This window comes from Globicephala melas, chromosome 8 (genome assembly GCF_963455315.2).
Source record: "Globicephala melas chromosome 8, mGloMel1.2, whole genome shotgun sequence".
Taxonomy (NCBI): Eukaryota; Metazoa; Chordata; class Mammalia; order Artiodactyla; family Delphinidae; genus Globicephala; species Globicephala melas.
In genome coordinates this window covers 53657327-53727970 of record NC_083321.1, presented here as the reverse complement: position 1 = coordinate 53727970, position 70644 = coordinate 53657327, and the positions used below count along the sequence as shown (strand labels likewise).

Sequence of the window (70644 nt, the reverse complement as noted above, 5' to 3'; positions counted from 1 at the left end):
CGTAGAGGATGGTAGCCTTGGACTGAATGACATGTGAGGTCTAACTCAGAGAGCTATGATTTCAGTTACCTTGGAAGTCCCCTTGGTGCCCAGCAAGGGGACCATGTTAGCAGGGTAGTGACGGTGAAAGCTCAGGGTCAGAGCTGGCAGACCTGAGCGCTAGTCTTCAGATTTGTACATGTGGAGAGACTTTGGATAAGTGACTCCACTTCCCTGGGCTACAACTGCCTGATCTTAAAAATTGTAATAATGATCTCTGTCTTCCTGATCTTTCTAAATAATACTTGTAAGCTAGGAAATTCCATACAAATATCAAAGATTAGCATATAACACAACTTTTTATGTGTGTGTTTCCAAAAGTAATACATATTTATCATAGCAAATATGAATAAGACCAAAGAAGAAAATTTAGAATCAGCCATTATTCCACCACCCAGAGATAGCCAGTGTTAACATTTGGGCATATCTTCCTTTAGTCACTTTTCTATGCATGTACACATTCATATAATTTTTAAACCAAATATTGTATCAAATAATATATACTATTTTGTACTCTGCTTTTATTTCTACTTAAGATATTTAAGTGAACATTTTCTCACATCCTTAAATAGTCTTCTGCATGGGGCTTCCCTGGTGGCGCAGTGGTTGAGAGTGCGCCTGCCGATGCAGGGGACACGGGTTCGTGCCCCGGTCTGGGAAGATCCCACATGCCGCGGAGCGGCTGGGCCCGTGAGCCATGGCCGCTGAGCCTGCGCGTCAGGAGCCTGTGCTCCGCAATGGGAGAGGCCACAGTGGTGAGAGGCCCACGTACCGCAAAAAAAAAAAAAAAAAAAAAAAAAAAAAAAATTCTTCTGCAGGTTTAACCTTTAAGAAAATGTTTTATTGAAGTATTGATATAATATAGGTAGAGAAAAGCTCATGGATTGTAAATGTATGGCTCATTGAATTTTCACAAACCAAACTCATCTGTGTAACCAGGACCCAGATCAACAGAACAGAATTACCCGTCCCCCAGAGGGGTCCCTCAGGCTCCCTCCCAGCCACCACCTCCCACCCCTGGGGTTGCAGCTTCATACCAAATTTTTATTTTGAAATAATTATAGATTCACAGGAAGTTGCAAAAGAGATGTACAGGGAGATCCAGTGTATCTTTCACCCAGTCTCCTCCAGTGGCCACATTTTTGTGTAACTATAGCACAGTATCAAAACCAAGAGATGGACATTGGTAGCATCTACTGAGTACTCAGATTTCACCAGTTTTACACGTACTCATTTCTGTGTATGTGTGTAGTTCTATGCAACATTATCACTGGTACAGATTCATGTGACCACCATTACAATAAAAATACCTAGTTGTTCCATTTCCACAACGCTCCTTCCTCCTTTATAACCACATCCACTCCCCCACTCCGAACCCCTGGCTACTGCTCATCTGTACTCCATAATTTTGTTCCTCCAAGAATATTATATAAAAAGAAGCATACAGCATATAACCTTTGGGATTGGCTTTATTTTTTTAATTAATTACTTAATTTATTTGGCTGCCTTGGGTCTTAGTTGCAGTGAGGGGGCTCTTCGTCGTGGCAGGCGGGCTCAGTTGCTCTGTGGCATGTGGGATCTTAGTTCCCCGACCAGGGATAGAACCCGCGTCCCCAGCACTGGAGGGTGGATTCTTAACCACTGGACCACCAGGGAAGTCCCGGATTGCCTTTTATAACACAGCATAATTCCCTTGAAATCCACCCACGCTGTCGCATATATCAATAATTCGTTCCTTTTTATCGCTATGTAGTATTCCATGGTGTGGGTATACCGTCGTTTGTTTAACCAGTCACCTATCGATGAACATTTATTTCCATTTCTTGACTATTGTGAATCACCTTTATGAATATTTGTGTACAGATTTTCTGTGAAACACAAGTTTTCATTTCTCTGGGATAAATGCTGAAGGGTGTGATTGCTGGGGCATGTGGTAAGTACACTGTTTAGTTTTATAACAAACTAACTGTTCTCCGGAACGGCTGTTCCCTTTTGCATTCCCACCAGCAAAGCACGAGTGATCTAGTTTCTCTACATACTTGTCAGTACTTGGTATCATCACTATTTTTCATTTTCGCTGTTCTGAGAGGTATGTGGTGGTATCTCGTGGTTTTAATCTGCATTTTACTGATGGCCAATGAAGTTGAACATCTTTCCACATTTATTTGCCGTCTGTATATCTCCTTCAGTGCATGTCTGTTTTTGTTTCTTTTCTTGCCCATTTTCTACTTGGGGTGTCTGTTCTTGTTCTGCTGAGATTTGAGAGTTCTTTATATATTCTTGATACAAGTCTTTTGTCAGATATGTGGTGTCCAGCTATTTTCTCCCCATCTACGTCTTGTCTTTTCATCCTCTTTAGGGGGTCTTTCATGGAGCAAAAACTAAAATTCTGATGAGGTCTAATTATCAATTTTTTATTTTATGGATTGTGCTTTTGATATCAAGTCAAAAATCTTTTTGGCTAGCCCTTGGTCTTGAAGACTTTCTCCTGTTTTTTTTTCCTGAAACTTATATAAGTTTATGTTTTACATTTAGGTCTGTGATCCAATTAGGATCCAATTAGATCCTAATTTGAGTTAATTTGTATAGAGTGTGAAATTTGGATTAATGGTTGGTTGTTTTGGTTTGGTTTTGGTTTTGCCTGTGTACAGCTTAATTTTTAATGAGTGGCCAATATTCTATCTTTAGACATATCATAAGTTACTTAAACAGCCACCCTATTGATGAATCTTTAGATTGTTTTCAATATTTTTGCTGTTATCAGTAGACGATGAATATCCTCGTAGCTAAACTTTATACTTTTCCATGATTGTTTTCTAAGAAGAGTGTTTTAGAAGTGGAATTACTGTGGCAAATTTTAGGGCATTGGGTCAGTACTGCCAAATTGCTCTTCAGGCAATTCTCAAGGCACACCTGCGAACCCACACAGGTGAGAAACCTTACCACTGTGACTGGGACGGCTGAGGGTGGAAATCTGCCCGCTCAGATGAACTGACCAGGCACTACAGCAAACACACCGGGCACCGCCCCTTCCAGTGCCAGAAGTGCGACGGGGCATTTTTTGAGGTCGGACCACCTCGCCTTACACATGAAGAGGCACTTTTAAATCCCCAAACAGTGGATATGACCCACACTGCCAGACAAGAATTCAGTATTTTTTACCTTTCACACTGTCTTCCCGGTGAGGGGAGGAACCCAGCTGGAAAGCACTACAATCATGGTCAAGTTTCCAACAAGTCAACTTGTGAATGGATAATCAGGAGACATGAGGAAACCAAATGACAAAGAACAGATGGGGTCTGTGACTGGATCTTCTATCATTCCAATTCTAAATCCAACTTGAATATATATTCCTGGACTTACAAAACGCCAAGGGGGTGACTGGAAGTTTTGGATATCAGAATATAAATTAGACCCGTGAGTTGGGGAGAGGGAAGACCAAAATCCCCTGAATGTTTCAATGCAATATCAGTATAAAGATCACCTTGTATTCTCTTTGCCTTTTAAAAGCCATTATTACAATTTTAGAAGGGGAAGAAATTCAGGTACAAAAAATGTGTTTTAATAGCCTAAACGACGTTGCTCGGTGAGTCTTGGTTCTAAAGGTACCAAATGAGGTCAAAGTTCTCAAACTGCTGCATACTTTGACAAGGAAAATCTATTTTTGTCTTCCGATCTACATTTATGACCTAACTCAGGTAAATACACCTGGTTTACTTTAACCATTTTATGCAGTCTGTTATGCACTGTGGTTTCAGATGTGCAATAATTTGTACAATGGTTTATTCCCAAGTATGGCTTAAGCAGAACAATTGTTTTTTCTATATAGTTCCTTGCCTTAATAAATATGTAATGTAAATTTAAGCAAACTTCTATTTTGTATATCTGTAAATTACACAGTAAAAAAATGAACATTTTGTGGAGTTTGTATTTTGCATATTCAAGGTGAGAACTAAGTTTTAAATAAACCTATAATATTTTATCTGAAAAAAAAAAACTGCTTCATCATCAAGGAGATTCATAGAAAGGCTATGGAAGCAGTTACAACAGTTCCACACCAAGATGATGGCTATGTGAGGATTCCAGCCCGTACTGACTTAAAACAAGTAGCTTTCCTGTCCCTGGGGCCCCTAGATCAGGCATCCAGAGAGTTTTACTCCCTGACAGGCAGGGTCGATGCCCCTACTCAGCCTTGAAGCAGTTACAGAAGACAGACCATCGCCCTTCTGTTTCCCGTAAGAATATGGAAGTAAAATCTCTGAAGGGGGAATGAAACAGGAGGGAAGGGGGCAGGGTACAACCTCTAAAAGAATGACATAGCCCTAGGACATGACATAAACTGATTAGAACCAAATGGGTCCAAGATGGCGGACAAGTCAACTTCCACTAGACCTTGAGCCTCAGTATATGCTCACTGTAACAAATCAGCAAGCTAAGTGACACACCCACAGGCACCATGACAGTTCCAAGGCCAGGATCATAAGATTCAAAAAGTGGGTGGTAGCCCAATTTCTGGAAATCCCCGCCCCTTCACAAAATAGCTGGAATACCCCTCCCGCTCATTAGCCTATGAAATTACCCACCCCTATAAAAACTGACAACCCCATACCCTGGTGCCTTTCTCACCTTCTGAGATGGCCCACACTGTCTGTGGAGTGTGTTTCTCTTTAAATAAATCCAGTTCTTACCTATCACTTTGTTTCCCACTGAATTCTTTTTTTTTTTTTTTTTTTTGTGGTGCGTAGGCCACTCACTGTTGTGGCCTCTCCCATTGCGGAGCACAGGCTCCGGACGCGCAGGCTCAGCGGCCATGGCTCACGGGCCTAGCCGCTCCGCGGCATGTGGGATCTTCCCGGACGGGGCACGAACCCGTGTCCCCTGCATCGGCAGGCGGACTCTCAACCACTGCGCCACCAGGGAAGCCCTTTTTTTAAAAAAATTACTTAATTTCTTTATTTATGCTTGCATTGGGTCTTCGTTGCTGCACACGGGCTTTCCTCTAGGTTCCACAACATGTGGGATCTTCCTGGACCAGGGATCGAACCCATGACCCCTGCATCGTCAAGTGGATTCCTAACCACTGCACCACCAGGGAAGCCCCTCTCACTGAATTCTTTCTGTGATGAGACATCAAGAACCTGAGCTTCATTAAATCCTAAAACCAGGTGTTTTATCTCAGTTGGAAGACCGCGGGTTTTGGCCGGGTTCGAGTCCTGGCTTCGTGGGTTAGAGTCCCAATCTGAGGTGCACGGTTTCAGGACCACTGGCCTGCAGGACCCAGAGTCCCTTCTAAAGTCCCCACCAAGCTGATCTTGGCTTCTGTAAGGAAAGAGCCAAGGAGGCTGGCACTCTGGGATTCTCTGTTTCTGATTCTGTAAGGTTAGTATTCTTAGTTTATTTCTAGGCTCCAGAATCAGACAGACTTACTTTTAAAATCTATATTCTCTGCTGTGTGACCTTGGGCAAATTATTTAACCTCTTTGAGCCTCAGTGTTCTCAACTGTCAAACATCTTTTTGTATAGTGAGAATGAAATAAGTCAATATATAAGCATTAACCATTTGTTGAATTGGAAAAAAAAAACCCACCTGAATACGTTAGTTTTAAAATTCTGTAAAACACGAAGATTGGAGGTTATTTCATCAGAGGGGACGATGTGAAAGCAATGGAGTCCTTGGTGACTGCCGAAAACCACTGCTGCTTCTAGCTCCTGCTTCTCTGAGTTTGCTCTGGGCTCTGTCCTTACGCGACGTCCCCACCCCCACCCCACCCCACCCCCCAGGCCTGGGCTAGAGCGTCAACTCCAGGAATCGAGAGGGAAGAACTGCGCAGAGAAAGGAAAGGGGAGTGTCCCAGGCAGCTCCCTCTGGTGGCCTGTCTGAGACCTGCACCCAGCCCGGAGCTTGGCCTGCAGCTCCGTTCTTGCGGCGCGGCGCGGCGCCCCGGTTCGCCCATCCCTCAGATGGGAACTCACGTTCCAGCCCCGCCTATGTAGCCGCTTGCCACCTTGTACAGCAGTCGAAGACTGAGGAGCCACGGGGGCCAGGGCTGGGTTTGCTCCACCTCTGGGTGCACTGTGGCCAGGACTGTGGTGTTTTTCTAACAAACGCTGGCTTAAAATTGTGTGGGAGCGGACCCTGAGCTCTGAGGCCTGGGGCTCACCCCATGGGCTGCCCTAATCTTTTGAGCCACTCTCTCAGCATCCAGTTGCCTTTGTCCCAGAGTTTTATTATTCCTGTCATCTCTCACCCCCATCTCCTAGAGAATGGGCTTCCCACCAGATGATTTAGCTCCCTGCCAGGAGTAAGCAAGCTGTTTGGGCAGGTCTATCAAGTAATTATATTCATTCTCCCTTTTTTTTTTTTTCTGAACCAGAATCACTCTGCGGAGGAGTGGGAAGAGGACAGAGTCTGGAATAGGGCTTTTGAGTGCAAGTCCCAGGTTCTGCCACCCACTCTCCAGGCATCATTTTCCCCATCTGTGAAATGGGTTAGTGATTGGCCCTGCCCTGCTTTCCTCGCGATAAGGTTGTGATCAGTACATGAGGTATGGGTGTGAGATGTAAGATCTGTGTAAACTTTAAAGTGTTGCCCAGACCTGATGATGCAGCAGAATCATCTGGATTTGTTTGTTTTCAAAATCTGAAAACTACCATCCCATGCGCGCGCACACACACACAGACACACACACACACACACACAAAATAGTGGAAGCTGGAAACTTATGTAATATTGAAGGAAAATTCTGGTACATTTAATAGAAACAAGATTTCTGGGCCTTTCTGGTGCTTGGTGAAGGTTTGTGCTTCATGCCACAGAGCAAGCCATGTGGAGCTGGCTGCGAGCTAGGCGTCTGCAGCCTCATTTATAGGGGTTCCCAGACCCTCAGTTAGAAGGAGCCTCCCGATCTCCGACTCATCTTTCAGCTGCGGAAGCATGCTCTGGGAGGTGGGACTTGCCCTTCTATAGCCAGTGGGGCTGCTGTTGGGGTGGGTGAAGTGGGGCACAGACTTAGACACAGCGTGTAAGTCAGAGCAGAGGTGGGACCCTGCCAAGGAGCTGGAGAGGAAGAGTTGGACCCTCCCAGGGAACGCTGGCCCCTTCAGGCCTGTTAGTGCACACACCTGCCTCCTGAGGGGTAGGGGAGGGAGGGTCCTGTTGCGCAACTGTAAGTCTCAAGAGCTGGTTTCTTGCTGAGCTTGCTGTGCAGCCTTAGGAAAGTCCCTTAACCTCTCTGGGTCTCCATTTAACCGTCAATAAAATGGATGTATTTTATTTTTTGGATGTGTATTGATAACCAACTATGTGCCAGGCAACAACCTGGGTGCTAGGGACCCTTTGAAGAGCAAATGTAGGCACAGTTCTTACCCTCAGTGTAAAGTGGAAGCTGGAAAAATAAACAGAAAATAAACGTGATGAGTGTCACTCTGGAGGGAAGACGAGGTATTGGGTGAGCACAGAGGAGGTGCATCTAACCTTGCCTGGAGAAGGATGGGGAAGGTGGTCGGGGAGGCTTCCCGGAGGAGGTGGCAGGAACACTGAGGCAGGAAGGATAAGTGGGAGGAATCAGGCTGGTGGGTGTGAGGACAGGCGAGCATTCACTGACTCCTCGCCTACTCCTTCGAGTGTCACCTTCCTTTAGAACATATTAACAAAGGGAAGTTCCGTGTAGTCACTCCCGAGGGGTCTGCTCCAAACCTAAGACACACTCCCTCCAAACACCCATCCTGTTCCCCACCCCCATGTGTCTGCAGAGATGTCAGATGGGGCCAGCCAGGGAAATTACAGTGTTTGTGTCTGTGTGTGTGTAGATTATTTTTAAAGCTTGAGCTAAGTATGACTTTGTCCACAGTCTGCGGGAATTACTAAAAGGCGACACCTTTCCCAGGGTCCCCTGTGTTCCAGACTGGCTTCCCTCTTCCCTGCTCTCCTCTGACTGCTCTCACCTGCCCCCACCCAGTGCCTGGCCTCCCACCAGTCTCAGTTCGCTGCTTGTAAGTCCCTGGGTCTGGAGGAAAGGCCCTGAGGGAAGGAGAAGGCCCCTAGCAGGACAGTGGGTCTAGGTCTTTACTCTCCAGGTTCCCAGCTGGGGCTGTGGAGAGACAAGGGGAGTCCCGGCGTGAGAGGTGTGTCTGTCTGGGGACCTGCAAGTCGTTTGTCTGGGCTGAGAGGAGAGTGAGAGGCTGAGGGGAGACAGGCCAAGCCTGCTGGGTGGCCGTGAGACAAAAATATAACAAGAGATGAGCTCATGTGCAGGGTGGCACCTCATAAACTTTAAAATACCGGGCACGTGTGTTTCCTTTCAACTGTGCCTGGTCCCTTCAGACTGACCCTCCTCAAGGAGGCTCTGGCTGTCTGGCTTTGTCATTTGGCATCTTTGCATCTTCAGCTGCTCATGTCCCATGACTAGGTTAGCAGTTCTTTCACCAGGAAAGCCAGAGGGGGTGGAGGAGGGGCGACAGGGCTGGGGAAACCCAGCCTGTGACTTGGTTGTTTTGGTTATCTACTGCTGTGTAAGAAACCACTCCGATGTATAGTGGCTCGGCACAGCAGTCATTTTATTTGCTCACTATTCTGCAATCAGGACTGGTTGGTTCTTCTGCTGCTTTTGCTGCAGTCACTTATGTGTGTAAAGGGTTGGATGGGGTTTGCTATCTGCTGGGATACTGGATGGCGTAGCTTTTCTCTCTGTATCTGGCCTTAGGGCTTCTCCACATGGTCTCACCAGACTCTGTACATGGCAGCTCTGGATTCCCAAGATTGCAAAAGGGAAACCTGCCAGAACTTAAGACTTAGGTCTGGAACTGACCCAGAGCCACTTCTATTGCATTCGATTGATTAAAGCAAACCACAGGCCCAGCCCAGATTCAAGAGGATGGTTCTACACAGGGTGATAATACCAGATGTAGTTCGTTAGGGGTCACCAATATAACAGGATATCACAGTGGTTGGTAGAGAAGGCAGCATATGTAAAACACCTTATCCTTCAACTACCTTCTTTATGTCTCACAATCTTGCCTCTAGGATCATAATGTTAAGCAACTGTCCTATCAACATATCACCTTAAAATCACTGTTTTTAAGTCTTTTTTTCATGTTTATTTTATTTTTTATTTATTTATTTTTGGCTGTGTTGGGTCTTCGTTGCTGCATGCGGGCTTTCTCTAGTTGCAGCAAGCGGGGGCTACTCTTCGTTGCGGTGCACGAGCTTCTCACTGCAGTGGCTTCTCTTGTTGTGGAGCATGGGTTCTAGGCACACGGGCTTCAGTAGTTGTGGCACGCAGGCTCAGTAGTTGTGACGCATGGGCTTAGTTGCTCCGTGGCATGTGGGATCTTCCCGGACCAGGGATCAAACCTGTGTCCCCTGCGTTGGCAGGCGGATTCTTAACCACTGTGCCACCAGAGAAGTCCCAAAATCAGCTTTTAGAGTGCATCACATCCGGGTCCCTCCCTATCTAGCAAGGACATCAGACAACAATCACAGCTAAAGCCAAAGAGTAACGGTAGAATTTCAGACAGAGAGTGAGGCTGTCTGGGAGAGTGAGAAGAGTCGCAAGTTTTCCCTGCATCTCAACTTGCAGCAGGTCAGCCGTTCCATCTTTGACTGCCAGGCCTGGGGAGGATGGTCATGGGGATGTTTCCTCAGCACTGAGTGTTGGGAGGAAGCTGTGTGGTGAGGCCATTTTGAAATGTTCTGGTGCAGAGGGTAGAACCTCGTTTCAGTCAAATTCCTAAGCATAACAGCTTCTATGAGATCACCTGCTGAGAGCCAATGGCCACCAAAGAAACCCTGTCTGAGAATGTTTTGAGTCACAGCATGCTTATAAGCTTGACAAAAGAAAGAATTTAAAAAAAAAAAAGGTAAGGTTGACCCTTGAACAACACGTGTTTGAACCACATGGGTCCACTTATATGCAGATTTCTTTCACTAAACGTGTACTACGTGATCCATGGTTGGTTGAAACCACAGATGCGGAGCCATGGATACGGAAGGCTGGCTGTAAAGTTATACTAGGATCTTCGACTGCTTGGGGGGTTGGCTTCCCTAACTCCTGAGTTGTTCAAGAGTCAATTGCATTTCATATTATTTATTATATGCCACTTATTATATGCCAGGCACAATTCTAAATGTTCTATGTACATTGACTTTCCCACAACAACTCTTTGAGGTGGCTACCATATCCATTATACAGATGTGGAAACTGAGGCTCAGAGAGAAGCTGAGGGACTTCCTTGGTGGTCCACTCGTAAAGAATCCGCCTTCCAATGCACGGAACGCGGGTTTGATCCCTGGTGGGGGAACTAAGATCCCACATTCCACGGGGAAATTAAGCCCGTGCACCACAACTACTGAGCCTGCACGCCACAACTAGAGAGAGGCCCATGTACTGCAATGAAGAGCCTGCACGCCACAACGAAGATCCCACATGCTGTGACGAAGACCCGATGCAGCCAAAAAAAAAAAAAAAAAAAGGGAGGGAGAGAGAGGCTGAGTGGCTTAGCTGGAAGTAGCAGAGCTGCCCTTGAGCCAGGCAGCCTCCCTTTGGAGCCTGTGCCTTACCCACTGGCTCTTCTGCCCGAAGGAGCCCTTGCATCAGTGTCTTAATGTTATTAGAGAACCTAGCTTTTCTCAGCCCAGCGTAGGGCTTTTTGTCCTTTGCCAGAGCAGGAGGTCCGACGTCTCGAATAATCACTCAACTTTGGAAAAGTTGCTTCCTCTAAGAATCAACTAATTAAAACATTTTTCTTGTCTTGACACTTCTGTTCTCAAAGCAGTTTCTCTTTTTCTGTCTTTCTGTATCATTCCTGTATTTAATAATTATATATACATGTTACATGTACATATGTGTATATGTCAAGAAACATAAATGTATGCTTGTGTTCCTAATTTGGAATATTTTGACTAATGGGTATGCCAAATAAAATAATAAATAGCTTTTGGAATTAAACAGTAAACACAGGAAGACTTTCCCACCCAGCTCAACAAACACAATAATCCCCATAAATACAATCACTGGGAGTTAAATAAATAAAAGAGAAGAATAAACACAGGGCATGTAACTTAACTAGATGGTTATTTGCTGTCGCCAGATGTTAAGTCTGGACCAACATTAGGTAGTGACACGAAGAGCAACGATCATTGCAATGAGCTGCCTGCAAGCACTGGCACTGGTGTGTGTTGGGCAGTAGTGGACGCTGCCACCACTGGACATTTTCCCTTTGTGGATATCAGCCATTGGTGAGGGCTGTCATTGATGGACGTTAGGTACTGATAAATATGAGGTATCAGTGGACATTTGCTCCTTGGTCAAATTAGCCCACACAGAACACTGAGCATCAGTGGGCAAGCCCTGTTAGCCTATGATGACCTCTACTGTCTTGGTGGACATTAGGTACGAGTAGAGGTAGGCCTCTGCCCCCCACATGCCTGGCAGTCTTGTCCAGAGAAACATCCTATGAGCTGGTTTGGAGGCAGTTGGTAGGTGTTAGTATCTCCATTGCCATCTGCCCTCTCTCTCCAAGAGGGCAACCCTTTGGCCCCTTGGCCATGACAATTTGGGGAAATCAGGGGGTGGTATGATAACACCCATGGAGGGAAATTACTGGATTTGAAAGAGTCTAATCAGCTCCCTGAGCTACAGAGGGTTTGGGTTTCATACAAATCCATACAGATGCTCTTTTGCCATATTGACCAACACAGGGTGTTTGCTTCTTCCTTCTCTGTAATGGTACGATTAAAGCACAGCAGGGCTGGCTTCATGGGCAGTGGGACCTTAGAAGGGTCCCATGCTTGGTTTAAGGCTCTGCTCTCGCCATCTTGAAATTCTTAATAATTTTGAACAAAAGACCTCACATTTTCATTTTACCCTAGGTTCCACCAATTATATAGCCAGATCTGAAGCACAGAATCCTGGCCATGTGGCCACGTCACCTGCCATGTGACCTTGGGCTGCTCCTCTCTGGGCCTCCATCTTCCCATCTGTGAAATGGGGCCAGGAGGGGAAGGATTTTATCTTTGACTTTTCATGCTCTAGGATCTAGAATCCATGGTCTGATTGGAGATACTTAGAGCTGCGTAACTCCACCCCCCCTTTTTTTTCCAACAGAAAAATAAATGGAGTCCTAGTGTTTTTGGTTTCTTAGAGCACCTCTGCCCTCTCTGACACATGTGATCTGCACAGCTGGCCCGGTCACTGAGGTAGGACATTCAGGAATGAGAGACTTGCCATATGACAGATGAAACCAGGCACAGGCTGCTTTCCTCAGCTGTACGGTGACAATAACATCCAGGGCAGTTGTGGAGAGGAAATGATAGCATGTACACCAAGTCCAAGGACATGTGCCCAGTAAACGGCAACTGAATTATTAATGAAGTGCAGTGAAATGTTTGTGACCCAGCCTGTGCTATGATGGCAAACTGTACTCAGATGTTTCCCCATCTCTAAAACTCAACTGACATGTGTGTTGAAAGTCTATTCCGTGTTAGGTACACAGGGCAAAGATCCTGAAAACGATACTATTGTTCCTCAATTCTACCATCCTAAAGCTTTACAAAATCTTTCAGTTCTGCATCCGTTATCAAAATATGAGTCTAAGACTACACGTTTCTGTAATCCAATTCATAATTCAGTGGCTGCATAAGGGAGGAAACAAGCGTTTCTGGACTGTCTATTTTGTGCCGGGCACTGTACTTGATTCTTTACAAATGTTACTTCCTACATACAATCCTGTGCAGGGAGATATTTTCATCCCCTTTTCCAGGCTTAGAGAAGTAAAGTGACTTGGCCAAAGTCACACAACCGGCTCGTGATGGACCAGGATTTTAACTCTTTTCTGGGAACTCCAAAACGGAATCTTTGCACTAACCTCTGTAATTCTGTAAGATTCCAATGACCTCATTCTCGGTCCGGGGATTCCAGGAAGGCGGAGGGTGGCCGGATGAAGGCGGTCGGCGAGGGGAAAGAGGGGCTGGCTCGGCAAACTGCGCAGGTCCACTTTGGCCTCCAGAGGCCCTGGGCTCCGCGACCTCTCTGATCTGGGGTGTCTGGCCATGCGTGAGCACGAGGTGGCGCTGCGGGCTGAGAGCCTCCGGAGGGGCCGCGGGCCGGCTGCCCCGCGGGGCTTCTGCTTTCTCTACAGCACGCAGGGGCTGAGGGTGTGCGAGGTGATGCCCCCCCCAGGAAGGAGAAGCCCGCACGGTGTGGCGGCGTCTGCCCATCCTGCCGCTGGAGCTTCACCCCCCCCCCCCCCCCCCCCGTTTTGCAGATGTGGAAGCTGCAGCTCAGGGCGGAGGTGAACAGCAGTTGTCCCGGCCTCCCTTCCCCTGCTTTCAGCGCCACTAAAGTTTAAGACCCCTATGTTCCATGGCCCTCCCCAAGGACGCCTTCTTCAAGTGCGGCTTTAAAGCCCCACTGGGTGAAAGTCCTAGGGATCTCTCCCTCACCCCCGCATTTGAGGCCTCTCTTGTCCCAAGGCATGTGGGAGGATGGAGTACCAATCTGACGACTGTGAAGGCTGGGGTCTCACTCTGACCCTCCCTTGTCCCCCAAACTTCAGATCCTTCCCATATAGGCGGGGGCCAGCCTCTGGCTCAGGGAGCCCAAGCCCTGGGGGGCCTAAGCCACATGATGGGCAGGCACCCCAACCCTACCCATGGCCTGAATGTCCTGGGATCTGTGCTATTGTTCACCCATGACCCCTCTCAAGTGCCAGCCACCTCTGTCCAGGTCCACTTGTCCTTCTCAACTCCACGGATAAGCCTCCTCCAGGGAGCCTTCCTAATCCCACCACAGGGCTCTCACAGGTCCCTGTACTGCTCTTATAGTTAGGTGTCCTCCATGTGTCCTTCCCCCTCCCACCCCAGGAACACGAGTCTCAGGGCACAGAGTAGACAGCAGGAAAATCTTGGTGGTAGTGATGGTGATGGGTATTCCTGCAGTTCTTGGCTAGTTAGAAGGAAGAACTTGCTGACAGCAGAGCCATTCAGATGAGCTGGAAGTGGGATCCCTGTCACTGGAAGTGGGCAAACAGGAGTTAGGATACCACAGCAGTCAGATGCCAAGAAGGAACACAGCAGAGGGAGGTGGACGGGGACCTCAGGGAAAGCTTCTAAGGAGATGAGGTGGGAACTGGGTCTGTTAGGCTGGGAAGGAGTTGAGAGGCAGGGATGGGGGCAAGGGCCAGGTCCCAGAGTAACAGCCTGAGCAAAGGCAGAGGCATGCAGGGCCTGACAAGTTCATGGAGATGGGGCGTCAGGGAGAGGGGAAATGAGGAAGGCAGGCAGTGTTAGCTGCAGTGAAAGGTGCCACCCACCCCCAAGGAACTCCCTCCCTCACATCACCTCACTCCCCTCATCCTGGGAGGTTATTGGGCTTTTTAGAGAGAACAATCTTGTCTCAATTCATCCTTATGGCCCCATGGCCCAGTCTAGGGAATGTCAGTGGATGCCGGTCAAATGATGGGAAGAGGGCCTCTTTATAGTGTTTATTAAACCAAGGACCAGGTGTTGGGTAGGGCCGGTGGGGGAAGACAGAGCTCTCACTGTCCTGTGGGTGTCCCTGTGGGACCAGCCCCCTGACGCCCACATGGCCAAGTATGGCTGGCTTTCACCCAACGCCTCCTCCCCCAACCCATCCCCAGGACACAATATTACAAAAGCGAACAAATGCAATGTCTTTCTTCTTTTACAAATGGCATGTTTCCATCCCCTGCCAGCAGGGACCTGGATGGGGCGGGGGGTGGGGGGGGGTGGGGGTGGGGGGGTGGGGGGTGGGGTGGGGGTTGAAAGTGACAGTCCATTAAAAAGGCAACAACTTTTATTAACCCCATGCTAAGGAGAGAGCCCAGGGCTGGGAAGCTGAGATGCCACCCTGGTGGCGGAGCATAAACATGGGTGGGGTCTCCCCTACCTCCTTCACTGCATTCTCAGTAGGATGAGCTGGGCTGTCAGGCATAGGGCCAGTGGGGTCTGAGGGAGCTCAGGGCCTGGAGGGGCTCCAGGACTGCATCTAGAGGCAGTACCTTAGGGGTCAATGGGCGCATTTCCATTTTGATGCTGGGGGACGCCGCCCCCCCCCCCCCCCCAACCCAGAGTGGGAAACTGGCAGGGCTGGGACTGGTATCCCTGAGGCTCCTGGAGGCTCCGAGGTGAACTGACTTAGCCTGTGCCACAGCCGGTTACCGGGCCCAGAGTGCCACCCCCGAGGCCCTGGTCTCTCCTCCTGGGGACGACAGGGAAAGGGCACAAATGGCAGGATGTGAGTCTTGGAAGCAAGGGGGAGCCCAGAAAGGGGAGAGGGGAGAAAAGTGCAAAGGGGCCCTGCTGCGAGGCTGGACATTGGGTCCATTCACGCTTCTGCCACTGTAGGACCTCAGAATAGCATTTTTCCTTCCCTCGGCCTGAGTCTCCCCATCTGGCACATGAGGAGGTGGACTAGAGTTTTTTTCTCCAGTCCTTTCTATAAAGTTCTATCCAGAGTTCTAGGGGAAGAAAAAAGGATGAAGTAGCCCTCACATGCCCAGAGCAAAGAGAGGGCTGTGTCGTAAAAGAAACCCATGCCTGAGTGGCTGGACCTCTGCCCCGCAGCACTACCTCCCGCCCGCCCTCTTCCTGTCATGGGTCAGGTTGGTCCAGGCCTCAGGGAAGGCACTTTGGGGACAAGTAGGGAAGGACAGCAGGGGACTGCTGTCTGGTTTGGCATTGAAGACCCTCAGCTTATGGTCTGGAGAGCAACATAGACAAACGGGCAAAACCTTGCTCCTGGGTGTGGGTCCCAGGTCCAAAGCCTCTCTTTCAATGATGCTGCCACACAGGCCTACAGAGTCCCTGCTGGCATTGGCACGTTAAAATATAAATTACCCAGGACCCAAGGGAGCCCAGGGCAAAGTCTGTTACATGGCCCCAGGCCACACCATTCGTCACAAGGTATCAGAGCCCCCAGCAGCTAATTCCTGGGTGTCTATGCAGTGCAGGGCCACCTTGGGGGTGGAGCCAGGCTGCCTGGGGTAGGTGCCCTCCCGCACCAGGCGCCGGCACTGCACGCCCTGGCCCACGCTGATGCTCTGCAGCGCCGGGAGGTGGAGAAGCAGCTTCTCGGGCAGGGGCACCAGGCCCGTGCCTGACAGGTCCAGCTCTTGCAGGGAGCCCAGGCCTGAGAACACCTCGGGTCCTGCCCACTTGAGCTTGGGGTTGCTTGACAAATCCAGGACCTGCAGGCCCTGCAGCTCACGGAAGCCATAGGGCACCAGCTGGGGGAGACGCTGCAGGCTGCCCAGCGACAGGTGTGTAAGGCCCGCCAGCCCCTCGAAGGCCCCTGGGCCGATGGCCGCCAGTGGGTTCCCGTCCAAGCTCAGGTAGCGCAGGGGCAAGTCCCGGAGGTCGGGCACAGTGTGGAGCCGGTTCCAGGCCAGGTTCAGGCTCTGGATGGTGGGCGCCGGCAGGCTGGCCCGCGCGGGGTGGGGCACGAGGCTGTGGAGGAGGTTGTGCGAGAGGTCCACGTGCAGCGCCCTGCCCTGGCTGTGGGTGGCGAAGGCAGACACGGAGACCTCGCGGAGCCGGTTGTGGCTCAGGTTCACGTCGCTCAGGGGTGAGCTGGTGAAGCTCTCGGCGGGCAGGGCGGCCAGGCCATTGTGGCTGAGGTCAAGTGACTCCAGGTAGCGAAGGCGGGAGAAGGCCGTGGGCGAGAACCTGGTGAGCAGGTTGTGGCTGAGATCAAGGCCGGCCAGCGTGGTGTAGCCCGGGCCTGCCAGCACGGACTCGTTCACCGTCTCCAGCCGGTTGGAGGACAGGTCCAGGTGGGCTGTGTCCAGGGGGATGGGCACGGGCACGATGTGAGGGCCCAGGCCGCTGCAATCCACTCGCGTCAGGCTGAAGCTGTCGAAGAGGCCAAAGGTCTCCACCTCACACTGGCATCCAGGGAAGCAGGACCGGGTGGTCTGGGCCTCACCGGCGGCCAGCAACAGCAGCAGGGGCCACAGCATGGTGTGGGCTAGAAAGAGAGCCACAGGTGAGGGCTGGCGCCAGGCACCCCATACCAGATGGTTCTAAGCCACCCTGTAAGACACCAGCTGATGTGTGTAGGCACAGCTGCAAATTGCCACCAGCCCCTCAGTGCCCCCAGACGCTTTCCCCGAATACCCCTCCTTATATAGTTTCTAGTCCCTATTCCTCTCTGGCCTTAGTCTCCCCATCTGTATAGTAAAGGGGGTTAGGCCAGATGGCTGGAAGCAGGAGAACTCTTCCTTAAATAAGATTAGCAGGTGAAAGTGGGCCTGTTCTGGTTGAAGTGAAGGTGAGGGCCTGGGGCCTTCCTTGGACGTTAAGGAACCCAGCTGGAAATGCACTGGACAGGACGGGTCTACAGCTTAGGGGCTCGGGTACTGCATTTACCTCTGCTGAGCCTATGCGACATGCTGGGTGCTGTGTGCTGGGTGCTGTGCTAGCTGCCTCCCTGCACGGTCCCACTTAATCCTCACAACCACAAAAATTGCAAGGCAGCAATGCTGTCACCACTTCACGAAGGGGGAACTGAAACTTAGAGAGGTTCAGAGTCATGCACGGTCACAAGTAAGTGGGAGTGAACCCAATGGCATACACAGGAAGCATGGCTCACTGTCGTGGTTCGGCAGGGGCTGAGCCATGCCTGAGACCCGCACTCCGGCTTCCCAGACAGAGGCCTCTTCCTGCAAGGGGGATCTGCAATGACTGTCTCCACCTCACTGCTTTTGTGGGTAACAGTGGTTGGGTCCACAGTCCTAAGCCCTCTCACCTGGCCTGGCCTCCAGAGGCAGGATCCTTCATTCCAGTTGGGGACCCTGTGCCAAGCCCCTTCCCCCTTGCCCTGCCCTCACCCCCAGCTGTTAGGGCTCTTACACTTCTTTGGCCCTTCCTTTAACCTAGGGCAGGCAGCTGGGCTGGTTCCCCCATTATACAAATAAAGAGATAGAGGCTCAGAGAGGAAAAGGGTTTTACCCCAAACCAGTAAAAAGCAGGGCAGGATTAGAACCCAGGCCCACTCAGTCCCAATTCCTCTGTTTTCATCTGCTGCCTCCAGCAGGATTGGCAGGAGAGATGGGGTCCAAGAGGGGCTCTTCGCACCGACACAGGCTACGAGGCAAGCCACTCCTCTCCCCAGGCTTCAGTTTCTCTCCCTGGACAATTGTAACAGCAGCTGCCACTGATGCCGGGCACTCCATGTACACTGTCACCTCCGGTCCTCACACCCAGGCGCGTCTGTAGCCCCTCGGACAGTGGTGCTCGCAGGAGGATGAGTGAGAGGGTTGAGCAGTGAAAGCCTCTAACTGGACAGGCTGTGGCTACACGCTCCCTCTGCACAGCAGCCACTCAGCCCGGGAGATAGAAGGCACTAACTAAGCCTCACTCTAGCAGGTTCTTCAGCTCTGCACACTTGCCCCCCTGCCCCATCTTCCCCCCACCTGTTCCTCCCCCTGGTCTTCAGGGAGGGGTGGGCCAGGGACCTGCCCACCTTGTGGCCTGGGGGTGGCTGTGGAGGCAGCAACAGGATAGCATTACTAGCCCTACATGAAACTTTAAAGGGGCAGCCACTTGATCTGCACTTGGGCTCGGAGCACAGGCAGGGAGAAGGGGCGCTATTCTCCCCTGCCCCCTATGTGGGCCCCTCCTCTCCCGCCCCTTTCTGCTGTAGAGTCCAATTTGAGGATTAAACCCGGCCCAGGTGCATCCTGGGCTTGGTCCCAATTGAGGCAGGACAGAGTGTTCCAGTGTCTGGAACTGAAAGGAACATATTAAGTTACCTCACACCCCCTTTGTTCCCCTGGTGAGCTTCTCACCGCAGAGGTTCATTACCACCTAGGGCCTCCTCTTCCCTGCTAAGCTGATCTGCCCATACCCACCCTTCCTGGGGTTTAAACAAACACCGAAGACACACAAAAAGGCCCTAAGATTACCCTTTGGTTCCCAAAGGTGATTATACAATGTGCCTCTTAAATGCCAAATGGCCCCTTATGAGCTCCTGCTTATGTAACACAGCCCAACTCTCCCCCTCCCCCGCTAGAGAGGGGGCCTCTCAGGCCTCGGCTTCGTCCTCTGTACCACAAGGCAGTATTTCCTGCCCTCCTCACATACGTTGATTCAACTCTCACTGTAGTGCAATGCAAACTGTGAAGAGCTGTGCACACGTGCTGAGTGGTCACCACTGAGCCCCGGAGGCAATGGTGGCGACAGCTGATATAGAGGGAGCAGGAGTGTAGATTGAGACCCGCCTGGGTCACTGTGCTTGTGATGCTCCCAGGGCACCGTGGACAAGGTCTCTGCTCAGCCCTGCACAGTGGACACCTCTCCCTGGGCCCCTGTTCTGTGCTAGGCCTGGACGTGAAGTGGGAAGTGCTGACAGTGACAGAGCCTGTCCTCACTAAGTGCCGGACACATGTTCCCTTATGCCATCCCGTCACTCCAGGAGGTAAGCAGCCTTCTGTCCATGTTACGGTGGAGGAAACCGAGGATGGCAAGAGGAAGGTAGCAGAGCCAGGAGGTGAACTCAGGCCTTTGTAACCTCGTCACTGGCTTGGTTCAGGTGGAACGTGTACTTCTGTGTGTTGCTGGGGAAAGAAGAGCTACGCATCCGGAGTCCTAGGGCCACGCTCCAGCTGCCATCGGCCGCTGGGACAGGTAGGTACCAAGCTTTCTAGTACTCAGTGGCTCTGGGGCTTTCTGAGGTCACAGCGGAGCTCAGAGGCCTCACAGGGCCGTCCAAGGCTGTTGGGAGAAGAGAAGGAAGAAATCTCTGAGACGCCTCACAAGTTTGGACCCAGAAGGGGGCAGAGGCAGAGGTGTGGGCTAGTGGTCTTTGAGGGTCAGTGCCCCTGTTCTGCTTAGAGGCAATGTCCCCTTTGGGGTGACATAAGGAGGGGTGCCTTCATGTGAGTGTCTCACGAGACGCTGGGGTCTGGCATTGCTGCTTGGAGCAAAAGATCCAGGAGCCAAGGGGAGGGCAGAACTTTCCCAGGAGGAAACTGAGGGAAGATAACGAAATCCCCTGCCGGCGGCACAGCCCCTGATAATTTCCAAAAGACCTTTGCTCATTTGAGCTGTGAGGGCTGCAGAGCAGTGCGTGCAATCCCTCACTTTAGTGTTGAGGAAGCTGCGGCCCAGAGAGCATGCGGTGACTTGTCCCTGGGTCCTCAGTGAGGTGATGGCAGCCGATGCTCAGGCTCTGACTCCTGACTCCAGGACCAAGCTTTCCAGCCCGCTCAAGACGCCCGTGGAATCTCCCAGGGATCTTATGGAGTCAATAAAAATAATGCTCAGAAGAGTCTGCAACCTCATGGAGGAGGGGGCTGATGCCATAATTCTAGAGATGATCATAAGGAGAAATTGCATGCTAAGAAAAGTATAACTATGCATTAAAAAAAACCAATGTAAATCGTAATTTTAGAAAGTCTAGAAGAAAATATGTCAACCCAGTAGTGGTCTTTCTTTAGATGGTAGAACTCTGAGTGGTTTAACCATGTCTTAATCTCCTTTTCTCCTCTTATTTCCTCTCTTATAGTAAAAAATATCTATAAAACACACTGAGTAATGAAGCTTCCTAAGAGGACCGCCTCATGGCCATCTCTGCTTTCTCTGATCTTGGCTAGCCACAATCTGAGCCTGTCTCCACATCTGTAAAATAGAGATGTTAAGAGCCATGTCACAGGCCTGTCACGAGGATGAAACATAATGGTGGGAGTAAGGCAGGGTTCCCAGCACAGGCGAAGGGTGCAGTGTGGACCCCCTGCCTCCCTCCACAGATGGGAGCGGGTGGGGTGGGGATAAGTGGGTGGGCCTGACCCCATCTCTCTTGCTCCTTCCTCCAGCAAATATGTATCAAACATGACAAAGCTCTTACCACTGCCCTGCTGGAAAGCAGTTCTTTCCTAGGAAGCCACACTATGACTATATTGTTTCTCAACACGGCTGCTGGGTCTGGGAAGGGATGAGTAACGTGAGTTCCTCTTCACAAAAACCACTAGCCTCAGCTCCACGGAGAGGAAAGGCCTTCTTAGAGAGTGAGAAAGCCTTGGACACCCACTTGCAGTGTGAACAGGGCAAGTCACTTTACTGGACCAGTTCCTTCAGCTGTGAACCTGGGATGCTAATGATGGTCCTATCAGGCTCAGAGAGGATGGCTGTGAAGATTAGACTGAGAAGACCAATGCCCCAGTAGAGAAATGAGGCCCCAAGTGGTAGAAGCCACATAATGGAAACACTGTACCTTTTCATTCTACCTATAATACCCACAGCCCCTGCAGACAGAATTAATCAACCACAGCACTAAATCGCTAAGTGCAAGGCAGTGTGCTAGGCCCTGTGAGGTGTATGTTGGGGTCAGGGTGGGAGATCCCAGGGCCCCTGTCCTCATGGGGCTTACAAATCTGCAACGGGGACAGGAGAACAACTCATATCAAGATCACTAGCACCTGCCGTAGACCCAGGAGATCAGGACTCCAGTTCCGGATCTGCTACTAACTGTGTGACCTTCACAGTTTTCTTTCTTTCCTGGAGCCTCAGTTTTCTTTTCTGTGTAGTAGTGACTCTGCCTCCCTCCCTCCCTCTGGGACCCTGTGATCTACCCTCGGGAGAAAGGGAAAGGCAGATAGGTATTCACCATGGAAGGCCAGGGAGGATCTCTGGCCCGGGATACATCACTTACTTTCCAAACCCTGACCTGCAGATAAAAGGCATCTGCTGATCAGCCAGGTTATAGAACACAAGGGCAGCAGGACAAAGGCTTAGTAACTGTACCCACCCCTGGTTAGCGGGGTATAGCATAAGGTCCTCTGGGCAAGGGCCATGAGCTATTCCTTGTTGGGCCCACTGTGACTCTAAGGAAAGTTTACAGATGGCCCGTGAGGTCAAAAGAGTCAGTGGTGTGGCCCTAACAGGCCCCAGGCAGGTCTCCCCACTGCGACACTCCAGACGGTGCTATGAGAACCTCTAAAACAGCTTTGGCTACATCCTCCCCCCTCTCAAAAACCACCTGACTTCTACTTTACCACAGAAATCAAGTTCCCTCTGGCACAGAGGTATCTGCAAGTTGTCCCCACCTTCCTCCCTCCTTCGGCTGAACTCCCCTCTTGATTCGAACCTATGGTGGCGGCCTTTGGACAACTCTCAGCCTCTTCTCATACTTTTCCAAACTCAGAGAATTCCAGGGCTGGAGAACTGGAAGGCCCCTCAGAGATCACGAGTAACTGAGGCCCAGAGACGGTCAGTGATTGCAAGTAAACGGCAGAGCAGGACCCAGGACCTGGGTTCTGATGCCTCACACTATTGCCAGGACTGCCGCATCCCCAGGCCTGCCCTGGCCCTGCCAGTGGAAGAAAGCCTGTTCTGTCCACTCAGGCTCCTGGGCCACGCCCCCCTCCTTTCCTTGGGCCGGGCCTCTCACACCACACTATCAACACACCTCCTTCAGACACACACTCGGTAAATTCTCTGCCTCTGCCGTTATTTACCCGCCCGTTTCCTGACTTGAAGTGCGAGCAGCTTGGGGCAGTGATCCTGCCTTCTTCATCTGTTCATCCCTTCCCCTACCTGGGGCCACAGCCAGGCCTGGCAGGCCCGGCAAACACGCTGGATGAATGAAGAGCCCAGAATTTAGAGTCAACCACGGGACTCAGACCCGGCTGTGAATTCAGCTCTGTACCTACTAGCCTTGGGCACGTCTCAACCTTGATGAGGCTCCGTGTCCTCGACAGGGGCGACAACACAGGGTTGGTGAAAGCATTAGGGGACAGCGTGTGAAACAGTCAGCTCGACTGCCACACCTTGAGTGCTGAATGCATAGTAGACAGTGATGGTGATGATTTATTAAGCTTCCTGAAGGCAATGACTGTGTTATTCTTTGCTCTGTTCCTCCCTACCCAGCTACCCAAAGAGGTGTCAGCACCCGGCGGGTCTGTGACTACCTGTGCTAACATCCTCTGGTCACCATGCTGGTGTCTGCTGACAAGGCCCCAACCTCCCTCCTCCTCTGAGGAGGGCTCCCTGGGGTTAGGGATCCCAGCTCGGGTCCTCCTGGCTCCAGCTGCCTGCCCGTGGTGCTGCATCCCAGCATCTCTGGCCCCTAGATTTGCCAGCTCCTCACCACAACTTCAAGGGGGAGTCCCTGGCCAAGGGGCGAGGTGGGCAGGGGGCCGAGCTCCCACCTGAGACGGGCTCTGTCTCCACCGGCTGCTCCATGCTGAGATGCCTCCAACCCTACTTATGTTCATCGTGAGCTCCCTCAAGCTGACGCCAACGAAATCCCCAGGTGGAAATTCCATTAACGTCCTGGCCCCCAGTGGCTTAGTCAGTTCTGGAAACGCAAGGCAAAAAGAATGTCAGGGCCAAACTCCCGGAGCCTTGTGGGTCGGCTCCCCCAACAGCAGCTCTAATGCCGCACATCTGTACAAACACGTCAGCTCGCCACGCACTTCTACAGCACCATCTCGTTTCGGCCTCACCACAACCCTTGACCACGGGGATTACTGTCCCTGTTTTGCAGACTGACATTCAGCTGAGGAGGAGAGGAACCAGGTCTCAAACCTACGTGTCTGAGCTCCAAATCCAATGCTCCTTGTACGGCTGTGCCCCAGCTTACAAGTGGGCACGTGTGGATCGTGCTGGACTATAATTACACTTACCTGTCTGTCCTCCTGTGGGCAGGAATGGGGTTAGGTTCCCTTTTATGTCCTTGGGCCTGGCCGCCGGGTCTGGCACAGAGCAGGTACTATATGAAGATATAACCAGCATTTAGAATACTACCACCTCGCCAAAGGATAGCTCTCAACCTTCCCAGTGCCTCCTCAACTCTTATCTGTTCAGTCACCCTGCAAGATCAGCAGGTTACATGGCATTGTATCTATTTTACATCTGCGTAGAGACCCAGAGAGGTTCGGTGATCTGCCCAGAGTCACACAGCCAGTGAGGTCAGAGGCTGGACTCAGAATCCAGGCGTTCTGACACCAAGTGCCTAGCCTCCTCCATGACATCATCCCTGGAGGATAATCTACAGGGAAATAGACAAGGCTCCCAATACTATTTTCTCCATTCTGAAGCTTCGCAAGTTCCCTTTGGTCTGAGGCATGTGTGGACACACGGGCAGGCAGTGTGGGGCAGAGGAAATGGGTTTTACGGTCAGGCACACCAGGTTCCAGCCCCACCATACCTCACCTGCCAGGAGGCCCTCTCCCCTCTGAGTCTGAGTCTTCATCTGTAACATGGTGAGAAACCTAGTACTGCTCCCAGCAGGCCACTGGGATGATTACACAAGGTAAAGTGAAGACTCAGCCCTGGGCCTGGCACACACTGGTGCTCACTGCATGTGGGTTCCTGCCCCCTAATGGGTGATTTCAGGGGCCAGGAAAGAAAAAGGAGCCGTGACACCAGCAGACCTGAAAGCAAGGCAGGGGCAGAGGACAGAGAAGACTACAAAATGGATTCTTCCTTGGATTGTCTCCCAGTGCACCACCCAGGGTCCCGCTTGGGCTACAAGCACTGACCAGGCTCTACCAAGGAAGTTGGTAAGGGAGTTTGGAAAGGTCGCAGAGGCCAAAGCAGGCTGAAAGAGTTGTGTCACCTGTGACAGAATGAGACTCAGCAGCTACCCCTGGGTGGGTGGCTCACTGTCTTCCCCCACCCCCCGCACCTTGCACTGGTCAGGTTCAGGAGACCTCCTGGCCTGGATTGCTCCAACAGCCTTTTTCCTGGTCCTCTGCTTCCAACTGCCGGCCATGCTGGGCACCAGAGTACAATCCCGACAGAAGACCGGGACCCCATCACTGCTCCTGGTTTAAAACCTATCCTGCAAAGACAGCTTGCCAGTCTAGAGGCCCGTCTTGCTCATCGGGCCCCACATCTCTGCACAGGCTGTTCCCTCGGATGAAGATGACAGAGACACCCTACTTTTCTTTGTTTTCCATGCAAACTCTCACTCATTCGATTCAAAAGTCACCTCCATGTAGAAGTATCATGTCATCTTCAAACAGTGACAGTTTTACTTCTTTTCTGATTTGGATTCCTTTTATTTCTTTTTCTTCTCTGATTGCTGTGGCTAAAACTTCCAAAACTATGTTGAATAACAGTGGTGAGAGTGGGCAACCACATAGCTGATTCACTTTGTTATACAGCAGAAACTAACACAACACTGTAAAGCAACTATACTCTAATAAGGATGTTAAGAAAAAAAAAAAAGTCACCTCCTCTGTGAGGTCTTCCCAGTCTAACCTGCCCGTCATCCAGTAAAAGGTCACCCTCTCCCTGGGCTCCAGTGGCCCCGTCAAGATACGACACACTGTGCTGTGTGGCCATCTCCAAATCTGACCGTCCATCTCCTCTCCTATGTGGGGCCTGGCCATGCGAACGGGATAAGCCAGATGAGTGAAATGTCCTAGGCAAAAAGCTTCCCTCTGCTTAGGAGAGGGTACCAGTGGTCCAAGCTGGCAGGATACTTAGGGCTTTCCCGGGGAGGCGGGGGCGATATCAAGTTTCGAACCATAGTAGATGCTGGCTCTGCCTTCTATTGTCAGGGCAATCCAACAAATGTCTGCATGATGTAATACAGACTACAAATCTCTTCTCATTTCATTAGCACATGTAATTCATTATCCTATTGAACATTCACAACAGATCAGTCAGACCGGAATTACTAACCTCATTTGAAGGATGAGGAGACTGAGAATCAGAGAGGTAGAGTTACTTGCCTAAGGCCACAGAGCTAGGAAGCAATGAAGTAAGTGAAAATAAGTGAAAATCTCCTTCCGACTCTAAGAGGCTGGAGCACTTAGCCTCCAGATTGGTCTCCCAGGCTCCAGCACCACCCACAAGCCAGAGGAAGGTTTCCTAGAATTACCAACCCCACCCTGTCATGCCAGCTTAAAAAACCCTCTAGCAGCTCTCCACTGCCTAAATCCCAGCTCCTAGGTCTGGCATTCAAGGCCTTCATATTTGGCCCCTGCCTTCCTTCCCAGCCTCAAATTGAATTCCAACCCTCCCTCTCCAACCTTGCATCTGACAGTCCACAATGCTGAACACCCCTGCGCTGTTTCAGAACATACAGAGCTGGGCAGGGCAGTTCCCTCTGTGGGAGATACCTCCTGCCTCCCTCCCAGGTGTATTCACCTGGCTTCCCCAGCCTGCTGCTTTCCAGCCTTCCCTTCCTGGGCTGCAGGGGCTCCAGCCCACCTTACTTCATCCCTACCTAACTTCAAAGCCACCCTCCCTCTCCCTCTTCAAAAGAGAAAATTAGTGCCTGGGAATTGGTCAAGTCAGAATGGAGGTGTTAAATATCAAAGTGCTTCCAGGTTCTAGGATCTCAGCCAGTCAGCCGGAACAGGAAGGGGGGAGAGAGGCTGTCAGCACCTGCCTTTCTAGAAGGGAAACTGAGGCCCAAAGAGGGAAAGGAAAGTGTCCACGGTGAGGCGAGTGGCTTGCGCCCATCCTTCACGTCTGCAGCATCAAGCAAAATTCTAGGTTAAAGACTGGGGTGGGTGGGGGTAGGGGCAGGGGAGGGAAGGTGTTAAAGGGTTATCTTTGCCACCCAGGATCAAAAGGAGGCTCCCGGCAGCCTGAGCCCTCCTTCTCAGGTCAGACCTGAGCTCTGCAAGTCTGGACTCATCCGAAGGGTAGAGCAGGCAGGGAGGATCAGAAGCTCCTGAGTCACCCCCTCACCCAGGCCAAGTGTGGGCGGGCACTGCACCTCAGGCCGTCTCTGCCTGCGTTGGTTATCGCCACCGCACGCTCTGCCCCGCGAGGGAGTTCTCACCCACTTCCATTACAAGGTGACTGCGGCTCAGAGAGGCTGAGCAACTTGCCCAGTGCCATATTGTGGGCCAGTGGACATCCCATTCGAAACTATAGTGTGTGCAAGGTTCCTCCTCCCAGCAGCCCAGCTGGAGGTCCCGGGAGCCGGCGCCGCGGGCAGCCGTCGTTGCTTTCTCACCTACGGGATTGGAGGGCTCGACACCCCTCGCCCCCGCCCCCCGCCCGGGGCAGGATACAAACGGAGAGCGGATCTCAAAGCGGAGCCGGGGGTTAGTGGCTGGCCTCTCCGCCAAGCAGACACATCTCTCTCGGTCACATACACTCTCTCCGAGGAGCGTGGGGCGGGCACCACCAGCTGCCCGCCCCTCTCCTCTCTTCAGCCCCCGATCGGGGGCCAGGACCGGCTGCTTACCTCTCTCCTCCCAGCAGGTTCGGCTGGCGTGTGCGGCGCGCTCTGCCCAGCCTCGGCTCGGGTCAGTCCTCAGGCGCTGCCGATTGCCCCACCCACCAATCCTGTCCCATCCCCTCGCGGCTCTAAGGACCCCTGGAGGTGAATGAGGGGAGGGCTGCCAGAGCCCCCCGCCCGGACTGCAGGGGGGAGGAGGACGGGCGCTGTTGCCGAGGAACCCGGAGAAAAGTTTGAAGCCAAGTCTGGGCCCGGGTGGACAGCAGGGGAGCGAGGAGTTGGGGCGGTGTCTGGCTCTCGGCGCGCACATACTCCACGGACACCCAACCCAGACACGTCGACAGGCACAGACCACGTACGCGGACACAACGATGCGCCCACCAGCACTCACAACCAAACGCGGGCCCACGAAACGTGGACACAGGCGCAAAACAGCCTCCTCAAATCACGGACATTCAAAGGCACAGGCAGATGCATGTCCCCGGACCAAATTCACAAAGACCCACAAACGCGAGATGCACGTGTCCGCACAAAGCCCACAGAGGCGCCGGCCCACGCCCACGGCCCCCGGTCACAGCCTTTGTCTCCTGGAAGCCCCCTTCTAGGTCCGGGTTCCTCACTCTGGCCGAGTCCCGGGCGTCAGGCCGCCGCTGCCGACGCCCTGGGTCCAGGAAAAGTTGAGGGGCCCCGGCCCCGCCCCTGGGTCCAGCGCCGTCCGCTCGCGGGATGGAGCTGTGAGGTTGGGGTGGGGGGGCTCCTGTCCTTCGCTCGCTGCGCGGACTCCCACTCCTCCCGGGGACCCGCACCCACCTGGAAGCCTGCGCCGCAGCCGCCTCGGCACGCTCACCCAGGCGGCCCGGTCGCGGGCCCTCTGGCCGGCGCTTTTCTCAGAGCGGCACGGCCCGCCCCCCGGCCCTCCGGCCCCCGCCCGCCGCTGGGCGCTCCCCGGCCCGCCCCGCGCCCAGTGGCGGCTCTGGCCAGCCGCTGGGCGATTTAGGGAGTGTCGCCAAAGTGCCGGCCTTTCCCGGCGCGTTCCCCGCTCCGCCCCCCGCCCGCCGGCGGAGCCCTTGCCCAGCCCGGGTTCCACCATAGGGAGCGTCTCAAAAGTGCGCACGCAGCTCCCGCCCACTTCAGTCGGCCTTGCTCCCAGCTTCTTGCATCCCGGGTCCCTGCCCCCTTCCGCGGAGCGCCTGAGCCATCTCAGCAGATGGCCGCACGGTCGGGAACATCTGGAGGTCGCTGGAGTGTGTGTGTGTGTGTGTGTGTGTGTGTGTGTGTGTGTGTGTGTGTGTGTGTGTGTGTGTGTGTGTGTGTGTGTGTGTGTGTGTGTGTGTGTGTGTGTGTTTGTGTTCAGAGAGAGAGAGAGAGGCAGAGAGAGAAAGAGATTGGGTGGTGAGGCTTCCCTCTTCTCGAGTTCATCCCCCCGTTTTTTAAAACGGGTGACAGAGGTCCAGAGACGTTAGTGAGAGGGAGTCCAAGAATCTGAAGCAGGGAAAGACTGGCTGAAAGACGAACCGACAGAGAGGAGAGAGCCAGGCTTGGGCAGAAGAGCTGGCAAGAGAGGAGAGAGAAAGCAACAGACTTTTTTGTGTGTGTGTGGAGGGAACCATCGACTTCTGGTTGGATTTCTAAGAAGGGAAACTGGGAGTGTGACTGACTAGGCAGCAGTTTTTAAGTCGATTCCTCCCCCCGCAGCCCATCCTCTCTCACCCCTCTTTATGGTAAAAAGTGCAGGAAAGCATCGAAAAAACCTTTTTTACATGGGGGTTGCGGGGAGAAATTGCCTGGTGAATGCATTCCCTAGAAGGGGCTTGGGAGGGTGGTGAGTTTGAGTCTCCTTGTCCACACACCGAGATAGTGTGGGGTGAGGGAGGGGACAGTTCTCAGGCACCCCAGAGGTATGTGGCCTGGGGGCTGAGGGAGGTTTTGGCCTTGAACCCTGGACCTCCCAAGAGCTTTCGTGCTGTGCAGAGATTGGGCAGTGTTCCCCTTGCAGTGGCCCAGACTTGCACACCCAGTCTTTTTGCTCCTTCTTTCCTTATTACTTTTTTTTTTAATTAAAAAAAGTTGCTTGGCCGTGTGCGTATGTGTCTGCTCGTCTGCCTGGGGAAGGAGAGGCAAGTAGGGAGGAGGGGAGGTAGGAGTAGAGGCCACTACCCTAGGCCTCAGGGCAGCAAAAACAAATCTGCCTCCCAGAGAACAAAGTGCTCTTGCAGGTCCTAGTCTGTGTGGTTGTGTGATTGTGGTGACTCTGCTCACCTGGGCCGAAACCTGGGCGCCCTGCCAGTTAGGGAGGTGCAGGAAGAAGGCTGGGAGCCCCATCTTATCAGTTTAGGACAGGGAAAGCTCCCCTCTCTCCTTTCTGTCTACCATTGTCCTCCCCTAATTAGAATCTCAGCTTCTAGAACTGGGAGGCCACCAGCTCAGATGTCTCATCCAACCATCTTTGAAATTGCACCATAGGCCCCTTTGCACCCTGTCACCTCCTCACAGTCATGCTCAATAAAGGGGCCGTTGAGATTCAACTCTGCATCCCCTAGTGGTTCTCTGTGCATCCTGGGGCCCTCGGGAGGGGTTAGAGCCCTTCCTGCTCTTACCTACCAGCCCAGAGGGGAGAAAGACCCGAAAATCAGTGCTTGGTGAGGGCCCCAAGCTTGGACAGGGTTCAGGTTCCAGCCCTGCCACTTACCAGCTCTGGGTAATCTTAGGGAGGTTACTTAACCTCTCTGAGTTTCTACAACTGTAAAAGAGCTGTTGTGAGGGAGGAGTAAACAGTAACTTAGTAAAGCATTAGTCTGGCTCACAGGAAGCACCATTGTGGGCTGTTATTGCCATTTTTATTATACCAAGTTGTCTCCGGTCAGGGATGGGGTAGAGTCCGGAAAGCTGAGCAGGCTTGGGAGGGGAGGAGACAGAGGAATGGTCACCTGACCCTCTGCTGGGCTGGTCCACCTGCCGGCTATGTCGGAGGGGGAGGGGGCTGTCTTTCAAAGGAAACCCTGCCCCCCTCCTTTGCCCTGGCCTGGAGAATGTGGTCCTCCCCTCCCTTGTTGTGGAGTTGTGGAGCGACGGTCAGGCTCAGCATCTGAGCAATGGAGGTAAATACTCAACTCCCAGGGAACTCAGGGATGCTAACTCCCACTGCCTTTTGTCTGCAGGCGCTAGCCAGCAGGGCTGGAGGCCCCAGGTCCCTCCAAAGGGCCTGTCATGTAACAGAAGCGTGACAAACAACCCTTCACACCTTGGCTGGTGGCTGGCTATAGTTTCAGAGTACTTCTACATTCATCATTTCCCTTGATCTTCCCTAAGTGGGAGGTGGCCTCCAGGGATTTTGGATTGGGAATCTCCATCAGCCCTCTTCCCCTCCCCCACAAGGGTCCCTTGGCCTCCAGTCTCCCCCTCCTGTCTGCTGTCCACACTGCAGCAAAAATGACCTTTCTAAACTGCAAAGCTGCAAAATGTATCATGACACCTGCTTAAAACCTTTCAATGGCAAAAGCCAAATCCTTAGCTTGGCATTCAAGGCCCATGTGATATGCTCCCCTCACCCCTACCTCTTCAGCCTCATTTCTGGACACTCCCCTCTTATACATCCCAAGCTCTAGTCCTCTAGTCACATAAAACCAGAAGGAGGGAGGTGAGGGAGGGAAGGCTTGGGGAACTGTGGGAACTGGAAAACCTCTGCATTCTTGAAATCTCTGTCCAAATTCCCTTCCCCCAGGAAGCCCAATGCCTGGTGAAGCTGGTCCCTCCTTCTATTATGTTGCCACACCTTTTGTACATATGCACTATCACTTTCCATTCTCTTCACCCTTCTTGTGGTCATCTTGGCTGTTATCTCATGCCAGGGACTGTGTTGGATACCTTTAAGGTCATCACATCATTTAATCCCTATAACAACCACCCTAGATTGATAGTGGTGAGGCCCAGAGAGGGCAAGAGATATGTCTGGGGTTACACAGCATGTTCTCTGCAGAGCTGGAACAATAGTTAGGGCTCTAGTGCTCTTTTTACTACCTTACAATCAACACAAGAAGCAGAATGTGGTGTAGTAGAGAGGCCTTGGAGCTTAAGGGTCCCAGGTGCAAATCATTGCTCTTGCCCCTGGCTACCTATGGACTTTGGGCTAGTCAGTCCCTCCCCCTGAGCCTCAGTTTCCTTACCTGTAAAATGAGAATAAATAAGAAACGCTACCTCACAGGAATATAGAGAGGATCACATGAATTAATACATATATCAATATGTTGTAAGTTGTAGGGTGTTGTGTACTTTTCCTTGACCAGCCATACTTCAATTGGCGGTGTTGGTTGAGGACCTCTTTTCTCTCAGAACTCTCCAGATTGGAGGTCAAAGTCATCATTAGTCCCTTTGGCTACCTTGCTCTTTTCCCACATTTTGAGAAACTAAAATGTCCTTCTTTTCTCTCTCTTATCATAGCTGTCAAGCCCTGGCCGGAAAACCCTCCAAATTCAAAGTATTTCCATGAAGCCGCAGGATCTCTATTCTTCTCGCTGCATTTTCTTCTTTCCAGTTGTCAGAAGCCGGCAGATTGAAAGTTAATAGAGCATCAGGACCATGTGAGGAAATAATGGGAAAAAAGACCAGAAGAAAAATAATGCCAGTTCAACCTCCTTCTGATTCTATAGATCTGGGTTGACCTGTGATACGTTGTATTTTTTTAAAAGCACCTATGGTGGTTCTGATGTCAGTACAGGGATTGGCGGACATGGCAGAATGCCTCAGGGCTTGCAAAGTCTTTTCACACGTATTCCCATTTTTAAACCTCTAAGCAAACTTTTTAGGTAGGCTCTTATCACCTCCATTTTAAAAATGTGGAAACCGAGACTCAGAGGCGACTCATCCAGGGTCACACAGATAGAATGTAAAACTGGCTTTTTGAGACAACTCCAGCCATTCCTCTGCAGGGCCAGATTCCATGCATAGGCCTTGCTGGTGTCTCAGCAGTCACTGTACAATGAACATTCCTCCCCTCCTGCCAAATCAAATGCTTCCCTAAATATTTCTCTCCCACTCTCCCACCTCCATGCTTTTTCCCCTGCCTGGAATGACTTTCTCAGCCCAATATACCAGCTGCAGTCCTTGCTGTCTTCCAAGCCCTGATACCTCCTCCACAAAGACTTTTCCAGTTCCCACAGTTCCCCAAGCCTGGAAGCACTTGGTGTGTGCTTCGGCGCAGCCCCCTCTCCAGCCCTGCCTCCTGCTGAGACTCGATACTCCAACATCTTCAGCTATTGGGGTTCCCTGCATTCTGGCAGTTCCTTGCTGCCTCCACATCTTTGCTCCTGCTGTGCACCCCCAAGTGCCCCTTGCCCTACCCCATCTCTTACTTGTCATTCAAAATTCAGCTCAGGTTATCACTTCCTCCAAGAAGCCTCCCCTGATCTTCCCAATCCTTAACTCTACCATTGGAGGCCCTTCCTCGGTGCTTCCATGGTACAGTGAGGATATCTCTGTCATGAACAAGATTGTTCATTCATTCTGGCAAGGCACAGATTTTGGAGCCAAACTGCTCAGGTATGAATCCCAGCTTCAGAGTAGGCAAGTTCTTAAACTTGCCTAGTCCTCTGCCTTACTTTTCTTTTTTTAAATTATTATTTTATTTATTTTTGGCTGTGTTGGGTCTTTGTTGCCGCGCGCGGGCTTTCTCTAGTTGCGGCGAGTCGGGGCTACTCTTCGTTGCGGTGCGTGGGCTTCTCATTGCGGTGGCTTTTCTTGTGGAGCACGGGCTCTAGGCACGCGGGCTTCAGTAGTTGTGGCACGCGGGCTCAATAGTTGTGGTGCACGGGCTTAGTCGCTCCGTGGCATGTGGGATCTTCCCGGACTAGGGCTCAAACCCGTGTCCCCTGCACTGGCAGGCAGGCTCCCAACCACTGCTCCTCCAGGGAAGTCCCTGCCTTACTTTTCTTATCTGTAAAATAGTCCCTAGCTCAAAGGTTGTTGCAAAGATTAAGTGAATCAATTCGTGCAGAATGTGTAGAGTAGTGCCTGAATGTAGTGAGCATTGGATGGCTGTTGGCCACTACTATTATGATTTATTAATTCATTCTACAGCATAGGAAAAACATTTGTAAAACTGGACAAGGAAACTGAGGCAGGAGCCTGATTGTATGGTCTAGGAGAACACAGTGTGAGGTGTGGGAAGCTTAGCAGACACAAAGGTTTTTTTTCTCCCACTGCAGAGAAAAAAATGGAAGGTGGCTTTGACCTTGAGTGGGGAGAGGGGACACAGTAGAGAAGGAGGCTCCCTCAGCTGGAGCCATGGGTCTCTGCTTGACCCCCGGGAAAGGAGACTTTTGCAAAGAGGCGGAAAGCTGTTGGTCGAATCTGCCAAGGCCTCAGCCTCCAAGTTTCTCAGTTTGGTGGTGATGGTAGCAGGTCAGGAACAAATTGTTTCCTGAGCTGCTGCCAGAGCTTGTCTCCTGCCAAGAGGCCAGGTCCACACCTCAGGCTCTGCCCTTCCCTACCTTGGTTTCCAGGCTTCCTCTGACTCCAGAACCTCTGCCCTCATCCCTGCATCCAAGAGCTAAGCCGACCTGGGTGTTCAGACCGAATGTGATGCATCTGGCGCCATGGAGCCAGCATGGCAGCTGAAGGGCCTTTGGGGATCAGACATCAAGCATCTTACCTTATCATGTCCCTCGCTGTACAGGTGGGAGACTGAGGTCCAGTGAGGGGGAGTGACTTGTCCCAGGTCACAGAGCTAATGAACAGGAAAGCTTCTAGACTCCCAGTCAAGAGCTCTTTTAACCTCTCTGTGTTGCCACTACAGGTACATGTTTCCCCTTCTCCCAGGCCATTCTTCCATCCATCTGTCCTACTGTCTTTTTTTTTTTTTTTTTGGTTGCATCGGGTCTTCCTTGCTGCACGCGGGCTTTCTCTAGTTGCAGCAAGAGGGGGCTACTCTTTCTTGCTGTGTGCGGGCTTCTCATTGTGGTGGCTTCTCTTGTGGAGCACGGGCTCTAGGTGCGCAGGCTTCAGTAGTTGCAGTGCATGGGCTCAGTAGTTGTGGCTCGTGGGCTGTAGAGCACAGGCTCAGCAGTTGTGGCACACGGGCTTAGTTGCTCCATGGTATGTGATATCTTCCTAGACCAGGGCTTGAACTCGTGCCCCCTGCACTGGCTGGCAGATTCTTAACCACTGTGCCACCAGGGAAGTCCCCTACTGTCTTTACTCTCCATCCATTCATCCATCCAACATCCATTCAACAAATGTTTGCCTATCAAACCTCTGACACATGTCTGATGCTGGGCTTCAAGAGCTCATAGTTGGGGTGGGTCCTAAAGACATGTCTTAGGTCCTAAAGAATTTTGGGTGCTCTGATAGAAATCTGTGCAGAGCATTCAGAACAGAGAGGGGTCAGGTTCTAGCTGGAGCAATGAGGAAAAGTGTCATCAGGGTGGTGATGCCTGAAAGAGCCCTGCTGGACATAGAGGGATCGGAAATATGGGATCAGAGAGAAAGTTAAGGGCATTCCACCCAGAAGCAGCAAAGCCCAGAGGGAAGAGTACAGAGCAATAAATGGCTCAGTACGGGTGGGGTACAGGACATGAGGGGACCCAGCCAGGGACAGTTCCTAGAGAAGGAGAGCAAGTTGCAGGGCGTGGGGCCCTATGGGCTGGCTGAGGTGACAGTCCGTGGTGCCAAATGCATGGGAACCTCAGGTGATCTCTTACGTGGTCAGGTGCTCATCTGAGAGAGCCCCAGTGAAGGTGCCCAGAGAGGAGGGAAGGCTCTGCAGGGCCTGTCAGTCTCCTTCCAGAGACCTTACGCCCCTCCCCCTCCCCCACTACTCATTCCCTCTTTCCCTGTTCCCTCCTCTTTCTTGTCTCTCTCTCATTTTAGCCTGTCAGTCCTTATCAATTACCTGGACCCTCCCCACTTTCCTCTTTGTTCTGTCTTCCTGACAAGAAACAGATTGTATCCTACCACCACACTCTGCAGGCAAAGAGCCCCTGACTGGAGGTCAGGACATGGGATTCCAGGCCTGGCTTTGTCGCCAACTGACCTGGGTGAGAACAGCTTATGAATAACAACATATTTGCGGGGCTGTTTCCCTGATGATAAAGTCCATGGGACTATTGTCTCCTTGACCCCTGGCTACAGCGCCCTCTGTAGGGGAAGAGGGCTCATCTACACCCCGGTGCAGAAGTCTTCCTGGCTAGTCTAGTCCTTGAGGGCCAATGAACTCGGGGACTTTGTTATCAAGCTTGGGTTGCATGATAATGTTATTGCGTGCAAAGGGCTGTGTGCTCAATTTATTACATCTGTCCCAAGACAAACAGAACTGCAGAACACTACCCCCACAGAAGCTGACTCTCAGAAAACATTAGAATCTTTCTGTGCACTACAGAATATTCTCCAGGACAGATCACATCTTGGGTCACATATCAAGCCTCAGTAAATTTAAGAAAATTGAAATCATATCAAGCATCTTTTCTGACCACAACACTATGAAATTAGAAATCAATTACAGGGAAAAAAACGTAAAAACTACAAACACATGGAAGCTAAACAATATGTTGCTAAATAACAAAGAGATCACTGATAAATTAAAGAGGAAATCAAAAAATACCTAGAGACAAATTACAACAAAAACATGACGATCCAAAACCTTGGGATGCAGCAAAAGCAGTTCTAAGAGGGAAGTTTATAGCAATACAAGCTTACCTCAAGAAACAAGAAAAATCTCAAATAAACAATCTAACTTTACACCTAAAGGACCTAGAAAAAGAAGAATTAACAAAACCCGAAGTTAGTAGAAGGAAAGAAATCATAAAATCAGAGCAGAAATAAATGAAATAGAAACAAAGACAACAATAACAAAGATCAATAAAACTAAAGCTGGTTCTTTGAGAAGATAAACAAAATTGATAAAACTTTAGCCAGACTCATCAAGAAAAAGAGGGAGAGGACTCAAATGAATAAAATTAGAAATGAAAAAGGAAGAGTTACAATGGACACCGCAGAAATACAAAGCATCATAAGAGACTACTACAAGCAACTCTGTGCCAGTAAAATGGACAAATTCGTAGAAAGGTATAACCTTCCAAGACTGAATCAGGAAGAAGTAGAAAATATGAACAGACCAATCACAAGTAATGAAATTGAAACTGTGATTAAAAATCTTCCAACAAACAGAAGTCCAGGACCAGATGGCTTCACAGGTGAATTCTATCAAACATTTAGAGGAGAGCTAACACCCATCCTTCTCAAACTCTTCCAAAAAATTGCAGAGGAAGGAACACTACCAAACTCATTCTATGAGGCCACCATCACCCTGATACCAAAACCAGACAAAGATACTAGAAAAAAAAATTATAGACCAATATCACTGATGAATATAGATGCGAAAATCCTCAACAAAATACTAACAAACAGAATCCAACAACACATTAAAAGGATCATGCACCATGATCAAGTGGGATTTATCCCAGGGATGCAAGGATTCTTCAAATCAACCAACGTGATACACCATATTAACAAATTGAAGAAGAAAAACCATATGATCATCTCAATAGATGCAGGAAAAGCTTTTGACAAAATCCAACACCTAGTTATGATAAAAACTCTCCAGAAAGTGGGCATAGAGGGAACCTACCTCAACATAATAAAGGCCATATATGACAAACCCACCTCAAACATCATTCCCAATGGTGAAAAACTGAAAACATTTCCTCTAAGATCAGGAACAAGACAAGGATGTCCACTCTCGCCACTATTATTCAACATAGTTTTGGAAGTCCTAGCCATGGCAATCAGAGAAGAAAAAGAAATAAAAGGAATACAAATTGGAAAAGAAGAAGTAAAACTGTCACTGTTTGCAGATGACATGATAGTATACATAGAGAATCCTAAAGATGCCACCAGAAAACTACTAGAGCTAATCAATGTATTTGGTAAAGTTGCAGGATACAAAATTAATGCATAGAAATCTCTTACATTCCTATACACTAATGATGAAAAATCTGAAAGAGAAATTAAGGAAAGACTCCCATTTACCACTGCAACACAAAGAATAAAATACCTAGGAATAAACTTATCTAGGGAGACAAAAGACCTGTATGCAGAAAACTATAAGACATTGATGAAAGAAATTAAAGGTGATACAAACAGATGGAGAGATATACCATATTCTTGGATTGGAAGAATCAATATTGCGAAAATGACTATACTACCCAAAGCAATCTACACGTTCAATGCAATCCCTATCAAATTACCAATGGCATTTTTTACAGAACTAGAACAAAGAGATCTTAAAATTTGTATAGAGACACAAAAGACCCTGAATAGCCAAAGCAGACTTGAGGGGAATAAATGGAGCTGGAGGAATCAGACTCCCTGACTTCAGACTATACTACAAAGCTACAGTCATTAAGACAATATGGTACTGGCACAAAAACAGAAATATAGATCAATGGAACAGGATAGAAAGCCCAGAGATAAACCCACACACCTATGGTCAACTAATCTATGAAAAAGGAGGCAAGGATATACAATGGAGAAAAGACAGACTCTTCAATAAGTGGTGCTGGGAAAACTGGACAGCTACACGTAAAAGAATGAAATTAGAACACTCCCTAACACCATACACAAAAATAAACTCAAAATGGATTAGAGATCTAAATGTAAGACCAGACACTATAAAACTCTTAGAGGAAAACATAGGAAGAACACTCTTTGACAGAAATCACAGCAAGATCTTTTTTGATCCACCTCCTAGAGTAATGGAAATAAAAACAAAAATAAACAAATGGAACTTAATGAAACTTAAAAGCTTTTGCAAAGCAAAGGAAACTACAAAGAAGATGAAAACACAACCGTCAGAACGGGAGAAAATATTTGCAAACGAATCAATGGACAAAGGCTTAATCTCCAAAATATATAAACAGCTCATGCAGCTCAGTATTAAAAAAAACAAACAACCCAATCCAAAAGTGGGCAGAAGACCTAAATAGACATTTCTCCAAAGAAGACATACAGATGGCCAAGAAGCTCATGAAAAGCTGCTCAACATCACTAATTATTAGAGAAATACAAATCAAAACTACAATGAGGTATCACCTCACACCAGTTAGAATGGGCATCATCAGAAAATCTGCAAACAACAAATGCTGGAGAGGGTGTGGAGAAAGGGGAACCCTCTTGCACTGTTGGTGGGAATGTAAATTGATACAGCCACTATGAAGAACAGTATGGAGGTTCCTTAAAAAACTAAAAATAGAATTACCATATGATCCAGCAATCCCACTACTGGGCATATACCCAGAGAAAACCATAATACAAAAAGACACATGCACCCCAATGTTCATTGCAGCACTATTTACAATAACCAGGTCAGGGGAGCAACCTAAATGCCCATCGACAGACGACTGGATAAAGAAGATGTGGTACGTATATACAATGGAGTATTACTCAGCCATAAAAAGAACGAAATTGGGTCATTTGTAGAGACGTGGATGAAGCTAGAGACTGTCATACAGAGTGAAGTAAGTCAGAAAGAGAAAAACAAATATCATATATTAATGCATATATGTGGAACCTAGAAAAATCATATAGATGAACCGGTTTGCAGGGCACAAATTGAGACACTGATGTAAAGAACAAACGTATGGACACCAAGGGGGGAAGGTGGGGTGGTGATGGTGGTGGTGGTGTGATGAATTGGGAGATTGCGATTGACATGTATACACTGTTATGTATAAAATAGATAACTAATAAGAACCTGCTGTATAAAAAAATAAATAAAAGTCAAATAGTCAAGAAAACCCCAACAAAACATTAGAATCTGATCCATAAGGAAAGAAATTCTATCAAGGGATTTTCAGATTTCTTTTCTCTTTCTTTCTTTCTTTCTTTCTGTCTTCCTTTCTTCCTCTCTTTCTTTCTTTCTTTTTTCTTTCTTTCTCCCTTCCTTCCTTCCCTCCCTCCCTCCCTCCCTCTTTCTTTCTTTTCTTTTCCTTTCCTTCCTTCTCTTTTCTTTCTTTCTCCCTTTCTCCCTCCCTCCCTCCCTTCCTTCCTCTCTATATATTTAAAACCAAAGTTTGACAGAACAGTACTTACCCTTACCAGGGTGGTACACTATGATATTTTCTTTTCCCTCCTATTCTGTTCGATTAGGAATAATGATGGTAGTCACAACCCTGTAAACTGATTTCACATCCCACTAACGGGTTACAATGGGAAATTAGAGAACCTCTGTTTTCGTATCTCCCACGTTCAAACAAAACAAGCCAAAAGTGCAAAAGAATACCTCCTGCAGCTTAGTTGTTCCATAGTCACTGCTCTTCGTTCCCACAACTCTTTCTCTAATACATTCACTTAGAAATATTTACTGAGTTCCTTCCTGTGCATCAGTTAAGCTTCTTAAATGATAGTCTGGATCTATTGTTTTCACTTTCCCACCTCCCATTCATCCCTTCTAGAAAACCATAAACTGCCTTTTGCTACTGCTAAGCTGCTGACAATGGCTCACCAACCCTCGCCGAATGACATTTGTCACAGCTGACTCGCTCCTTGGCTTCCCTCCTGGTCCCCTTTGCTGGCTCTTCCTTGGTCCCCAGTCCACAGGTGACTGTTTCCCAGGCTGTGCTCTGCAGCCCCTACTCCTCTCACTCTGCACTCGGTTCCTGGGGCTGCTCACCCCACCCCTGCCCCACGCCTTCAGCTGCTCCCCGATGCTGAGGAATGTGCACCTGTACCTCTTGCCGGCACCTCTCACGTCAGCCTTTGTCAGACCTCTCTGGCCACCTGCCTGCTTATCGGCTCCACTTGGGAGTCCCACAGGCCTTGCACTCCATTTGCCTGAATCAAAGATTTAGTTTTCACTCTAACCTGCCCCTCCTGAGTCCTCATCTTAGGGAAAGGTGCCACCACCCACCCAGCTGTATAAACCAGGAAGCTGGGACTCTTCCAAGACTCTCCTCTCTCTCCCTCATCTCCACAGTCGGTACATCCCCAAGCTTCTCAAATCTAACCTCTTCTCTCTGTTTGCATCACCTGACCCTGGTCCAGGTGATGGCATTTCTTGCCTTGACCATGGAAATACCTTGAGGTCTCCCCGCCTGCATATCATCACCTCCAGACCAAGCTCTTTAGAGCAGTAAGAGGATTTCTTTTAAAATGCAATACTGATCTTATCTCTACCTGCTTTAAAATCTTCCCATGACTATTTGCTTCTAAGACAAAGTTGTAATCGTTTAGCATGACATAAAGAGCGCTGTGTAATCTGACCCCATGCTACCTCTCCTGTGTCCTGTGTCTCCACTTTGCAGACACAGCAACTCCCTCCACTTCCTTGGACACGGTGCTCCCACCCCTGTCCCAGACTTCGCACATGCTGTTCTCTTGAACTAGAACTCTGCCTAACGTCCACCTCTGCCTCCAGGTGCCTCTTAGCTGGCAGTTCTGGGAGGCCTTCTCTGACCGGCTACACGTGGGTCTGCAGTATCCTCTGCCTCTTCCATCATGGTCTTCACCTCGCAGTGTCATGATGGGCTCGTGCTTGTCCTCTCTGACTCTGGACTGTAGGCCCTGTGAGTCTAGGGACTCTCCTGTGCTGGTTGTTGTGTCCTGGCATCCAGCTCAGGACCTAGCACATCATAGGCACTCGATGAGTATTTGTAGAAGGATGCGCTTTTCGACTCAGCGAATGTTGGAAGCATAACAGAACCACCGTGGTGTTAGGGACAGTAACCGGCGTTTGGAACAGAGACTGTTACCATCAGAGTCATAGGATGTTGGAATCATGAAAATATAGTGATCTGATTTACAGGATGCAGATTCGTGCGACAAGAGAGAATATTCAGTTCCACCACTTCCCAGCTGTGACCTCAAGCAAGCTGATGAAGCCCTTTCTCTGACTTCTGGGTTGATGTTTTATAAAGTGTTGATAAGAGGCCCTGCCTGACCCGTCTGCGGGTTGGAAGCAATGAGACCGTGAACGTGACTGTGAACGTGAACATGTTGCTCCCTCTGACCTGAGTAAGTCTCTTTGCAACCAAGCAGCTGTCCTGGGGTTCTCATGGGGAGACCTGGTTGGGTTATTTTACTTCAACTATCCGGGCTTTGGGGCTTATTTTCCTGGGGGCCCAGAGGACAGAGCCTCTGCCCTGGCCTGGCATGCATCAGTACTCAGGGTTAGGCCCTGGGGGAGGGAACAAACACCCTTCAGGAGCAACTGTCTATAATCAGGGTGCGCTGAACTGCCTTTGAAGCCCGGATTTTACAGATGAGGAAACTGAGGCTCAAAGAGGGTAGGGTCTTGTCCAGGGTCACACAGGATGTTGGGGCAGAGCCACAGCTAGAATCTACTCCTTTGGGCTCTGAGTCATCAGGGAGTCTCCTTCGTAAATTCCCGATCTCCCTAGTTCTAGACTACCAAGAGGCATTTGCTTTGGTCTAGAACGACAGGAACCATGCTTGGGGTTTCTGAAGATGGCGATGTTCAGGGTTCATTCTTCAGAGGGTGCCAGATCGTTACATTCTGGGTCCATCAGCTGAGCGGAGAGTTCTGGTTAATTCTTCCTTACATGACCAAAGCAAGGTCATGTGAACAAAGCATTCTCGTACCCCTGTGTGAGATGAAGAGAAGGAAAGAGGCAGTTAGGTCAGGCTCTGGGCTGAGTGCACACATCCATTATAGCATCTTATCTCTGTTGTTTAGATGAGGAAACTGGGGCTCGGAGAGGTAAAACAACTTGCCCAAAGTCACTCAGCTCACAGATGGGGGAGCCAGGACTCCAGCCCTACTCTCTGATTCTGAGGCCCATGCTCTTTCAGGCTGTGTCCCTTAGCTAATCACTGCCTCGTGCCCTGGGAGGTGGACCGAGCAGGGATGCTGCCAGGAAAACGACCGACCCCAAAATACGGTGGGAACAGCCAGAAGAAGGGGATGGCATTTTGGCTCTGTGCTTCCTCTGATCTCCTTAAAGACTCCATTTCCTTTTCTGTAAAATAAGGAAATTATTACCTTGCAAGGCAGTGGAGGGAATTCAATGGATTCACTTATGCAAAGCGGTTCACATGATTCTGGACATGTAGTAATTGTTCAGTGTTTATTATGATCAATAATCATCATCATCATCTCTTAAATAAACATTTTAGAAGGAGATGGTCAGTAAAGCCTTGTTGAATAATTGGGGTGCTCAGTTCACACACCTGTCCCGAGAGCAGAGGATAATGGAGCAGAGGGCAAGGAAGAGGAGTGATATTAATGGAGCTCCTGCTGTGTGCCAGGCACCGTGCTAAACGTCACGATTGCCAGCATCGCGTCTGTGAACGCTCCAACAAAGTAGCTGTTATTGTTAGTCCGATGTTAGACTTGGAGAAACTGAGGCTCAGAAAGAGGGAGCGGTTGGATGGCTTGCGAGTGGCTAGAGGGAGATTTAAACCAAGGGCTGAGGACCTGAGAGACGTGGAGCATTTGGCCATGCCCCTCCAGGCTCACAGCTGCCGTAACATCCCTCAGAGCCGCTGATGCAGCTCTAGCTCACCTGCTAAGAGGTGCCCTGTGCACGCCCCATGCTGGGCCACGGTGGACCTTCTGAGGGGGCTCTGGTCCCAGGGAGCAGCACATTAGGGCTTTGCCCCCTAGCCTCTGCCTGTCTTAGCTTCTTAAAGTTCTTGAGGGATCATGAGGGGGGCTCCGTCTGCCCATCCAGCCTCCTTTCTCACAACTCGTCTGCCCACCCCCATGCACAAACGATGGTCACCCGCACCAGGCGACAGGCCCCCAGACACTTCAGTGCGGAAAGCCTGCAAACCCCTGCTCTTTTCCACTAGTCTTAGTAACCTCTCCCTTTAACCCCAAAGACTGAAACCCTGAGTGTCTCTAGTCAAAGGTCTAGGAGCTGTGAGGTCAAGGTCTGTCCTCAAAACCAGAGCCTGAGCGGGGGAAGTGAGATGGTCTGAGCGTGGGGAGGCAGGAAGCAGAGAAGAGGTGGAGGAGGGAGGTAGGGAGAGGAGATGGTGAAAGAACAGGGCAGGACCCAGTGTGCTCTTATATAAGGGAGCATGCCCAGGGCAAATGCATGACTGAACTCAGGTGCCTTCCCAGGCAGGTGAAGAACGTTCATCAGCCATGGGCTCTGTGCTTCCAGAGCCAATATCCGGGGAATGACTGCGCAAGAGAGGGATGCTTCAGCCCTGATGAGCAGCCAGGGTCAGTGATTTGTCCGTGGCAGAGCTGGGGGCCTCCCTCCCACCCCAGCCAGCTCCAAGTCCTACTGTTTGGAGCTGCAGGGCAGGCCCCATACCTAAAAGAAAAAAGGATACTTGTCTATCAACGTGCTTTCATTTTAATTTCTGGTGGTAGTCACGGGAATTAAACATTTGTAGACTGTTTCCCAGGGTTCATGCCATGGTTACCTTTGATGCTCCCGGGGACCCTGGGAGGTGTGGCTCAAGCCCTCATTTTATAGACTGGGGCTTAGAGAGGTTGTCCAGGGCCTCCCAGTGAGAAAGAGGCAGAGCTGGGACTTAAACTTAGTTTTTGCGCTGTTGGCACCTGTAATGGTGGCTCCAGTAAATAAAACTTAAAGTTAACAACTTACCGAAACTTACAATGGGCAAGATACAGTCCTTAACTCATTGAATCCTCACAACTCTATGAGGAAGGCATTACCCTTATCATCCCTATTTTACAGAAAGGGAAACTGAGGCACAGAAAAGTTAAATAACTTGTTTGGTTCATGGACTGAGTAAGTGGTGGAGCCACGACTTGAATTCAGGCCCTCTGGTTTCAGAGTCCGTGCTCTTAACCTCTTCATTGACACAGGGGCTCAGGGTGGAGGGAGTTCCAATTATGCCACGAGGCCTCTGCCCTCTCACTCATGGATAGGGGCCCATCCAGACACTGTGGTCAACAGCATGGTCAGCTGGCCTGGTCCTGGACAGGCAGGTGGATGAATCGTCTCCTCCAGGGATCGCTGCCAGCCCGGGTCAGGGAAGGTTGCGACTGTGCCCTGTTCTGGGCTTCTTCTCTCCAGGGGAAATCAGCAGACCAAGAGGCTGTTGAACTCACATGCAGTTCCCATGGGGTGAGGCAATGGGTGGGCCTGGAAAGCTGGTTCTAGTGGGGCCAGGGCACTTGGGCAGAAGTGGTCAGGCAGTCTGGAGTGCCAGCCCTGGCTCTGGCCCAGCTCCATGCACAAGCCAGGCAGATCCTTGTCCCTGGCATCAGTCTCCCATCTGTACAGTGAGGGGCTTGGACAGAGGGATTTCTCAGGCCCTTCCAGCCCTGTACCCTCTTCTCTTAGCTGTAACTCCTTAGACGCGGCTTTTATTTTCAAAGGAAGGAAACTCCTTCTTGTCAAGCACCTTCTAGGTCAGGAGGAGTTCCTGGCAGTTTTCCACTCTGACTTTTAGTGATGGTCCTAACTCCCAAAAGAATGACTGATGGTAGAGAATAGGACTGGTGTTCAGACTGTATGCATCGGGACTGCTTCACTGAGTATAAAAAGATAGATGTACTTCTGTTTTGGTTTGTAAATGGTCATTTCCCTTAATTTCCTCTAGTGCTCCCTATTCCGTGGGGCACTCCAGCAATTCAACGGCAAGTGCCCTAGCCAGGAGTGCCAACCTCCATTTGGCCATGCCACCATACTGCTGTGTGGCCGTGGTCAAGCAGTGTGATTATTGCCCCAGGCGGGGCAGCAGTGTGGCAGAGTGGAGCAGGTCAGACGCCAGAGTTCATGCCCTGCCTCAGCTACTAACTCCCCTGTGTGCCCTTGGGCCACTTCCCTTCTCTCTCTCTTTTTTATTTTTTAAATTTATTTTATTTAAGTGTATGGTATTTTTTATTATTATTTTATTTATTTATTTTTAATTTTTATTTATTTAGTTAATTTATTATTTATTTTTGGCTGCATTGGGTCTTCGTTGCCGTGTGCGGGCTTTCTCTAGTTGTGGCGAGAGGGGGCTACTCTTCGTTGCGGTGAGCGGGGGCTACTCTTCGTTGCGGTGCACGGGCTTCTCATTGCGGTGGCTTCTCTTTGTTGCGGAGCACAGGCTCTAGGCGCACGTACTTCAGTAGTTGTGGCACATGGGCTCAGTAGTTATGGCTCGTGGGCTCTAGAGCACAGGGTCAGTAGTTGTGGTGCACGGACTCAGTTGTTCTGCGGCATGTGGGATCTTCCCAGACCAGGGCTCGAATCCGTGTCCCCTGCATTGGCAGGCGGATTCTTAACCACTGCGCCACCAGGGAAGCCCCACTTCCCTTCTCTTAGCTTCAGCTTCTTCAAGGTGCCCACCTCTTAAGTTGTATTAAATGCAATCATGGGGGCAAAGCACCTAGTATTCAGTAGATGCTCAGGACATGCTAGCTCCCCTTGTGGCAGGCTGATGAGAAATCAGCCTTGGATTCAGGGGAGAGGAAGTATAATGTGTGGTATGATAGAAAGAGGGTAGGTTTTTGAGCCAGGAAGATCCAAATTCAGTCTGGTTCTGCCACTTATCCATTGTTATAGGCTGAACTGAGTTCCCCCTAAGTCCATATGTTCAAGTCCTAACCCCCAGTACTTCAGAATGCCTGTTTTTGGAAATACAGTCTTTAGAGAGGTAATTAAATTAAAATAAGATCACTAGGGTGGATTCAATTCCAACATGACTGGTGCCCTTCTTAGAAGAGGAAATTTGGACACAGACACATATAGAGGGAGAGCGCCACGTGAACATGAAGATGGTCACCGGCAAACCAAGAGGAGGAGTCCCCGAAGAACCAACCCTGCCAACACCTTGACCTCAGACTTCTAGCCTGCAGAACCATGAGAAAGTAAATTCCGTTGTTTAAGCCAGCCAGTGTGTGTAGTTGATTATAGCAGCCACAGGAAATGAATACGCTCATTACGCAACATCGAGCTAGTTACTTAACATTTCTGCACTTTAATAGTAGATTAAATTAAGTAATGCCTGAGAAAGCCCCAGCACATAGTAGGCCCTTAGCAAATGCTAGCTTTGCCTCCCCTCCATGCATGGGAACGGCAGCTGGCTCTCTCAGGGGAGGGGGCGGGGATGTCCCTGAGTCATCCTGCTTCAGCGTGAACCTGCAGGACACCTGACCCTTGACTTGGCCTTCACCTTTCCCCAGACTAGCAATCCGGCTCTCAGCCCCACCCCTGGCCTTGACACTGGCTTTCTACCTGCCAGGCTACGAGGTGGTCAGAGTTCACAGAGGTCTTCGCCCCTGCCCAGGTTCAGCAGCAGCCCTGCCGTGTGTGGCCAGCCTGCTTGGCCCCAGCCAACACCAGGGCAGGGTTGGAGGGGTAGGGAGGGTAGCCTGGGGGTTCTCGGGGCGGAGGGACTGGCTGGTGTGTCGTGTGGTATTTCCCCAGATGCTTGCCCACTATATTTCACCTGATGTTCACAGCACCCCCTGCAGGTGGGCTGGGCTAATGGCTCCTCTCGACACAGAGCAACGGAGGCCCAGAGGAGTTAAGGGGCCCCTCCCAACTCAAAAAACCCATGCTGGGATTAGGACCTCCGAATCCAGACTCATGCCCTGGCTCCTTTCACCACTGGGACCACTCGCTTGCCCTCCAAGCCTCTGGGGGTCTGTAGGGGTGTGGGAAGCACATGGGTCACCAGCCCTGGGCTCAGATCCCGGCCGGGTCTGGGACCAGCTGTGTGACCCTGGACAAGTGCCCACCTCACCAGGCTGTTGAGAGGCTCCTTGAGAGAGGGCAGCCAGCTCTGCCCCTGGGACTCTCTAGGCCGACCATAAATGGCAGCTACTGTGACTTTTTCAGAACTAACTGCTCAGTAACTGTTGCTGAATCGCATTCCTGGAGAGCCAGGAAGCGTGTCTGTGGGTGGGAGAGACGTCTGGCACTTCCAGGGGGGGCCCAAGCCTTCCTTCCTACACGCCTCCTCCCCCCAGCGCCTGGCGGAACTGGAGAGGGCGTGTAATGGGGGACCTACAGCTGGGTGGGTCTGGAATTTACCTCCCCCAGCTCACCATACCTGTCTGGAACCCCTGTCTCCCTGTCTGCAGTTCCCATCCAATAAACACTTCTACTTTCTTCATAACACCCGTCCCCATCCAAACTTATTTGGACTATTATATTTTCACTCTCACCTGCCCCCCTTCCCTCTCCCCATTCTCATAGAATGATAGTCATGCAGCAGGCATTTTGTCTGTGTTGTTCCCTGCTCTATCTCCTGCACCTAGAACAGTCCCTGGCACGTAGTGTTCGGTCATTATTTGTGGAATGAATGAATGAGTCGATCATTTGTGGTCAGCTCTTTGCTGCATTTGTGGATGTTGCTTAAGTCAGAGCCCAACCCTGTTTTCTAGAGGCTTCTGGCCTTTGGGGGGAAGCAGACACAGGCAGTGACCAGAGTGTGACCTGCACTATGACGGAGGGAAGGAGGCACCTGGGCTGGGAGAAGCTGGAGCAGGTGGCATCTGATTGGCTTCAAGGAGAAGGAAGGGCCACATGGGAGGACCCAGGAAGCCTCTCAGAGAAGCCTCAGCTGAAGAAATAAAAGGTGAGTTAGAGTTAGAGAGACAAGGAGGGGACAGCATTCCGGGCAGACAACAGCAGGTGCAAAGGCACAAATGCAGGAGAGATGGCGTCGAGTTAGAGGTGTCTGATGCTGTGCCCTGAGCCACAGGGTAGGGCCAGTGGGTGCAGCAACTGGGATGATGGACGCTGGGGTCTGGGAGGGGGTGCCTGAGGGAACAGCGGGGTCGGATGGGAGCACAGCTGGCGGGTGTGCAAATCCAAGCTCTTTCTTCTCCCAGTTCTCAAAGGCTTCCTTCCGACCTGTTGAGAGGTAAGGCTGCCACTGTCTGCCAGGTGGTTGTGGCTGTCTCCTCCCTACTGCCCGACTTTCCCAGGTGAGTGCGGTCTCCCCTCTGAGCTGGTGTCTGTTTCTGCCTCTCTTTGTCTCTCCTGAGAGAGAACGGGCTGGGGGTCAAGGTCCGCCCAGCCAGGCCAGGCAGGGGTTGTGGTGGGGTCGTGGAGCAACCACTCCCCCTTTCTGAGCCCAATTTCTTCCTCAGACTCACCGTGGGTGGATAATAAGTGCCTTGCAGGCCTCCCTTCCTGGAAGTTTTGGGTTTTGACAGATGAAACAGGGTCAGGAAGAATGTGGCAGCTTCTCCAGTCAGGAGACACTGCCCAGTGGCCTCAGGAAGTGTGACTCATCCCAGTGTCGCTAGGGGCGGGGATCAGGGTCCCGGCTGCTACTCCTCCAGAGAAGCCTCTAGGCCCAGGCAGCCACGGGGGAGCCCAAGCCAGAGAGATGGTCTGTCACAGACTCTCTTGGTGATCCTAGCAAGTTTCTGCCTCTTCTTGGACCTTGGTCTCTTCTTTTGTGAGACAGATACAACAGTGCCTGCCCTCCTTCTGCAGAGCCTGGAGACCTACCTGCTCCTCGTCCTCGATTTGGCATGGGCTCACCTTGGACAAGTCTGTCCCCTTTCGGGGCCTCAGTCTCCCCATCTCTATGCTGAGGGGGTTGGACTTCAGGGCTCGCCTCGGTGCCTTCTACTACTGCCCCCAAACCTCGTGCCCCCACCATGCCCAGGGTACAGGTGCTGGGTGCGGATCTGCATGATATCTTCATCCAGGCTCAGAGCCACAGGGCCAGGTGCCACGAGGGCCCTCGGTCACTCAGGATGCATTTGTGGCACCTGAGTAGGAGAGTCTCAGGGAACGGCAGCCAGTAAGGGCAAAGCCTGGAAGAGGGAAAAGAAAAGTACCAGCCTGTCGGTGGTAGAAGGTTTCCCAGGGGAGGCAGAATTCAGCCAGAGTCTTGATGGAGGAGTAGGAAGGGGCTGGAAGAAGAGAAAAGGATTTCTTTTTTCCATTTCAAGGCATTCCAGGCAGATGAAATAACATGTGCAGAAGCAGAGAGGTGTGAAATAGCATGTTGAGCTTGGCACACTGCAAGCAGCACAATATGGTTAGAAAGTTGGGAGCAAGTGGGGAGGGGTGAGAGAAGAGAGCGGAGAGTAGAGGATGTTAGGAGCAGACCATGCAGCGCCTCATGTGCTAGAGAGACATTCACAGTGTGTCCTGAAGGCAGTGGAGGCTGATTCTTTTCATCCTGTACAAAAACCTTCCTGAGGATCTGCTTGACCCAAAGCACCTTTGTAGGGGGTGCTACGGCGCCCTCCCCAGACGCTGGCGCCTCCCCCTCAGCCTGGAGCATTCACTCACCCCTCTGATGGTTGACAGCTGGCCGCTGAGACTCCCCTTCCTGCCATTGCCTTAGGAGACCCTCCTCATCTAATGTCACTCCCCTTCCCTGGCCCAGCCTGCATCCGATGACTGCTCCGTATGCAGGGTAAAGGGCTCTTCGCCTCAACTCGGCACAACCGTGAAAGGTCATTCCAGCTCCAGAGCTCCCTAGAGGTGGGCTGAGACCTGCATGGGGTCTGCATAACAGACTAACTTGTCCCTCTGCCCAGCCCTGCTTCATTTACCCCCCAACACAGGTATTCATCTTGAGATCAATCCCCAATAAACCTCCTGCTAGCAAATATGCATCTCAAAATCTCCTTCCGGGGCTTCCCTGGTGGCGCAGTGGTTGAGAGTCCGCCTGCCGATGCAGGGGACGTGGGTTCGTGCCCCGGTCCGGGAAGATCCCACATGCCGCGGAGCGGCTGGGCCCGTGAGCCATGGCCGCTGAGCCTGCGCGTCCGGAGCCTGTGCTCCGTGACGGGAGAGGCCACAACAGTAAGAGGCCCGCGTACTGCAAAAAAAAAAAAAAATCTCCTTCCCCAGGAACCCCAGCTGTGACAGCCGTCACTGAGGGATGTCAGTGAAGGTGGACATCTCATCAAGGGGTCAAAGAGAGACCCCTGCTTTTGGAAGTGGCTCTGTCCAATGTGAGGATGAAATGGAGGGAACCACGGGAGTCCAGAAGCCAGTGGGGAGCTTGTGCCAGCTTAGCAGAGGAGTGAGAGGGATGGATTGGGGGAGTTAGAGAATTGCCAGACAGGGGACAGACTGGGTGTGGAAGCTGCCTGGATCATCTGGGCAGAGGTCAGATCATCTGGTCAGATCATCTGGGAGCCAATTCCTGGGACGGATTTAACGGAACTCAGTTCAGTTTGGGAGTGGAGAGCATGCCTTGCCGGTAAGACATCTGGGGATTAACCAGCACCTGGCAGTTTACAAAGCATTTACTCACACCCATTAGTTTAAATGGACACCAACCAGTCAGAAGGGTCACCAGGGCCCCGGAGACCCTCTACTGGGCCAGATGTTAACCCTTTAGTTGCTGAATCATGGGGACAGTGGGTGATGTGCTGGGTGGGAGGGGCACTCAGGGGGGTCTGAGGAGCAGCTATTTACCAAGCAGTGAGTTAGAATCTTTGTAGGTCAGCTGAATATCAGCCTTACTGGCTCCTCGTATAATCCTCATAGGAATCTGCTGAGGCAGATACTATAATCCCTTCTTAAAAAGAGGAAACCGGGGCTCAGTGAGGTGAATGACTTGCCAAAAGTCTGACAGCTCCTAAGCAGTAGAGCTGGAGTTGAAAACAGGTCTGTCCGACCCTGCAGCCCGTGCCTGTAATTGCTGCAGTGGGATCAGACCTGGAGATCTTGGCTCTTCAGTCAGGGTCTTTCCCCCTTGTTTACACGGCCACTTCCCGTAGTGAATTCCAGAACTTGTTTTCACAAGGCAATATCTCCTTCTAAGAAATGGTGCTGAGAACGTCCAGACCCGTGGGAGTTGTGGGGTGGAACAGGAAAGCCCAGTGCCATGCACAGGGGAATTTCCAGACCTGGAGATCCCCCAGCACCTGGTTTGGAGCCCAGGCGTGTGTGGGAAGGCTCACGGCCTCTCCAATGGATAGCGCCTCCCCAGTGGCAGAAGGAGACCTAGGGGGCCAGCTGCTCACCACCTCCAACCTGTTCCTTCCAGAGACGTGGGCTCCCTGTGAAGCAGGGAGCATCTTGTTCCTCTGGAGCATGGCTATTCATTCATTCGTTTACCCATTCATTTAATATTTATTATTATTATTTATTTTTGCGGTACGTGGGCCTCTCACTGTTGTGGCCTCTCCCGTTGCGGAGCACAGGCTCTGGATGCGCAGGCTCAGCGGCCATGGCTCACAGGCCCAGCCACTCCATGGCATGTGGGATCTTCCCAGATCAGGGCCCGAACCCGTGTCCCCTGCATCGGCAGGCGGGCTCTCAACCACTGTGCCACCAGGGAAGCCCCCATTCATTTAACATTGAACAGCTATTTAGGGAGTACTTTCCATGCACCCTGTGACACCTGGGTCCTGCCTTCACCTGGGTCTAGCCTCACCTGGGATCAAGGTGGTGGGGAGATTGATGCTAAACAGGCAACGACAATCCAGTGAGACAGATGGGGAGTGTACGGGCCATTCTGTTGGTCCTCGGGTCCCCTTTACCAGCACACATGAGGCCACCATAGAGATGTTGTCAGGGGCTATTGATTAATGGATAAAGGAAGGAAAGGCTGTGGTGGGACAAAAGGAAGGACTTCCTGACTGGCCTGAGAGAAAGCCCTGCAGGCAGCATTAGAGGTGGGGTGGCATCGCCATCTTGGGAGAGCACCAGCCTCTGCCCTCAGCGTGTGAGAGCTACCCATCTAGAGGCAGGAGGCTGGACTTAGAGACGCTGGGGTCCTCCCAGATCTGGAATCTTCAGTTCTGCTGTGGCTCCACGTGGCATCCAACTGCCAAAAGGACACTTTGGTTGTTTGCTCAGCTGTGACCTAGAACACAATGAACTGACTTTCTTGCTAAATCCTCCTCCGGGAGTCTGGGAGAGGGTTGACAGAGGGAGTGGAGCGGGGAGAGGCGCCATCCACAGTGTTCTGGTCTCCTGTCCCTGAGCCCATCGTGACTTGATAGGTTTTCACTGTGCAGGTTTTGCACTGTGCATGTTTTTAAAAACATGACCGTGTGTGTGTGTGTGTGTGTGTGTGTGTTTCTTTTTCTTTTAACTTTTTAAACTTTTCTGAGAAGATGATTTTAGATCTTTATTTACTCTTCTCCCATGTCTCAATCACAGTTTCATCTTCATCTCCATGGGGCTGTGATACTCAGAAAAGAGGACGGCTTCTCTTGTAGCCTTCCACGGAAGAAGTGCCTGCATGAGGAGGGGAAGGAGCAGGAGGAAACTTTAGTGAGCACCTACTATGTGCCAGTTCTCACAGAGAGCGCTCTGCATATTATCTGTTTTTTTGTGTGGGGATGGGGGTAAGGAGGCTGAGAGATAAAGTAATATGTACGAGAGGCATGTGGTTGATGATGATTATGCTAATTAATAAACGATAATTTATTGTCATTTGATAGTATGATAATTATTAGGGGAAATTATTATTCGAAAAAATGACAATTTATTACAGTTCAACCGAATACATGTTATTCAGGCACATCTTAGGATGTTCTTGCTGTAGCCTCGTGGGAATCCTCTGCAATGAAGGAATTATTCTCATTTCAAAGCTGAGGAAATCGAGACCGAGAGAGAGAGATCAGGTGACCCGCCAACTCCTCCCAGCAAGTCAGCAGTAGGGCGGGGCCTTGAACTCAGGTCAGTTTCCAAAGCCCTTCAGTTTCCTGACCTCAAGCCACAACCCATTTTGTCTCCTTCCCTGCAACTCACAGGGACTCAGGAGGTGGACAGACACTGGCCTGGTGCTTGGGAATCCCGGGCTGGCAGAGGCTCTGCCCCCAAGTGCTGGGTGGCCTTGGGCATGTCCCTCCACTCTCTGGGACTCACTGTTCACAACCATAAAGTGGGGGGGGGGGCTTGAACACACCTGTTTCCTGCTGTGACCGCCTCTGGCTGTGTGCTGTGTGCACAGAAGGCTGGTACCACGTCTGCCTCATCTGCGTTCCCCGTGCCTGGGGCGGCCCTTGGCTCAGAGGGGGCCTCAGTGAACTTCCACTGACTGTAGGGGTGGGAGGGAGCGTGCGTGGGTGCACCGTGCGTGGGCATTGCAGGCTCCAAGTGAGGGGGCAGGGGGTCCAGGGCTGCTCTTCTCGGGTAGGAGGCTGCCCTCCTGGTGACCAGGGAGAGGCCTCAGGCAGGCCTCTAAAGGGGGAGATTCTGGGGGCCCCTCTCAGCCTCACCAGGGGGCTCATATTCTGGGATGCCCCTTGAGAGAAAGCCCTGTGGCTCTTGACCTTAATTGGACCTCCTACAGGTGGGAGTGGGAAGCTTGCTAGGGGCTGCAGTGTCTAGAGGCTTCCTCTGAACTGTCATAGTCACTTATGTCACCGAGGACTCAGCCATGCTCTCCTCCCCTAACTCCAGAGGAAGAGGACCAAGCCACGGGCATGCCCAGCAGAGAGAGCTGTCTGCCCACCCAGCTCTGAGGGCAGGAGGGAGAACGGCGCTAGCGCTGTCCATAGCCAGGCTGGGGGAAGAGAGGGAATCTGGTGGCCCCCAGGGAAAGAACTCACAGATGTTTTACACCCAGACCTGGCTTGACCTCCTCGTTCATGAACTTCAGGTGGCTCCAGCCAAGGACAGCATGCGAGCCCTCGTCTTACCAGATGACCCTCCAGCCATGGTGGCAAGGGTGACCATTTACGGAGCACTAACTGTGTGCCAAGCAAGATACTCAAGTCTTTGCTTTATTATCACATTCGATCCTCACAACAGCCCTGTAAGTTACTATTTTTATTCCCATTTTACAGCTGAGAAAACAAAAATCTTAGAGATATTATATAACTTGTCCAAGTTCAGATATCTAGTAAGTGGTAGAGCTAGGATACAAATCCAGGCTACAAGACTTGGGCTCTTAACGACTGCATTATACTAGTTCCATCCTTCCATCCATCCATCCAATCATCTAACCAGTTACCCATGTGTATCAGACAGAGTCCCAGTAGAACAGAGATTCACACTTCATTCAGGCTAATTCAAGGTGGGCTTAATAAAGAGACAGTTTATAAAGATGGGTGTGTGTGTGAAGGGAAAGCACACAGGACCCCGCAATGCCTGAGCGTTAGGAACAGCCAGGTGGATAGTTCCTGGACCCTGAGGGGTGAGGGAGGAGATGTTAATGGAACCTGGGGAGAGAGGACCTGACAAGAGCTCTGCCCTTTGTCAAGAGATGTGCCTGCCCATCTGAGGCACCACACAGAGAGAAGCCTGAGCAGTAAGGTCCCCAGCGGCTTCCTCCCTTCCTCTCCCTCCCCCTCCTTCTGGGCTCCCCATCAGCTGACCCAACCAGAGGCCATAGGACACTTGAGCCAGTGATGCAGTCCCTTCAGGTCGGCCTCTGGGGCCCAGAGCAGGGTGTGGAAAGGTGGAGAACAGAGCTGGAGGGACAAAGGGAGGACACTCTGCACATCATCTATCCATCCATCCTACACGTCTCTCCTGGCACTGTGCCATGTCAGGTATGAGGCTATTATTCCGGGCAAAAGAGATGTGATTCACTCATCCATTCATTCATTCATTCACCAAGTGCCCTTGAGGCCTCTGTGAGAAGCTCCCTGCTGGGTGCTGGGACCCAGGGAGGAGTGCGACCCAGATCCTGCCCTTGAATTGCTCACAAGCTGCTGATAGATCGTCCTGAGGTGTGACCTGGGCCGCCTGCTCCCTTGTGTGGGTCTGGGGGTTGGGGGATGGGTCAGGTGAGATGGAAGTAGTTTTACCGGCAGGAAATCTCTTTGCTGAATCTACTAGTTCGACCGAGTATTCTTAAGATTATACTTGTCTTTGGGGACGGGAGCTGTAGTCAGGAAATGACGGGCCCAGCTTAGGGCTGAGGGGAGGCTCAGTGCCTTGGTCTCGTTAACATCACTATGTTATGATGAAGAAACCAAGTGCAGCCACATGGGAGCAAGACGCAGCCCTAGAACTTCTAGGGCACTTGCGGTACTTGGACAGGTGGGCAGAGCCCACTTACCAAAGACCTGGCTGCTGCTCCAGCTCAGCTGTGTGCTCTTGAAGGAGTCCCTGCTTCCCTCTGGGCTGCCTGCTCAGCTATACAGAGGCTGCTGGGACCTCCAGCTCTGAGGATCGGTGCGTCTGGGAAGAGGCCACAGCTGGGCCTCCTTTCGCCTTCCCCCTGCCAACCCCAGAGCTCTGGCCAGGCCCCGCATGAATGCCTCTGTGCTTCTGTTTTTCTTCAGGACCTTGAAGTTGCTACCTCACTTCCCTGCACTCAATTACCATCCCTCCTGTTGGCCGTGACTTTATTGCATCAAAGCCCCTCCAAGGGGTGCTCAGACTTGCTGTAAAGTTCATGGTGCCGGTAGTGCTGAGCTAAGGGGTCCAGGCATTCTGGGGGCAAGCTGAGAGCCCACTCGGGTATGTGAGAGCGTGAGGAGGGGTCCACCGCTCCAATGCCTGGCTGCCTCCTGACACCTCAGTTTGTCTGACACAGGAATGCCTGATGCTCACACAGTGATGTATTCTCAGCCCTGGGGCCTCTGGCCCAGCAGGGATGGGGGTGATTTGTTTCTTACTTCCATTTCTGGTCTTTTTGTTCGCTCAATCAGTTAGTGGACTTCCAAAATAATTTCTTACCGGACTATATCTATGTATCTGCATTTAAGTCTCTGTGATATGCACGAACCTCTAGAGTGCAAGCCCCAGGCAGGTGCCCCTTTTGCCCAGATCCAAGATGGGTCTTAGATCAGATGGGAATGTGGGCCCTTCAGTGGATGCCAGTGGGGAGAGATGCTGGTGACCAGACCCATCAGTGGAAATGAGAGAGCAGTGGGGGCTGCCATTGTGGAACGAAATTGACCAAGGACAGGTGGCCCTTGTCATCACCTTGTCACTATGCACCCTTACCCACCTCCAGAACTCCATCGCCCCAGGTAGGAGGGGAGGGGGAAAGCCCTCAGTTGTCTGAGGGAACCCAGAACTGACCCAAGTCGTGTCCACCTGCAGCAGAGTTACCCATGAAGGCTACATTTCTGCACCCGTGAGCAAGGCTGATGTAGCCCATCCCTCTCTCCAGCCCGAGCCTGTATCGCACAGGTTTTCTCCTCTGAAATGGGAGGAGCTCAACGCCCTTTCCAGCTAAAAGCATTATGCCCTTTTTGGAGTGAGGGCTGAAATAGAACCCCAGTTGTGCATGACACCTCCCACAACCCAGAGTTCTGTAATCTGCCCACTGGCTGCTGACGGCAACCTCCCCCTTCCCCCTCTGCCCCCTCCCACAGCCGCTAAACTGGTAGTAGGCGACTCCTTGGAGTATATATTCTTGGCAATGAGTATGTGAGACTGTGGGCTTGACTGTGAGCGTAAGAGTGTGAGCGAGGCTTGTGTGTGAGAATGTGTGCCCACATGAGAAACTTCCTCCAAGCGAACAAGTCAGAGAACATTGAAAGAAGACTCATCAAGTACCGCTGGCCCGTCAGCCTCCGAGTCGAGGTGTGTGTTTCAGATGAGGACCCAGTGTTTACACTGGAGTTAGCCAAGAGACCCCAGCCCTATTTTTTTTCAGGGTCCATCAGCATCTTGGGGCCAGGGGCCCCTTAGGCTGAAAGGTTAGGGGGAGGCTAATGTCAGGAACCATGGAGATATTCTGGGTCACCCAAAGCAAACATGAGCCCTTGCTCAGACCTCACAGAAAGACCATCACTGGGTAGGTCCATGCAGAGGACCAGGCCTCTGGCAGGAAACGGTTAGGGGAGGTCCAGGTAATGGAAACTGGAGGAAAGAATGAACGAAACTCTCTGGGATGAGACAAGTCACTTGGTCCTTCATGTACAACTCAGTTCCTCTTCGCCATCATGCTAGCAGGTTAGATTATTATCCCCACTTTATAGAGGAGAAAACAATTGCCCTGAGAGGGGGAATGACTTGCCCAAGGTCACGCAGCCAGTAAAAATCTCCGCTCAATCATGTTGGCCCCGTTGTTCCCTCAAGCACAACAGAACTTCTACCTGGGGAAGTGGAGAGGAAAGGGGCAGGCCTGGACTTTCCCCAAGGATGGAGCAGGTGGTCAACATGACTTCGAGCTTTGAAGGGCCTGGTTTAGGGGAGCCTGACTAGGTGGGAGTTGGAAGCACACAGAGGCTTTGGAGTCAGTGTCTGCATCCTCCTGGCTGGTAATCTTGGGCTGGTCATTTCACTTCCCCGAGTCTCAGTTTTCTCACCTTTAAAATGGGGGTAATGATACCCTCTACTTTCTTCATCAGGTTGTTGTGAGGGTTAAAAGAGATAGAGTGAGGGAAGAATTTAGGCCTGACCAATACTCATCTGTGACTGTCATCACTGGTGTTGGGATGCAGGTCCCCTAGGGTTGGCATGAGGGTGTCACATCTGGGGAGAGCAAAGGGGAGGATGTCCCCAGGGAAGAGAGGGCAGTGACCAAAATTACTCTATGTCAGGAACAACACATGGGGAATTCTTTGTTCTCATTCTTTCCCCATGAAGGCTATTCCCACTTCTACACCTCTAATAACCTTTCAGCTTCAGATAAACAGTGGAATTGTTGGGATAATTGCCTGGCCCTTCAGATTTTTCATCTTGAATCATCACGTTCTAATCCATACCCCTCCTCCACAACGCTGGCCATGAGAGATCTTATTAGTTGGAGCAGCAGGACGGCTCCTACTGAACCTGGGGATTGGGAGGGTGCTGGGGAGAGGGGAGGACGGAGGGAGAAGCAGGATTGCATCTGCTTCTCGCAGGAGGTGGGGCCCAGCCTCCAGGCGGGTGAACTTCAGTAGGACCAATCTCGTGCTTACAGAGGCACTGGTGCATGCTTCACTGCCCCTTATCTTTTTCCTGCTTCGTCCTGGTGCAGTCTAGTGCACACACCACGCCACTGACCATGCTCTCCACCAAGTCCCTTGCAAACTCCTTGTCAGATTCAGTGGACACCTCTCACTTGGTCTTGACTGGCTGGCCCTCTTAGTGTCTTGGGTGCTCTAGACACGCCCTCCTTCTTCAGATACCCACTTGATGCCAATGATGGGCTCCCCTCCCCTAGCTGCTGCTTCCCTCTTCTCTAGGCTCTGCCTTCTCAGTCGCTTCTGAGGGCTCTCCTTTCAAGGCTCCCCTGCCGTGACCGTGTCCGGAGACAGGTCCAAGCCCTTCCCACTCTACATGCTGTCCACCTTCCCTTCTCTGACTCCTCCCAGATCTCCCTCTCCACCTGCAGTGGCCATCTCCCCCAGTTCAAAATGAACATTGATCTGGAAATTAGTTTTCACCTATAAGGTTGACAAATTTTGAAAAATATTGATGCTATCCAACGTTGATGAGAGTTGCTGGCAAAGTAAGCTGGCGTAGCCTTTCAGGAGCCCAACTGACAGACTGACAGACTCTATCAGACTATAAAATACACTATCTTGGTGTAGTTGACCCAGCGACTCACCTCTTGGAATGTACCCCAGAGAAACACCAGCACATGTGCACAAAGAGGACGGCACGAAGCTATTCATTACAGGATTGTTAATAACAGTGAAAAATTGGAGGAAAGCGTGCAAGAATAGGAGATGCTACATTCATTCTATGCAACACCATGCAGCAACAGGGGCACACCACCCTGTAAACTTGGACTTACAGTGTGGTCCAAGAGAGGGAGGCCTGAGCATGTGCTCCCCTGGGCTGTCCTGAATTCCAAGTGACCAGGAGACTAAATTAAGAGCCAGTGAGCTAAGAGGCCCGGGAGGGTAGAGGACTGGGCAGGGGGCTAGACGGGGAACAAGGCAGAGGCTGCGATTCTACGAGCACCACAAGCCAGGGTGGAGCCAGATGAGCCAGCTACACCAGTGGGGGCGTGGCCCCGGCTAGAGACCTCCCTTGAGGAACCCAGCCTCGTCCTGGAGAAGCAGGTGGTGCTGACAGCAACTGCCTCTTCCAGGTAATCCTGTGCTTGCCGGGTTGCTCACATTAAGGTCCCCTTTACACACTCATAGCTGAGAGGCAGGTGGAGGTGGAAGCTACCTGAGGAATGGAACGTTTTCATACAAGGCAGACCGAATATTACCAAAAGAGACTGTTTAAATGATCAGATCAGACCGAGCTTGAAACCGCGTTAGACGACATTATGCAAGTTTTTCCTGCTGACCCAGGCAGGAGTGGTTAGGGAGGAAAGTCAGATTAGTAACAAACAAAATAATTATAGCTTCCTTGTGAAAGTGCAGAGCGAGCTGAATTTTGTGACCTTGATGCGTCTGGACTTTTTTCTTCTCAGTTTCTTCTGCCGGGCGCTCTCCCTCCCCTCTCCTCCTGGATGGCTCCTACTCACCTCTCAATTTGCCCTGATAGCCCTCCTCGGGGAGCTGCCCTTGGACGCCCCCACCGGCTTCCACACCCCAGGGTTTCCCTTTACGACAGCATTTAGCGCACCGTGTTGTCAGACTGTGAGCTCTGGGGAGCAGAGGCCTCTGCTAATCATCAACGTACCCCTAGGACCTAACACGGTACTTCTTAGCGCATGGCAGGTGCTAGGTTAATGCTTGCTGAATAAATGAGGGACTAAATGAATGAATGAGGGAGAGGAGCTGCCTTTATAGAAGACCTGGCAGCCCTGTGGCCTTGGGTTACACATTTCCCACCTGGTGCCTCTGTTTTCCACCTGCAAAGAGGCAGGGGTGGGCTTCCCTCTGAGATTCCCACCCACCCAGTCCTGCAGAGCCCAAGACGGACGGGACGGATGGGGCGGGACCTCTGTTCTCTCTGCCCGCTGAGAAATCCCAGACCAGAGAACCCGGTCTGTGCAACCTCCCTGCCCACTGCCAGCTCAGCCTTTGCAAAATTCTGCTGTTTCCTCTTTCCAGACGTGGCTCATGTCTGGCTCCGTCCCCACGCCCTCCTCCTGGAGGGACCCTGACTGCTTCCGGATGGGGGCCGTCCCTGCCTCTTTCCGGAAGTCCAGCAGGCTGAGCCCTAGCTGAGGAGCTGCCCAAGGCCTCTCCCTGCCTCCATAGCCCGGGGGTGGGAAGAATCCTTCTTCCCTCCTCTCTCTCTCTGTATGCCATTCTCGCCTCTATCGCCATGTCCCTCTCTCCTTTCTCTCTGTGTGGCTGTTTTTTGGTTTCTCTGCCTCTGGCTTTGTCTTTTTCCTCCCTCTGCCTTTCTTCCTCTGCTTGCTCTTTGCATCTGTGTTTCCCTCTCTGTCCCTCTCTCCTTGTTTTTTCTGTGTTCTTCTCTCCCGTTTCCTCTCTCCGGACCCCTTTCCCATCCTAGAGGCCCCCTTCCCTTCCACAGGCCTTAGCCTCCTTAACCCGGCTGAGGGCTAGTCTCGGTTTTTCCCAAAGCCCTGGCCAGCCTGAATTCCCACGCTGTCCCTCTGTCAGGCAGGCGCCCCAACACAATCAGGGGAGCATGTTGGACTCACAGCGTCCTAGCATGGCCTTCCTGAGGGGGAGGGGGTGGAGACCGTGACCCATGGCCAGGGCTGCCTGGGCCTTTTCCAGCCTGGAGGTACCTCACCCCAACCCTGTGTGAGCCTGCAGAGACTGTTTTCCTCTGCTAGCTTCCTCCTGCAGAGCCTGCCGGGAGCTGGGCTATTAGATCTCAGGGCTGCTTCAGTTGAGAGGAATTAGACTGCAGGACCCAGCTAGAGGGATGTAAGAACCTGAGAACAAATATGAGGCTGGAATGTGAAACCTGAGGTGGGAATTGAATACGTAAGATTCTCCCCTGTTGGATTCTGGGCTCTGCCCCTCACCAGTGGGCTAGTCTGACACAAATCACTTCCCTTTTCTGAGCCTCTGTTTTCTTTCTTGTAAAAGGGGACAGCAGATTCCCTTCTGGTGCACCGCTATGAGAATGTTAAATGTTAATGTGAAGTGTTAATGTTAAATGTTAAGCCATGGAAAATACACTCAACAGTGAAGCCTCACAATAAATGTTACTTGAGATGGAATCTGAATGCCTGATAAAGAGTCAGACCTGAGTCACATGCCACCGGTACTTTCTCAGACTGGCATGGGGTGGGAGCAGGTTGGGGCAGCTGCTCAAAAAGGGTTGAAGAGTAAATAAATGAAAAGATGAGGGGATGAATGATCGAATCTCAGTCACTGATCAGAAGCGGCTTTGCGTAAATCAAGGGTCCTCAATAAAAGGGAGAGGTAATTCCTGTCTTGTAAGGTTTTTACAAGAATCCAATTAAATAAGGAATGTGAAAGTGCATAGTTAGTGGTCAATAAATCTTAGCTCTTATATAAATGATAATAATCTTAGCACAAGAATTAAAAGAAAAAACGTTCAATATAGAAGGATCCATCTTTATCCTTATATACGGGGCCAGTTGCTCTGTTTAAGCCTAAACTGCTGCGGAGCGTGGGCAAAGCGTCTGGCTTGCTTCTTACTGGTCCTCAGGCTCACAGCAGATTGAGTGGAGGGGCCTGGAAGTTGTTGCTACAGGCTCTTGACCAAGTGGCCAGGGTCAGGGAGCCTGCAAGCGTAAAGCAGACCCAAGGGGGCCAGGGTCAGGGAGCCAGTCCTGCCAACAAGGGCTGAGGCCAAGGGTGAGGCTGTTTCCATGACTACACGCTTCACCCCATCTTGCTAGTAAGCCTGGCACATCCTATCCCCAGGTGGGTCCCTGGACCCCTTCCCCACCTGAGCATGGACCAGAGTGGCAAGCCAGACAGATCAGCCCCTACCTGATTCTAGCTGCCCTTGAACACACCCCAGGCCACCACATCTTGCTGTCCTTGCCACTTGGGATGTGCAGTTCAGCCTTCTCTTTCTGTTACTATCCTGCTCACTCTTCAACTCCCAGCTCTGCTGCAAGCCCCCAAGATCTCCCTGAGTCCAAATGACTCACTCACTAACCTGACTTTGGGCAGGTTACCTGACACACAGGGCCTCAGTTTACTTGGGTGTAAAGTAGGGCTGTTCATACCTAGCTGTAAGTCTTATGAGCATTTAGTGAGAAAACCCATATGGAAGTGTCGGGGGTGATTTTTGACACATGAACTCCACCTCATCTTGACACCTTAAAACATTTGTCTTGGTATCCCCCTTATGTTATTGGCCTGTGTTCCCCATCAGAATGGGAAGTCCTTGAGGACAGGGTTATCCCCATCCCCAGCGCCCAGTGCAGGACCTGACCCAATGCAATACATGCCTAGGAAGTGGCCCCGCCCCTGACCATCCCAAGATAGAGCTACACTCTCTGAGCATTTACTATATGCCGGGCAACGTGGGGAGCATTCTCTGAGCATCAGCAAGTAGTGGGCATCTACGGTGTGGCAGGTTCTGCAAACAGCGCTAAGTAACATCAGTGAACAGAAGTCGCATATCCTGTCCTTGTGGAGGTTGCCTTCTAGCAGAGGGAGCAGATGACAAACAGCAAGCACAGTGAGTGCTAGGAGGTGACAGGCACTATGAATACAAACAGAGCAGTGCAAGGGGGCGTGTGGGGTGCGAGGAGGGGAGTGGGTTACAATTTTAAACAGAGTGGTTGGTATAGGGCTCCTTAGAAGAGGACCTTTGAACCAAGGATTGAAGGAGGTGAGGGAGTTGGCCGTACAGATGAATCTATGGGGGGTGTGTTCCTGGCCAGGGGAACAGTCTGGGCAAAGGCCCTAAGGCGGGGCCTGCCTGGCTAGTTGGGGTGAAGAAGGGAAACAGGAGCATGAGGGCGGGGCAGTTACTGGGCCTGTTTACCAGGCCTTAAGAGATCATTGTAAGGACTTTGATTTTTTTTTTTTTTTTTTTTTTTTTTTTGCGGTACGCAGGCCTCTCACTGTTGTGGCCTCTCCCGTTGCAGAGCACAGGCTCCGGACGCGCAGGCTCAGCGGCCATGGCTCACGGGCCCAGTTGCTCCGCGGCATGTGGGATCTTCCCAGACCGGGGCATGAACCCGTGTCCCCTGCATTGGCAGGCGGACTCTCAACCACTGCGCCACCAGGGAAGCCCGTGGGACTTTGATGTTTTGCCCTGAATGAATTAAGGAACCCTCAGAGGTTTTGAGCCTAGGAATGACGTAATTGACTTGATTTGATTTATTTTATTGAGATATAATTGACATATAACATTGTATTAGTTTTAAGCGTACAACATAATGATCTGATATATGTATACATTGCAAAGTATCACAGTAAGTTTAGTTAACATTCATCACCATACATAGTCTCAAAAATTCTTTTCTTGTGATGAGATCTTTTAAGATTTACTCTCTCAGCAACTTTCAAATATGCAATACAGTATTATTATTTTTTTTAAATATTTATTTCTTTATTTTTGGCTGCATTGGGTCTTCGTTGCTGCACGTGGGCTTTCTCTAGTTGCGGCGAGCAGGGACTACTCTTCGATGTGGTGTGTGGGCTTCTCATCACAGTGGCTTCTCTTGTTGCAGAGCATGGGCTGTAGGTGCGCAGGCTTCAGTCATTGTGGCGCGTGGGCTCACTAGTTGTGGCTCGCGGCCTCTAGAGCGCAGGCTCAGTAGTTGTGGCGCACGGGCTTAGTTGCTCTGCGGCATGTGGGATCTTCCCGGAACAGGGCTCGAACCCGTGTCCCCCTGCATTGGCAGGAGTATTCTTAACCACTGCACCACCAGGGAAGCCCCAATACGGTATTATTAGCTATAGTCGCCATGCTGTAACATTACGTCACCAGGACTTGTTTATCCTATAGCTGGAAATTTGTACTTTTTGACCACCTTCTCCTATGACTCATGTTTCAGAAGGCTCACTCTGCAGAGTTATTCTATGGGTTCAAATACCAGCTCCGCCTCTTTGTAGTTGCATCACTGGGCCAGACATTTATTTTACCACTCAGTTTGTTTCCTCTCTGTATAAAAGCAGATGAAGAGTATGTGTCTAACAGATCTTGGCAGAAATGCCTGTCTGCTTTTAGGCCTAAGAATAGCAGTCCTTCTGAGCAGTTGGTCTGTTTCAATCTCATGAGCACCGTGGCCGAACTCATGCTCACTGGCTGCTGGGAAGCTGGAAGCAAAACCTGTGTCCTTCCCAGAGCAAACTCATCCATCTTTAGGTGCTTGAAGCTTTATTCCTGTGCTTGGTTCTTCCCATGCCTACTTTAAAAGTTTTTTAAATGCTATGCCCTTTAAATAAGTTCTTTAGAATAACAGTTTTTCCTCAATTACAAAAATAATACATGTTAATGTTAGATATTTTGGGAAATGAACATGTAAAGCACCAGGAAGAAAATATATGTGACCCAAAGATAACCACTTTTAATCTTTTTTGGTAGTATTTCTTTTGGATTACATATAAAAAAATATATTTTAATATATATACATTTTATATATTTCATATATAATACTTATGTATTTAAAAATATATTTTAAATACATATTTCATATAAAAAATATAATATAATATATATATATTATATTATATATATATATTTTTTGCCGTACGCAGGCCTCTCACTGTTGTGACCTCTCCCGTTGTGGAGCACAGGCTCCAGACGCGCGGGCTCAGTGGTCATGGCCCACGGGCCCAGCCGCTCCGCGGCATGTGGGATCTTCCCAGACCGGGGCACGAATCCGCATGCCCTGCATTGGCAGGCGGACCCCCAACCACTGCGCCACCAGGGAAGCCCCTATATAATATATTTTAATATAAATTATATATATATATGTAATTGAGCTAGTAAAAGTTTATTTTTCCCTCCTCTATACTTCCTTTAATTCCATGCCCTTGCCCAGGCTGCGAGGGGTTCAAACCTTCATGCCACAGTGCAATGCAGATAATAAAGGAAGCCAGCATTTGGCTTTTGTGGTTTGAGTATAAGCGACACATTTGGAAGAACTGATGGAGTCAAGCAACCCAGATTCCAGGGCAGACAGGGAGTATTCTAATGGAGAGCAGAGGGGGAGAGTTGGAGGGAAGGCGTGGAACTGCGGGTGTTAAGAAGGGGTCCTATGTCATCTCCCTCCACAACCCCACCACTTGGTGTCCGCTCTCTCAGCACAGCCTGAGAGGTCCAGGCACTTGACTTTCTTGCAGCCTTCTGAGATTCTCGATAGCAGAGCAGAGGTGACTGAAGAAGTCCAAGCAGCTGGGCCCATAAAGCCTCGCGGAATGTTCCGCAGCCCTGGAGAGGCTGGGGGCGGGGGCGGGGAGGGAGGTCCTGGGCCCCTGGTGGTCGCGGTGCATGCTGGAGAGCCAGCACCTGGGCTCCCGTGGCTCACACACAAGAAGTACAATCACAGTGCACCTGGTGTGCAGCTGCATCAGCTTCCCGTGGCTCCTGTAACAAATTGCCAACACGCTTGCTGGCTCAAAGCAGCAGAAATGGATTCTCTTACAGCTCTGGGGGCCAGAAGTCCAAAATAAGTCTCACTGGGCTGAAATCAAGGTGCTGGCAGGGCCCCATTCCCTCTGGAGGCTCTAGGGGAGGATCTGCCCTTTGCCTCTTTCAGCTGCTGGTGGCTTTTAACCTTTGTTAGTTGTGGCTGCACCTTTCGCTCGTGGCTGTACCTTTCTGTTGTGGCTGTCCCTTTCTGTCGTGGCTGTCTAATCTCCCTCTGCTTCTCTCTTATAAGGATACATGTGACTGCTCTTAAGACCCATGTGGATAATCCAGGATAAACTCCTTCTCTCAAGATCCTTATCTTAAACAAAAGCAAAAATAAACAAGTGAAACTAAATCAAACTAAAAGCTTCTGCACGGCAAAGGAAACTACCAACAAAATGAAAAAGGCAGCCTGTCGAATGGGAGCAAATATTTACAAATTGTATATCTGATAAGGGGTTAATATTCAAAACATATTAAATGACTCATACAACTCAGAAAAAACCCCAAAACAATCGTATTTAAAAATGGGCAGAGGGCTTCCCTTGTGGCGCAGGGGTTGAGAGTCCGTCTGCCGATGCAGGGGACACGGGTTCGTGCCCCGGTCCGGGAAGATCCCACATGCCGTGGAGCAACTAAGCCCGTGAGCCATGGCTGCTGAGCCTGCGCATCCGGAGCCTGTGCTCTGCAATGGGAGAGGCCACGACAGTGAGAGGCCCGTGTACCACAAAAAAAAAAAAAAAAAAAAAAAAACATGGGCAGAGGATCTGAATAGACATTTTTCCAGGGAAGACATACAAATGGCCAACAGGTATATGAAAATATGCTCAATATCACTAATCAGGGAAATGTAAATCAAAACCACAATGAGATATCACCTCACATCTGTTAGAATGGTTATTATCAAAAAGACAAGAACTAACAAGTGTTGGCGAGGATGTGGAGAAAAGGGAACATTTGTGCATTGCTGGTGGGAATGTAAATTGGTGCAGCCACTATGGGAAACAGTACGAAACTTCCTCAAAAAATTAAAAATAGAACTACCATATGATCCAGCAATTCTACTTCTGGGTATTATCTAAAGCAAATGAAAACACTAACTTGAAATGATATCTGTACCTCCATGTTCATTGCAGCATTGTTCAAAATAACCAACATGTGAAAACAACTAAGTGTCCATCAGTGGATGAATGGATAAAAAAATGTGATATATACATATATATATATATATATAATGGAATATTATTCAAACATAAAAAAGAATGAAATCTTGTCAAACCAACAACATGGATGGACCTTGAGGGCATTATGCTAAGTGAGATAAGTCAAACAGAGAAAGACAAATACTGTATGTTCTCACTTATATGTGGAACCTAAAACAAATAAAAAATCCCTCAAATAGATCTCATAGATACAGAGAACAGATTAATGATTGCCGGGGGGAGGGTAGTGGGGGGCATTGGAGAAATGAGTGAAGGAGATCAAAAGGTAAAAACTTCCAGTTATGGGCTTCCCTGGTGGCGCACTGGTTAAGAATCCACCTGCCAATGCAGGGGACATGGGTTCGAGCCCTGGCCCGGGAAGATCCCACATGCCGCAGAGCAACTAAGCCCATGCGCCACAACTACTGAGCCTGCGTGGCACAACTACTGAAGTACGTGCTCCTAGAGCCCGTGCTCCACAACAAGAGAAGCCACTGCAATGAGAAGCCTGCGCACTGCAACAAAGAGTAGCCCCCCCTCGCAGCAACCAGAGAAAGCCCACACACAGCAATGAAGACCCCACGCAGCCAAAACAAAAAAACCCTTCCAGTTACGAAATAAATAAGTCCTGGGGATGTAATGTACAGCATGGTGACTATAGTTAATAATACCATAGTGCATATTTTAAAGTTGCTAAGAGAGTAGATCTTAAAAGTTCTCATTACAAGAAAAAAAAATTTTGTAACTACATGTGGTAATGGATGCTAACTAGACTTATTGTGATAATCATTTTGCAATATATACCAATACAAATATCAAATCATTATGTTTTATACCTGAAACATATATGTCAATTATCTCAATAAAACACTTAACTTTAAATAAGATAAAAATAAACAAAATTTCAAAAATATGTAAGATGAAAATTATAAGCAAATACATATAACAATTTAAACTAAGCAAATCATTAAAATCATCAATAAATTATAATATAAACCCATAAATAATTTTTTTTAAATTTCTTAGGTGAGACTAAAATAAACATCTCAGTCTTCTGCTCTCTATCCTCTCCATCCATGTGTGTATCCAGGTACCTCATCTCTCCATGTCTGCCTAGGTAAGGAACCAAAGAAGAGCTGAATGAGACAGGGTTCAAGAATCACTCACTGCCTTTCTTTCAGTTTATCTCTGCCTGGGTTGAGGCACCCAATTAATGCGTAAAATATGTGCAGAATAAAAGAAATAGAACATTTTATTGGCCTCTGATGGGCTGGAGATGCATATTTAGAATTTCTGGATACAGGAGACCAATTTTTAAAAGGTGATGGAAGCTACTTCTTTCCACTAGCATCTAAGATCAGTGAGGGCAGAGGTCCTCCACCCCTAGGGCTTAGCAGGGCATTGGGTATATAGGTGCTCAGTTAATGATGACATTATAAATGAATTCATTGTATCCACTGGTAGCACTTTTCTATATTATCCTGCCCCATTATATTTTATTCTGCTGAGAAGAAGGGAAGAGGAAAAATCAGGAGCCCTTAGGGGTGATCTGGGGTAAGGGAACTCATTTCTTTGGATCTCAGTTTCCTCCTCTTTGAAATTATGGGACCAGATTTTTTTTTCAAGATTTTTATCTTAATCACATATTTTGCCCTATAAGCAATAGGCATCTTTTGCCATATTGGGTAATAGTCACAGGTTCTGGATTAGAAAGTGAATACGCCTTGTTGGGGGGGGGGAGGGACATTTTCTGCCCACCACAGGGGCCCTGCAGTAGCTAAGAAAGCTGCCTGGAACTGAAGGGTCACATAGTCGGGAATAAGGCTTGACCAGAAAGTGCTCAGTGAGGACTGACAGCCAGGGCTTGGGCAGGCTGTAGGGATGTCTCAGGGGGACACCACTGGAGAGATGACACTTGAGGACCTACCTGTAGGAACAGGGAAAAGGAGGGGGTGGTTTGTTTAGGTGGAGGACCCAGAAATGTCTGAGATTGTTTCTACCTCACAGAATGGGGGTTCATAACAGAAATAAATCTAGCCAAAAAATAAAGTTACCACTTTTTTGGTACATCTGAGTGGTCTGCAGTTGAAATCCACTATATATACCCAAGCACATACATACTCCCACAGTTAGCATTCATCTATAAATATTCTTGTGGGCTGATTTTTTAACTTAGTAAAATGCTGTAAACATCTTTCCAAGGCATTAAATAGTCTGCATCATCATTTTAACAACTCCCTTTAACATTCCATTGATTGATATTCAATGCTATAGATCCAGCATCTTGTATTTTTATAAAATCTTATAAGCCACTTTAAATCCCTTTTTTCTTTTTGACATTATGGGAAATCAATATATTTATGAATATCTTACAAGGTTGGTATGAGGATTAACTATAATATATATAAAATTTGAAATTGTAATCCATTCAAATCTTTCTTTGCCAGATTTACTTCTTCATCGTTTCTTATCACAGTAAAGGTGCTGCCTGAATTAGAAACTTGGGAGTCACTCCTGCCTCTTTCCTTTTTCTCACCCTGTGCCCTATATCTAATTAGTTGCCAGGTCCCATCCATTCTATCTTTAAAACTTCTCTGGGATCAACAAGTTCTCTGCATCCTCACAACCCCTCTCCTTAGTTAAGCCCTTATCACCTCTTCCCTGCACGGTTCCACCAGCCTCCTCCTGGGGCGTGTTCTTTTGGGTTCGCTCAAAAGCAGATCCTGATACAAGAACTTGGATGCACAAAGCGTGATCCTAAGAGTAAATCAGGCAGTGGGGAAAGTGAGGAGAAAAAACAATAAAGCTCAGTCTCCCTGGGGCCCCAGAGGTGTCCGTAGGGCAGAGCAGTTTCCTGGGAAAGCCTTCTCTTCCCTGGGCAGAAAATAGAGGAAGTTGCTTGGGGTGGGAAGCTGTCAGCATGTATGGGAACTGTTTCCTGTGGCCACCCTAGAATTTGGGGGTGGACGAAGGGATCCAGGGCCAGTCAACAGAGCAACTGAGACGCTGGTCTCCTGCCTCAGTCTGTCCTTCTCCTGCCCGTCTCCACTCTGCAGCCCCAAGGGTCTTTCTGGAACCCGGAGTCCTAGGCTGAACTGTATGAAAATGAGGAAGCAGGTAGAGGGGTGCAGGGACAGACTGGCTCCCACAGTGGGGCTTGTTGAGGGGCTACAGCTTGGTTCACGGGCTGCCTCGTGTCTGAGTTCAGTTCAAGTTGAGCTGAACTGGGCCATGCTGGACTGGCACAGGCCAGAGGTGTGTGAGCAAGTCTCAGGACATCAGATTTCTTTTGGTTCAGGTTAAATTGGAAAGGTTGAGTCCTCAGCATCAGACAAGAAGGGGAAGGTGGCCCAGGAGGCCCAGGAAAGCCACCTGGGAGTCCACATTGTCATGGACAATCCACACGCAGTTAATTGAGAGTTTACCCTGTGCCGTTTGACTAAGGCACGAAAGGTACGAATATGCATTTAAATCAGCATTGATGATAATTAATAGCCTCATATATGTCTGTAGAGCTTACCAGAAAAAAGTATAGCACTATTGGAATATTGCCCATGTTGGAAAATAAAAGGATACATGAGGCACTCATGTGCAGGGATCCCCAGCCCCTGGGCCTGGACCGGTCCGCGGCCTGTTAGGAACCGGGCCGCACAGCAGGGGTTGAGCAGCGGGCAAGAGAGTGAAGCTTCATCTGTCGCTCTCTCCACCGCTCCCCACTGCTCGCGTTACCACCTGAACCATCACCACCCCTCCCCCGTCCATGGAAAAATTGTCTTCCATGAAACCGATCCCTGGTGCCAAAAAGGTTGGGGACCGCTGCTCATGTGTACCATGAGATCAGCTGAGAAAACAGCTGTCTGGAAGCTGAGGACTTTCCCCAACAGTCTGGTGACTGGCCTCGCTCACAGGAATCTCAAAGAAGCCTGGGGGCTCACTTCCCAGTCTGGCTGGTAATGCATGCTGAGTGGCCGTCAGCCAGAACAGACCCCTCTGGGTCATCTTTATATATATATATATATATATATATATTTATTTATTTATTTATGGCTGTGTTGGGTCTTCGTTGATGCATGTGGGCTTTCC

The 70644-nt window shown here is 50.3% G+C and overlaps 1 protein-coding gene and 1 long non-coding RNA gene across 10 annotated transcripts; one reads left to right on the top strand and one right to left on the bottom strand.

Annotated features, from left to right (window-relative positions):
- Positions 1–14822: 14822 nt before the first annotated feature.
- Positions 14823–28114, bottom strand: TSKU (tsukushi, small leucine rich proteoglycan). Of its 9 annotated transcripts, XM_060303739.1 has the most exons (5): positions 27213–27253; positions 25691–25754; positions 24687–24842; positions 23683–23768; positions 14823–17024 (listed from the first exon to the last, which is right to left on the bottom strand). In XM_060303739.1, the coding sequence occupies exons 2-5, from the start codon at positions 25693–25695 to the stop codon at positions 15955–15957; spliced, it is 1317 nt and encodes a 438-aa protein (XP_060159722.1). In that variant the 5' UTR covers positions 25696–25754; positions 27213–27253; the 3' UTR covers positions 14823–15954. The 9 variants fall into 9 exon arrangements, with proteins under 9 accessions (XP_060159722.1, XP_060159726.1, XP_060159725.1 ...); XM_060303743.1 differs by lacking the exons at positions 24687–24842; positions 25691–25754; positions 27213–27253 and adding exons at positions 23206–23354; positions 28017–28114; XM_060303742.2 differs by lacking the exons at positions 24687–24842; positions 27213–27253 and adding an exon at positions 23206–23354 and having other exon boundaries at positions 25691–26763.
- A 19335-nt stretch (positions 28115–47449) lies between these two features.
- LOC138842773 (uncharacterized) lies at positions 47450–52396 on the top strand. Its single transcript, XR_011377612.1, has 3 exons — positions 47450–47711; positions 47968–48063; positions 52226–52396. It is a non-coding gene; the product is annotated as an uncharacterized lncRNA (long non-coding RNA).
- The last annotated feature ends 18248 nt before the right edge of the window (positions 52397–70644 follow it).

Bases quoted from the DNA above. Each gene is read 5' to 3' on its own strand.
- TSKU (XM_030836001.2), bottom strand. From the start codon at position 27,516: ATGTGCGCGCCGAGAGCCAGACACCGCCCCAACTCCTCGCTCCCCTGC. The intron at 17,025-27,212 runs GTAAGCAGCCGG...CTCTCTTTCTAG, and splicing joins AACCTGCTGGGAGGAGAGAG to CCCACACCATGCTGTGGCCC.